This window comes from Nicotiana sylvestris, chromosome 10 (assembly GCF_000393655.2).
Source record: "Nicotiana sylvestris chromosome 10, ASM39365v2, whole genome shotgun sequence".
Taxonomy (NCBI): domain Eukaryota; kingdom Viridiplantae; phylum Streptophyta; class Magnoliopsida; order Solanales; family Solanaceae; genus Nicotiana; species Nicotiana sylvestris.
In genome coordinates, this window is record NC_091066.1 from 53,343,473 (window position 1) to 53,415,561 (window position 72,089).

The 72,089-nt window shown below is 36.7% G+C and overlaps 2 protein-coding genes and 1 long non-coding RNA gene across 4 annotated transcripts; 2 read left to right on the top strand and 1 right to left on the bottom strand.

Annotated features, from left to right (window-relative positions):
* Positions 1 to 13,711: 13,711 nt before the first annotated feature.
* On the top strand, positions 13,712 to 14,188 carry LOC138879337 (uncharacterized mitochondrial protein AtMg00810-like). The gene has a single exon (XM_070158946.1). It carries the CDS (start codon positions 13,712 to 13,714, stop codon positions 14,186 to 14,188), a length of 477 nt encoding a protein of 158 aa, XP_070015047.1.
* A 20,462-nt stretch (positions 14,189 to 34,650) lies between these two features.
* Positions 34,651 to 38,006, top strand: LOC104226498 (uncharacterized). Its single transcript, XM_009778508.2, has 3 exons — positions 34,651 to 35,099; positions 35,640 to 36,388; positions 36,928 to 38,006. Exons 1-3 carry the CDS (start codon positions 34,812 to 34,814, stop codon positions 37,445 to 37,447), a joined length of 1,557 nt encoding a protein of 518 aa, XP_009776810.1. The 5' UTR covers positions 34,651 to 34,811; the 3' UTR covers positions 37,448 to 38,006.
* A 22,167-nt stretch (positions 38,007 to 60,173) lies between these two features.
* LOC104244517 (uncharacterized) lies at positions 60,174 to 61,236 on the bottom strand. 2 transcript variants are annotated; one of them, XR_011403122.1, is made up of 3 exons: positions 60,750 to 61,236; positions 60,523 to 60,591; positions 60,174 to 60,380 (listed from the first exon to the last, which is right to left on the bottom strand). It is a non-coding gene; the product is annotated as an uncharacterized lncRNA (long non-coding RNA). The 2 variants fall into 2 exon arrangements; XR_715514.2 differs by having other exon boundaries at positions 60,523 to 61,236.
* Positions 61,237 to 72,089: the final 10,853 nt, after the last annotated feature.

Below are 72,089 nucleotides of genomic sequence, written 5' to 3' on the forward strand. Positions count from 1 at the left end.
GCACTTTCTACTAGGATTTTTTTAATTTGGAGCCTTGAACCTGATTTTTCTGACTATAAATAAAGAGATCGTATTTATTCCATTACCATCTTTGGCGGTAGTGAGAATTAACCAACTTGTAAAGTTTCTTCCCTTAGATCTTTTCGTTTACTTTATAGAAGCCTTTTCACTGAAGTCCCTATCGATCGGTCTATCCTATTAATTTCTTTGTTTGGCAGCCCTCGAGAGTTATCAATTAAAGTTGTGATCCCACCTTTGCCACATTTTGCTATTTGATATCTAGCAGTACTATAACTAGCTCATACGATACCACCAAATGATATCCAACCTAAACTATATACAATGGTTGATTTTTCAATATTATTGGCTGAGCTCGAGCAACTACACCCAAATGTGGACCATAAACTTTATTTCTTTTAATGTTTGTTCATTTATGATACGTTGATTTTGATTCTTCCTTTATTGGAAATTTATAGATATATTTCATAGTGACTTATATATATTAAAAGAGGTTAAGGTATAACTTAGCTTGAAGTTGGAAAACCTACATTAAAAGCAATGTTTCTTAAATGTCTTTCATGCAATATTATTCTCCTTTCAGTATTACACGGTTGCTTCCATTTTTGCCAATTATATCCTTTCTGGCATTACAAGCTGTTACTCCTATTATTTTAATCTCTGAGTGGATTCTTATACGAAGTTTGTGGTTGAACAAAGTTCTGAAAAAATGAAATATTGTCAGTGTTTATCACGTATACGCGTTTGATTGAGTTTATGTGATTCTCACAACTTTAAGATGTTCTGGGGCAAACAACGCTGGGGATGTTGAATCCTTAAGGGGTACATTCCACATCAATAAAACATGAGAAAGATATATATTAGGTATATTAGTTAACAAGTCATGGACCCTAGCAACACTTTTAAAGAATTGATCGGGCCTGGGCCCAAAACGGATAATATTGTTGATGAGCTAATGGGCCTTTAGAAAAGGCAGGGAATCTTTACACAAATAACTGATTAGCTTTATTATTTGCGTTTTCAGCTAATATACATAGATTATACAGAGATATATATTCTATCTGTTTCGATTTAGATGATGTAGTTTGACTTGACATAAAGTTTAAGAAAAAAAAACTTTTGAAACATGCGATCCTTAAAACTTAAGGGGCAAAAAGCATTGTGAGATCATGACATTTTTCTCGCTATAAAAATTTCTCATTAAAGGTAAAGTGGGTAAAATAAAAAGTTTAAAATTAAATTATTTTCAAATAAAGAAATGTGTCATTCTTTTTATAAGGAAAGTGTGTCATTTAAATTGAAACAGAGAGAATATCTATATCTATATATATATATATATATATATATATATATATATATATATATATATATATATATATATATATATATATATATATATATATATATATATATATCAATTATTTTAGATTGATCGATTAGATGAACGACTACTTCGATTAATTCTCCAAAAAGTAAATTTTGCAAATGCCCTAAATCTTTCACTGTTAGATAATGAATGTAGACATAATCTTATGTAATATACATAGCTAGCATAACTATAGGGATTCACAGCAGATTTATAGGATTTCCTTTTTGATTTTTTCCATAGTTAAGGCTCTATGTACTTGTATATATACTTGTTACTTCTTGAATACAACATAAGAGAGATTTCTCTATTGTCTCTGTACTTTACATGGTATCAGAGCAGGTCTACTGCTCGTCGGAGTTGAGTCGAATTTGCTGCCGGAAATTCCTTGGCCGGAAGCTAATCTGAGGTCTTTTTGACAATTCCAGTTGACTTGTGGCGGTTCTCTGATCATAGAACCACATTTTGGCAAAGAACAACCTCAGACCAGATCTTATTCTCACTTTGTTTGGTCATGTTTGAGTTTGGTTTATTGGTTATTCGATTTCTTTAATTCTGTGGTATTTTTCTCGGAGGCTACCTCTGTGAGAAGCTTGCATCTTTATTTTTGACTTACTGTGGTGATAAATTAGTGACTTGATATTGTCTGTTGGGTCTTTCCTTATCAAAACTTTATTGGTCTCTGATTTTGTTTGAGTTGGGAACAAATTCGTTTGGTTCTCTGATTTGGTTGAGTGGATTATTAAAGTTGAATCCTATTTAATAGATTGTTGATTCGTATCTGCCAGGATCTGTTTGAGTATCTTTTAGCTTCGGGGACCTCTGTTAGTTTAATTAGTTTATTATTGAAAGGAAAAAAATGTTGGTAAAGAATAATATTGCAACAACTCCTAGTCCAACAAGCTTGATTTCGGGTGAGTTTCTAAAATTCCTTCAATATCATAAATCAGTTAAGGAATCTTCTTCAGTATTGCCTTTGCTGGGTCAGATAAAACATATCTTATTACCTCTTCCAATAAATAGGTGATGGATTCCGGTGCTACAAATCACATGACAGGTAATCCAAATATGTTTTCTAGCTTTCGCTCACATAAAGCACCCTCTCCGATTACTGTAGTTGATGGATCAACTTGTAGTAGTGTTGGATCTGATATTATTAAACCAACTTCCTCTATTACCCTATCATCTATATTATGTCTACCAAACTTGGCTTTTAACTTGATTTCTGTTAGTAAAATTACCAAAGACCTTAATTGTTGTGTTGCATTCTTTTCCGATCATTGTTTGTTTTTAGATCTTAAGACGATGCAGGTTATTGGTAAAGGATATATATCTGGTGATCTCTACATTCTTTATGAATGGGAGCCATGTTCTGTTGCATGCTCTAGTATCGTGTCTCCTTTTGAAGCACATTGTCGACTTGGACATCCCTTTTTGCCTTTGTTAAACAAGCTCTGTCCTCAGTTTCAGAATATTTCATCATTGGATTGTGAGTCATGTCATTTTGCAAAACACCATCGCATCTTGTTAAGTCCAAGGGTTAATAAGTGAGCTGAGTTAGCTTTAGAGTTAGTCTATTATGATGTTTAGGGACCATGTCCGGTTGTTTCTAAAACTGGGCATAAGTATTTTGTTACTTTTACAGATGATTTTTCTCGAATGACTTGGATTTACTTTATGAGGAGCCGCTCTGAAGTGTTTACTCATTTTTTTCCTTCTATGCTGAAGTCAAAACTCAATTCAATGCTTCAGTACGTACTCTAAGGAGTGATAACGCTAAAAAATACATGTCAGAGTTATTTCAGTCCTACATGAGACAACATGGTATATTATATCAGTCTCCATGTGTTGATGCACCCTCTCAAAATAGAGTTGCTGAGAGGAAGAATAGGCATCTACTTGAGACAGCTCGAGCACTTTTGTTCCAAATGAAGGTTCCTAAACAGTTCTGGGCTGATGCGGTTTCTACGTCTTATTTTCTGATTAATCGCATGCAATCTAGTGTACTCGATGGTAATGTGCTTTATAGTGTTCTTTTTTCGAACAACTCATTATTTTCGATGGAACCTAATGTGTTTGGAAGCACATGTTATGATCGAGATGTTCGACCATCTCTTACCAAGTTGGCTCCCAAGGGTGTGAAGTGTGTTTTCTTAAGCTATTCTCACCTTCAGAAGGGGTATCGATGTTATACTACTGAGCTTGGAAAATATTTAGTATCAACTGATGTGGTATTTTCAGAGACTACACCATTCTTCTATGCACCTCCCATTTCTACAAGCCAGGGGGAGGAAGATGAGTGGCTAGTATATCAGGTTAACCGTACTTTGACAGAACAATCAGATGATACTCTTCGATCTCCCAATTCTTCTATTTAGCACCAATCGACTATTATGCCTTCAGTACCTGCTCCAGCAAGACCTCCAGCTGTTCAAGTTTATTCGCGGAGGCGAGAGACAAATGATACATATCCCGTACCAGTTCCTGCATCATCTGATTCTCCTTTGCCTGATCCTCCAGATAACCTTGATCTTCCTATTGCTCTTCGCAAAGGCACACATACATGCAAATCGACATATTCTGTTGCTAACTTTGTTTCCTATGACCACTTATCCTCTACGTCTAGATTTATGATTGCTTCTCTAGTCTCCATCTCCGTACCCAAAACAATGAAGGAGGCTTTGAATCATCCAGGATGGTCTGATGCAATGTTGAGGAACTACATGCTTTAGAGGACAACCACACATGGGATTTGGTAGATTTACCATAGGGAAAGAAACCAGTGGGATGCAAATGGGTCTTTACAGTTAAAGTTAATCCAGATGGTTCTGTGGCAAGACTTAAGGCCAGACATGTGGCGAAAGGGTATGCTCAGACTTATGAGGTGGATTATTCTGACACCTTCTCCCCGGTTGCCAAACTCACTTCTGTCCGCTTATTTATTTCTCTACCTGCGTCAAAGAATTGGCTTTTAAATCAATTGGATATCAAGAATGTGTTCCTTTATGGTGATCTTCAGGAGGAAGTGTATGTGGAACAACCATCCGGTTTTATTGCTTAGGGGGAGTATGGGAAAGTCTGTCATTTGAAGAAGTCCTTGCATGGCTTAAAGTAGAGTCCACGAGCTTGGTTTGGCAAGTTCAGTAAGTTAGTTCAGGAGTTTGGGTTGAAAATGAGTAAGTGCGTTCACTCAATCTTCTATCGGAAATTAGTAGCTGGCACTATTCTCCTTGTTGTATATGTTGATGATATTGTTATCACAGGAAGTGACTATGCTGGGATTTCTTCCCTCAGGTCTTTTCTGCATACTAGGTTTCATACAAATGACTTAGGCCAGTTGAAATACTTTTTGGGAGTAGAAGTAAATAGAAGCAAGAAGGGAATTCTTTTGTCTCAGAGAAAGTACATTCTTGTCTTACTTGCAGAAACTGGAAAGTTGGCAGTTAAACCTTGCAGTACTCCAATGGTTCCTAATGTGCATCTTATGAAAGATGATGGTAATCCTTTTGACGATCTAAAGAGATACAGGAGGTTAGTTGGGAAATTAAATTACCTTACTGTGACTCGTCCAGATATTGCTTTTGCGGTAAGTGTTGTTAGCCAGTTCATGTCTGCACCAATGGCCAAATATTGGGCAGCTTTTGAATAGATTTTGTGTTATGTTGACATACAAGTTGTCTAGCACATGTATATACATGTAGTACATCATAGCTAGTACATGTATATGAGTTGTATAGTAGGTGTAATACAAGTTGTGTAGCACATGTATACACATGTACTACATCATAGCTAGCACATGTATATGAGTTGTATAGTAGGTGTAATTAGGTGTATGACAACTAATAGATTAGGTGAATTAGTATTATAAATAGGCCTTGTAATCTTCTCTTTTAGATATGAAATATAGAACTTCTTTGGTTTCTAACATGGTATCAGAGCATTGAAGTTTTTTCATCAGTTTGTTGTTGGGAATTTTTTTTCCCCGTTCGAATTATTTTTGTTCAGAACAGTTTTTTGCTACTTTGATTCTATTTCACTATTTTCGGCCATTTTTTTCCCCGGGCGCTTCTTTACAGATTTTTCTACTCACTATTCCGACCAAAGTGGTACTGTCAGAATTTTTTTTTTCCTGACAACTTTCATTTTCCAAGATCACTGTTCAGGCACTGTTCACTGTATTGTTCACTATTCACTGCATTGTTCACTGTTCAAATATTACTATTTACTGTTCACTGTACTGTTCAAATATCACTGTTCACTATTCACTGCACTGTTCTTGACTAATTGATTCTGCTATTATTTGGGTGCAAGATGACTGAAACGAAACCTATCGTTGATGTCATTCCGGTTATGTCCAAAATTACGGAGAATAAGTTCATGGGTTCCAATTACATGGATTGGAGTAAGACGATCCGTCTCTATTTGCGGAGCATCAACAAAGAGAACCACTTGGTTGATGATCCACCCAAGGATGAGACTAAATCAGTATGGTTAAAGGAGGATGCAAAATTGTTTCTCTAAATCAAGAATTCGATGCACAGTGAGGTAAATGATCTACTTTCTCATTGTAATTATGTGAAGGATCTAATGGATTATTTAGTCTTTTTGTACTCTGGCAAAGGAAACTTGTCTCGCATGTATGATGTGTGCCAGGCATTTTACCATCCATCCATGCAAGATCGCTCTCTCACCACTTAATTCTCAGAGTTTAAGAAGGTGTATGATGAGCTTAATGTTATATTGCCGTTTTGTCAAGATGTGAAGGTACAACAGGCTCAGTATGAACAACTGGCGGTCATGAGTTTCCTTTCTGGTCTTTCTCCCGAATTTGAAGGGGCCAAATCACAAATTTTATCTGGGACTGCTATCTCTTCCTTGAAAGAGGCCTTTATAAGAGTGTTGCGTACTGAAAAGTCTCATCCAGGTCCGATAACCACGATCGATAGTGGTGCTCTGCTTAGCCGCGTCCAAAAGAATAGGAGTCATAGTAATCGCAATCGGAGTAGCGATAGTCGAGACCTAAAGCAAGGGGAAGTTGAAATGTTTTTATTGTCATGAGCTCGGTCATACCATACGTTATTGTGTGAAGCTTCAGAATAAGAACAAAAGATCTCAGTATGCCAACATCGCCACTTTCGAGACTATTTCACCATCTCAGTCATCATCTCCTCCTATCAATACTATCCCCGAGTCAGGTAAAACCACTAAGTGTCTCCTCTCTTCGTCATCCAAATGGGTCATTGATTCTGGTGCCACAGATCATATGACAGGTAACTCTAAACTCTTTTCCACTTTTCAGTCACATACCTAATATTCCACAGTTACTTTAGCCGATGGGTCTACCTCATATGTTTTAAGGTTTGGCACTGTTAACCAAACATCTTCTCTTTCCCTTAGTTCTGTCTTAAATTTGCCTGATTTTTCTTTCAATCTAATATCTGTCAGTAAACTTACTCGTACTCTAAATTGTTGTGTCTCATTTTTTTCCCAATTATTGTCTTTTTCAAGATCTTACGACGAAGCAGATTATTGGTAAAGGTTCTGAGTCTGGGGGTCTCTATGTTCTTGTATCAGAGGTGCCGAAATCCATTTCTTGTTCAACTGTGTTGTCTCCCTTTGATGTACACTGTCGATTGGGTCATCCATCCTTATCTAGTTTGAAGAAGTTATATCCTAAGTTTCAGAGTATTTCCTCTTTAGATTGTGAGTCATGTCAGTTTGCTAAACACCATCGCCTTCCTAAAGTTTCTAGAGTCAATAAACGGATCGACTTACCTTTTGAGTTAGTTCACACCGATTTTTGGGGTCCATGTCCTATTATCTCTAAAACTGGTTTTAGATATTTTGTTACCTTTGTGGATGATCATTCTCGTGTTACTTGGTTATATTTAATGAAAAATCGTTCGGAGTTGTTTTCAATTTTTTGTGCTTTTTGTGCTGAAATAAAAACTCATTTTAATGTTTCCGTTCGTAATTTAAGGAGTGACAATGCAAAAGAATATTTTTCGGATTTGTTTAAAGATTATATGGCTACAAATGGTATTCTACATCAATCTTCTTGTGTTGACACCCCTTCTCAAAATGGGGTTGCGGAACGAAAAAATAGACATCTTCTTGAAGTAGGCCGAGCACTCCTCTTTCAAATGAAAGTGCCAAAATGTTTTTGGGCTGATGCCGTCTCTACAACTTGTTTTTTAATAAATCTTATGCCATCTTCTGTACTTCATGGTAATATTCCTAACAACATTCTTTTTTCCTCTAAGACATTATTTCCTATTGAACCCAAAATATTTGGTTGTACTTGTTTTGTTCGTGATGTTCGTCCACAGGTAACTAAATTAGATCCAAAGGCCCTTAAGTGTGTGTTTTTAGGGTACTCACGTCTTCAGAAAGGTTATCGGTGTTATTCTCCAGATCTCAAAAGGTACTTAGTGTCTGCCGATGTCACATTCCATGAAAATTATCCGTTATTTTCTTCATATGTTTATAACAGTCCTGAGGAAGAAGATGATACTTTGGTCTACACTGTCACACATCCAGTTAGTTCTCCAACACCTCTTCCTCAGTCACCCATTTCCCTCGATCGACCATCCGAGCAGCCACCTGTTCTTCGTGTGTATACCAGGCGACAACAAACCTCAGAACCCGATCCTTTACCTACTTCTACTTCGTCGGTAGATCCAACCTCCTGTGTTTCAGATCCTAGTTTGGATCTTCCTATTGTCATTCGCAAAGGTACACGACAATGTACTTATCCTATTTCTTCTTGTGTGTCTTATGACCATTTGTCTACTTCTTCTAGCTCGTTTATTGCATCATTAGGTTCTGCTAGGATACCTAAAACTGTTCATAAAGCATTGTCCTACCCTAGTTGGCATGATGCAATGATAGAAGAGATGATGGCTTTAGATGAGAATGGTACTTGGGAGTTGGCCGATCTGCCCACTAACAAAAAGGTTATTGGGTGCAAGTGGGTATTTGCTGTTAAGTTTAACTCCGATGGGACAGTAGCTCGCCTTAAGGCATGCCTTGTTGCAAAAGGGTATGCACAGACCTATGGAGTCAACTATTTGGATACTTTTTCCCCGGTCGCCAAGTTAGCTTCTGTTCGATTATTCATTTCCATGGCAGCTACTTATGATTGGCCTCTGCATCAGCTTGATATAAAGAAAGTTTTTCTATATGGAGATCTTCAGGAAGAAGTATATATGGAGCAACCACCTGGGTTTGTTGCTCAGGGGGAGTGTGGAAAGTTATGTCGTCTTCGAAAATCACTTTATGGGCTGAAACAGAGTCCCCGTGCTTGGTTTGGCAGATTTAGTGAGGCTGTTCTAGAATATGGGATGAAGAAAAGCAATTGCGATCATACAGTGTTTTATAAAAAGTCTGATGATGGTATTCTTTTATTGGTAGTATATGTTAATGACATCGTTATTACTAGAAGTGATATTACAGGAATTTCAACTCTAAAGTCTTTCCTTCACACTCAATTTCAGACGAAAGATTTAGGGCAACTAAAGTATTTTTTGGCAGTTGAAGTTACATGGAGCAAGAAAGGCATCTTCTTGTCCCAAAGGAAATACACTCTTGACTTGTTAGCTGAAACTGGAAAGTTGGGATCTAAACCATGCAGCATGCTAATGGTTCCTAACACACAACTCGTGAAAGAAAACGGTGAGTTATTTGAAGATCCAGAGAAATATAGGAGATTGGTTGGGCAACTAAACTATCTTATAGTAACTCGTCCCGATATCGCATACTCTGTCAGCATTGTGAGTCAGTTTATGTCTTCCCCAACAGTCAGGCATTGGGTGGCTCTGGAGCAGATTCTTTGTTATCTAAAGGGATCTCCAGGACGAGGTCTAGTATATAAGAATAATGAACACACTAACATTGAGTGTTTCACAGATGCAGATTGGGCAGGGTCAAAAGCCGATAGGAGATCCACGACAGGATATTGCGTTTTTGTTGGTGGAAACTTGATTTCGTGGAAGAGTAAGAAACAAAATGTCGTATCTCGATCTAGTGCGGAAGCAGAATACAGAGCTATGGCACAATCTGTGTGTGAGGTTGTATGGGTACATCAACTATTAAGTGAAGTTGGCTTCCAAACTACATTGCCAGCAAAGTTGTGGTGTGATAATCAAGCTGCTCTTCATATCTCCTCTAATCCTGTATTTCACGAAAGGACTAAGCACATTGAAATAGATTGTCACTTTGTTCGTGAAAAGATTCAACAAAAGCTCATCTCTACAGGTCATGTTAGAACTGGAGATCAATTGGGAGACATTTTCACAAAAGCTTTGAATGGAGCTCGAGTTGAATATATCTGTAACAAGTTGGGCATGATCAATATATATGCTCCAACTTGAGGGGGAGTGTTGACATACAAGTTGTCTAGCACATGTATACACATGTACTACATCATAGCTAGCACATGTATATGAGTTATATAGTAGGTGTAATACAAGTTGTGTAGCACATGTATACACATATACTACATCATAGCTAGCACATGTATATGAGTTGTATAGTAGGTGTAATTAGGTGTATGACAACTAATAGGTTAGGTGAATTAGTATTATAAATAGGCCTTGTAATCTTCTCTTCTAGATATGAAATATAGAACTTCTTTAGTTTCTAACATGTTACTTTAAAGGAGCTCCTGGACTTGGCATATTATATACCAATCACAATCATACTCGTATTAAGTGTTTTGCAGATGCTGACGGGGCTAGATCAAAAATTGATAGAAGATCTACTACAACTTATTGTGTCTTTGTTGAAGGGAACTTGGTATCATGGAGGAGTACGAAGCAAAGTGTTGTATCTCGATCTAGTGCAGAATCCGAGTATAGAGCTATGTCACAGTCTACATGTGAGATTATGTGGATACATCATCTGTTGACTGAAATTGGGTTAGTGCATCCAATACCAACAAAACTCAAGTGTGACAATCAAGTTGCCCTCCATATTGCATCAAATCCAGTGTATCATGAAAGAACTAAGCATATTAAGGTTGACTGCCATTTTATTCGTGAGAAGATTCAAAAGAACTTGATCTCCAATAGCTACGTGAAGACATGAGAGCAACCGAATGATTTGTTCACAAAGGCGTTGAATGGAATTCAAGTTGATTACCTTTGTAACAAGCGGGGCATATCCTACATATATTGTGGGCACCATATCCTATATATATATATCAACTATTTTAGATTGATCGATTAGATGAACGACTACTTCGATTAATTCTCCAAAAAGTAAATTTTGCAAATACCCTAAATCTTTCACTGTTAGATAATGAATGTAGACATAATCTTATGTAATATACATAGCTAGCATAACTATAGGGATTCACAACAGATTTATAGGATTTTCTTTTTTATTCTTTCCATAGTTAAGGCTCTATGTACTTGTATATATACTTGTTACTTCTTGAATACAACATAAGAGAGATTTCTCTATTGTCTTTGTACTTTACATGGTATCAGAGCAGGTCTACTGCTCGCCGGAGTTGAGTCGAATTTGCTGCCGGAAATTCATTGGCCGGAAGCTAATCTGAGGTCTTTTTGACATTTCCAGTTGACTTGTGGCGGTTCTCTGATCATAGAACCACATTTTGGAAAAGAACAACCTCAGACCAGATCTTATTCTCACTTTGTTTGGTCATGTTTGAGTTTGGTTTATTGGTTATTCGATTTCTTCAATTCTGTGGTATTTTTCTCGGAGGCTACCTCTGTGAGAAGCTTGCATCTTTATTTTTGACTTACTGTGGTGATCAATTAGTGACTTGATATTGTCTGTTGGGTCTTTCCTTATAAAAACTTTATTGGTCTATGATTTTGTTTGAGTTGGGAACAAATTCGTTTGGTTCTCTGATTTGGTTGAGTGGATTATTAAAGTTGAATCCTATTTAATAGATTGTTGATTTCATATCTACTAGGATTTTTTTGAGTATCTTTTAGCTTCGGGGACCTCTGTAAGTTTAATTAGTTTATTATTGAAAGGAAAAAAATGTTGGTAAAGAATAATATTGCAACAACTCCTAGTCCAACAATCTTGGTTTCGGGTGAGTTTCTAAAAATCCTTCAATATCATAAATTAGTTAAGGAATCTTCTTCAGTATTGCCTTTGCTGGGTCAGATAAAACATATCTTATTACCTCTTCCAATAAATAGGTGATGGATTCCGGTGCTACAAATCACATGACAGGTAATCCAAATATTTTTTCTAGCTTTCGCTCACATAAAGTACCCTCTCCGATTACTGTAGCTGATGGATCAACTTGTAGTAGTATTGGATCTGAGATTGTTAAACCAACTTCCTCTATTACCCTATCATCTATATTATGTCTACCAAACTTGGCTTTCAACTTGATTTCTGTTAGTAAAATTACCAAAGACCTTAATTGTTGTGTTGCATTCTTTTCCGATCATTGTTTGTTTTTAGATCTTAAGACGATGCACATTATTGGTAAAGGATATATATCTGGTGATCTCTACATTCTTTATGAATGGGAGCCATGTTCTGTTGCATGCTCTAGTATCGTGTCTCCTTTTGAAGCATATTGTCGACTTGGACATCCCTCTTTGCCTTTGTTAAAAAAGTTCTATCCTCAGTTTCAGAATATTTCATCATTGGATTGTGAGTCATGTCATTTTGCAAAACACCATCACATCTCGTTAAGTCCAAGGGTTAATAAGTGAGCTGAGTCAGCTTTTGAGTTAGTCCATTCTGATGTTTAGGGACCATGTCCGGTTGTTTCTAAAACTGGGCATAAGTATTTTGTCACTTTTATAGATGGTTTTTCTCGAATGACTTGGATTTACTTAATGAGGAACCGCTCTGAAGTGTTTACTCATTTTTTTGCCTTCTATGCTGAAGTCAAAACTCAATTCAATGCTTCAGTACGTACTCTAAGGAGTGATAACGCTAAAAAATACATGTCAGAGTTATTTCAGTCCTACATGAGACAACATGGTATATTATATCAGTCTTCATGTGTTGATGCACCCTCTCAAAATAGAGTTGCTGAGAGGAAGAATAGGCATCTACTTGAGACAGCTCGAGCACTTTTGTTCCAAATGAAGGTTCCTAAACAGTTCTGGGCTGATGCAGTTTCTATGTCTTATTTTCTGACTAATCGCATGCCATCTAGTGTACTCGATGGTAATGTGCTTTATAGTGTTCTTTTTTCGAACAACTCATTATTTCCGATGGAACCTAATGTGTTTGGAAGCACATGTTATGATCGAGATGTTCGACCATCTCTTACCAAGTTGGCTCCCAAGGGTGTGAAGTGTGTTTTCTTAAGCTATTCTCACCTTCAGAAGGGGTATCGATGTTATTCTACTAAGCTTGGCAAATATTTAGTATCAACTGATGTGGTATTTTCAGAGACTACACCTTTCTTCTATGCACCTCCCATTTCTACAAGCTAGGGGGAGGAAGATGAGTGGCTAGTATATCAGGTTAACCGTACTTTGACAGAACAATCAGATGATACTCTTCGATCTCCCAATTCTTCTATTTAGCACCAATCGACTATTATACCTTCAGTACCTGCTCCAGCAAGACCTCCAGTTGTTCAAGTTTATTCGCGGAGGCGAGAGACAAATGATACATGTCCCGTACCAGTTCCTGCATCATCTGATTCTCCTTTGCCTGATCCTCCAGATAACCTTGATCTTCCTATTGCTCTTCTCAAAGGCACACATACATGCAAATCGACATATTCTGTTGCTAACTTTGTTTCCTATGACCACTTATCCTCTACGTCTAGATCTATGATTGCTTCTCTAGTCTCCATCTCCGTACCCAAAACAATGAAGGAGGCTTTGAATCATCCAGGATGGTCTTATGCAATGCTTGAGGAACTACATGCTTTAGAGGACAACCACACATGGGATTTGGTAGATTTACCAAAGGGAAAGAAACCAGTGGGATGCAAGTGGGTCTTTACAGTTAAAGTTAATCCAGATGGTTCTGTGGCAAGACTTAAGGCCAGACATGTGGCGAAAGGGTATGCTCAGACTTATGAGGTGGATTATTCTAACACCTTCTCCCCGGTTGCCAAACTCACTTCTGTACGCTTATTTATTTCTCTACCTGTCCGAGAATTGGCTTTTAAATCAATTGGATATCAAGAATGTGTTCCTTTATGGTGATCTTCAGGAGGAAGTGTATGTGGAGCAACCATCCGGTTTTGTTGCTCAGGGGGAGTATGGGAAAGTCTGTCATTTGAAGAAGTCCTTGCATGGCTTAAAGTAGAGTCCACGAGCTTGGTTTGGCAAGTTCAGTAAGTTAGTTCAGGAGTTTGGGTTGAAAATGAGTAAGTGCGATCACTCAATCTTCTATCGGAAATTAGTAGCTGGCACTATTCTCCTTGTTGTATATGTTGATGATATTGTTATCACAGGAAGTGACTATGCTGGGATTTCTTCCCTCAGGTCTTTTCTGCATACTAGGTTTCATACAAATGACTTGGGCCAGTTGAAATACTTTTTGGGAGTAGAAGTAAATAGAAGCAAGAAGGGAATTCTTTTGTCTCAGAGAAAGTACATTCTTGTCTTACTTGCAGAAACTGGAAAGTTGGCAGTTAAACCTTGCAGTACTCCAATGGTTCCTAATGTGCATCTTATGAAAGATGATGGTAATCCTTTTGACGATCTAAAGAGATACAGGAGGTTAGTTGGGAAATTAAATTACCTTACTGTGACTCGTCCAGATATTGCTTTTGCGGTAAGTGTTGTTAGCCAGTTCATGTCTGCACCAATGGCCAAACATTGGGCAGCTTTTGAATAGATTTTGTGTTATGTTGACATACAAGTTGTCTAGCACATGTATATACATGTAGTACATCATAGCTAGCACATGTATATGAGTTGTATAGTAGGTGTAATACAAGTTGTGTAGCACATGTATACACATGTACTACATCATAGCTAGCACATGTATATGAGTTGTATAGTAGGTGTAATTAGGTGTATGACAACTAATAGATTAGGTGAATTAGTATTATAAATAGGCCTTGTAATCTTCTCTTCTAGATATGAATTATAGAACTTCTTTGGTTTCTAACATGGTATCAGAGCATTGAAGTTTTTTCATCAGTATGTTGTTGGGAATTTTTTTTCCCCGTTCGAATTATTTTTGTTCAGAACAGTCTTTTGCTGCATTGATTCTATTTCACTATTTTCGGCCATTTTTTGCCCCGGCCGCTTCTTTACAGATTTTTCTACTCACTATTCCGACCAAAGTGGTACTGTCTGAATTTTTTTTTTCCTGACAACTTTTATTTTCCAAGATCACTGTTCAGGTACTGTTCACTGTACTGTTCAATGTTCAAATATTACTATTTACTGTTCACTGTACTGTTCAAATATCACTGTTCACTATTCACTGCACTGTTCAAATTTCACTGCACTGTTCTTGACTATTTGATTATGCTATTATTCGGGTGCAAGATGACTGAAACGAAACCTACCGTTGATGTCATTCCGGTTATGTCCAAAATTACGGAGAATAAGTTCATGGGTTCCAATTACATGGATTGGAGTAAGACGATCCGTCTCTATTTGCGGAGCATCGACAAAGAGAACCACTTGGTTGATGATCCACCCAAGGATGAGACTAAATCAGTCTGGTTAAAGGAGGATGCAAAATTGTTTCTCCAAATCAAGAATTCGATGCACAGTGAGGTAAATGATCTAGTTTCTCATTGTGATTATGTGAAGGATCTAATGGATTATTTAGATTTTTTGTACTCTGGCAAAGGAAACTTGTCTCGCATGTATGATGTGTGCCAGACATTTTACCATCCATCCATGCAAGATCGCTCTCTCACCACTTACTTTTCAGAGTTTAAGAAGGTGTATGATGAGCTTAATGTTATATTGCCGTTTAGTCAAGATGTGAAGGTACAACAGGCTCAGCGTGAACAACTGGTGGTCATGAGTTTCCTTTCTGGTCTTTCTCCCGAATTTGAAGGGGCCAAATCGCAGATTTTATCTGGGACTGCTATCTCTTCCTTGAAAGAGGCCTTTACAAGAGTGTTGCGTACTAAAAAGTCTCATCCAGGTCCGATAACCACGATCGATAGTGGTGCTCTGCTTAGCCGCGTCCAAAAGGATAGGAGTCATAGTAATCGCAATCGGAGTAGCGATAGTCGAGACCTAAAGCAAGGGGAAGTTGAATGTTTTTATTGTCATGAGCTCGGTCATACCATACGTTATTGTGTGAAGCTTCAGAATAAGAACAAAAGATCTCAGTATGCCAACATCGCCACTTTCGAGACTATTTCACCATTTCAGTCATCATCTTCTCCTATCAATACTATCCCCGAGTCAGGTAAAACCACTAAGTGTCTCCTCTCTTCGTCATCCAAATGGGTCATTGATTCTGGTTCCACAGATCATATGACAGGTAACTCTAAACTCTTTTCCACTTTTCAGTCACATACCTAATGTTCCACAGTTACTTTAGCCGATGGGTCTACCTCATATGTTTTAAGGTTTGTCACTGTTAACCAAACATCTTCTCTTTCCCTTAGTTCTGTCTTAAATTTGCCTGATTTTTCTTTCAATCTAATATCTGTCAGTAAACTTACTCGTACTCTAAATTGTTGTGTCTCATTTTTTCCCAATTATTGTCTTTTTCAGGATCTTACGACGAAGCAGATTATTGGTAAAGGTTCTGAGTCTGGGGGTCTCTATGTTCTTGAATCAGAGGTGCCGAAATCCATTTCTTGTTCAACTGTGTTGTCTCCCTTTGATGTACACTGTCGATTGGGTCATCCATCCTTGTCTAGTTTGAAGAAGTTATATCCTCAATTTCAGAGTATTTCCTCTTTAGATTGTGAGTCATGTCAGTTTGCTAAACACCATCGCCTTCCTAAAGTTTCTAGAGTCAATAAACGGATCGACTTACCTTTTGAGTTAGTTCACACCGATTTTTGGGGTCCATGTCCTATTATCTCTAAAACTGGTTTTAGATATTTTGTTACCTTTGTGGATGATCATTCTCGTGTTACTTGGTTATATTTAATGAAAAATCGTTCGGAGTTGTTTTCAATTTTTTGTGCTTTTTGTGCTGAAATAAAAACTCATTTTAATGTTTCCGTTCGTAATTTAAGGAGTGACAATGCAAAAGAATATTTTTCGGATTTGTTTAAAGATTATATGGCTACAAATGGTATTCTACATCAATCTTCTTGTGTTGACACCCCTTCTCAAAATGGGGTTGCGGAACGAAAAAATAGACATCTTCTTGAAGTAGGCCGAGCACTCCTCTTTCAAATGAAAGTGCCAAAATGTTTTTGGGCTGATACCGTCTCTACAGCTTGTTTTTTAATAAATCGTATGCCATCTTCTGTACTTCATGGTAATATTCCTTACAACATTCTTTTTTCCTCTCTGCCATTATTTCCTATTGAACCCAAAATATTTGGTTGTACTTGTTTTGTTCGTGATGTCCATCCACATGTACCTAAATTAGATCCAAAGGCCCTTAAGTGTGTGTTCTTAGGGTAATCACGTCTTAAGAAAGGTTACCGGTGTTATTCTCCAGATCTCAAAAGGTACTTAGTGTCTGCCGATGTCACATTCCATGAAAATTATCCGTTCTTTTCTTCATATGTTTATAACAGTCCTGAGGAAGAAGATGATACTTTGGTCTACACTGTCACACATCCAGTTAGTTCTCTAACACCTCTTCCTCAGTCACCCGTTTCCCTTGATCGACCATCCGAGAAGCCACCTGTTCTTCGTGTGTATACCAGGCGACAACAAACCTCTGAACCCGATCCTTTACCTACTTCTACTTCATCGGTATATCAAACCTCCTATGTTTCAGATCCTAGTTTGGATCTTCCTATTGCCATTCGCAAAGGTACACGACAATGTACTTATCATATTTCTTCTTGTGTGTCTTATGACCATTTGTTTACTTCTTCTAGCTCGTTTATTGCATCATTAGATTCTGCTAGGATACCTAAAACTATTCGTGAAGCATTGTCCTACCCAGGTTGGCATGATGCAATGATAGAAGAGATGATGGCTTTAGATGAGAATGGCACTTGGGAGTTGGCCGATCTGCCCACTAACAAAAAGGCTATTGGGTGCAAGTGGGTATTTGCTGTTAAGTTTAACTCCGATGGGACAGTAACTCGCCTTAAGGCACGCCTTATTGCAAAAGGGTATGCACAGACCTATGGAGTCAACTATTTGGATACTTTTTCCCCGGTCGCCAAGTTAGCTTCTGTTCGATTATTCATTTCCATGGAAGCTACTTATGATTGGCCTCTGCATCATCTTGATATAAAGAATGCTTTTCTACATGGAGATCTTCAGGAAGAAGTATATATGGAGCAACCACCTGGGTTTATTGCTCAGGGGGAGTGTGAAAAGGTATGTCGTCTTCGAAAATCTCTTTATGGGCTGAAATAGAGTCCCCGTGCTTGGTTTGGCAGATTTAGTGAGGCTGTTCTAGAATATGGGATGAAGAAAAGCCATTGCGATCATACGGTGTTTTATAAAAAGTCTGATGATGGTATTCTTTTATTGGTAGTATATGTTGATGACATCGTTATTACAGGAAGTGATATTACAGGAATTTCAACTCTAAAGTCTTTCCTTCACACTCAATTTCAGATGAAAGATTTAGGACAACTAAAGTATTTTTTGGGAGTTGAAGTTACACGGAGCAAGAAAGGCATCTTCTTGTCCCAAAGAAAATATACTCTTGACTTGTTAGCTGAAACTGGAAAGTTGGGATCTAAACTATGTAGCATGCCAATGGTTCCTAACACACAACTCGTGAAAGAAGACGGTGAGTTATTCGAAGATCCAGAGAAATATAGGAGATTGGTTGGGAAACTGAACTATCTTACAGTAACTCGTCCCGATATCGCATACTCTGTCAGCATTGTGAGTCAGTTTATGTCTTCCCCAACAGTCAGGCATTGGGCGGCTCTGGAGCAGATTCTTTGTTATCTAAAGGGATCTCCAGGACGGGGTCTAGTATATAAGAATAATGAACACACTAACATTGAGTGTTTCACAGATGCAGATTGGGCAGGGTCAAAAGCCGATAGGAGATCCACGACAGGATATTGCGTTTTTGTTGGTGGAAACTTGATTTCGTGGAAGAGTAAGAAACAAAATGTCGTATCTCGATCTAGTGCGGAAGCAGAATACAGAGCTATGGCACAATCTGTGTGTGAGGTTGTATGGGTACATCAACTATTAAGTGAAGTTGGCTTCCAAACTACATTGCCAGCAAAGTTGTGGTGTGATAATCAAGCTGCTCTTCATATCTCCTCTAATCCTGTATTTCACGAAAGGACTAAGCACATTGAAATAGATTGTCACTTTGTTCGTGAAAAGATTCAACAAAAGCTCATCTCTACAGGTCATGTTAGAACTGGAGATCAATTGGGAGACATTTTCACAAAAGCTTTGAATGGAGCTCGAGTTGAATATATCTGTAACAAGTTGGGCATGATCAATATATATGCTCCAACTTGAGGGGGAGTGTTGACATACAAGTTGTCTAGCACATGTATACACATGTACTACATCATAGCTAGCACATGTATATGAGTTGTATAGTAGGTGTAATACAAGTTGTGTAGCACATGTATACACATGTACTACATCATAGCTAGCACATGTATATGAGTTGTATAGTAGGTGTAATTAGGTGTATGACAACTAATAGATTAGGTGAATTAGTATTATAAATAGGCCTTGTAATCTTCTCTTCTAGATATGAAATATAGAACTTCTTTAGTTTCTAACATGTTACTTTAAAGGAGCTCCTGGACTTGGCATATTATATACCAATCACAATCATACTCGTATTAAGTGTTTTGCAGATGCTGACTGGGCTGGATAAAAAATTGATAGAAGATCTACTACAGCTTATTGTGTCTTTGTTGAAGGGAACTTGGTATCATGGAGGAGTACAAAGCAAAGTGTTGTATCTCGATCTAGTGCAGAATCCGAGTATAGAGCTATGTCACAGTCTACATGTGAGATTATGTAGATACATCATTTGTTGACTGAAATTGGGTTAGTGCATCCAATACCAACAAAACTCAAGTGTGACAATCAAGCTGCCCTCCATATTGCGTCAAATCCGGTGTATCATGAAAGAACTAAGCATATTAAGGTTGACTGCCATTTTATTCGTGAGAAGATTCAGGAGAACTTGATCTCCACTAGCTACGTGAAGACAGGAGAGCAACCGGATGTTTTGTTCACAAAGGCGTTAAATGGAATTCAAGTTGATTACCTTTGTAACAAGCGGGGCATATCCTATATATATTGTGGGCACCATATCCTATATATATATATAATAGATAGATCGATTAGATGAACGACTACTTCGATTAATTCTCCAAAATGTAAATTTTGCAAATACCCTAAATCTTTCACTGTTAGATAATGAATGTAGACATAATCTTATGTAATATATGTAGCTAGCATAACTATAGGGATTCACAGCAGATTTATAGGATTTCCTTTTTGATTCTTTCCATAGTTAAGGCTCTATGTACTTGTATATATACTTGTTACTTCTTGAATACAACATAAGAGAGATTTCTATATTGTCTTTGTACTTTACATGGTATCAGAGCAGGTCTACTGCTCGCCGGAGTTGAGTCGAATTTGCTGCCGAAAATTCCTTGGCCGGAAGCTAATCTGAGGTCTTTTTGACATTTCCAGTTGACTTGTGGTGGTTCTCTGATCATAGAACCACATTTTGGCAAAGAACAACCTCAGACCAAATCTTATTCTCACTTTGTTTAGTCATGTTTGAGCTTGGTTTATTGGTTATTCGATTTCTTTAATTTTGTGGTATTTTTCTCGGAGGCTACCTCTGTGAGAAGCTTGCATCTTTATTTTTGACTTACTGTGGTGATCAATTAGTGACTTGATATTGTCTGTTGGGTCTTTCCTTATCAAAACTTTATTGGTCTCTGATTTTGTTTGAGTTGGGAACAAATTCGTTTGGTTCTCTGATTTGGTTGAGTGGATTATTAAAGTTGAATCCTATTTAATAGATTGTTGATTTCATATCTATCTGGATCTGTTTGAGTATCTTTTAGCTTCGGGGACCTCTGTTAGTTTAATTATTTTATTATTGAAAGGAAAAAAATGTTGGTAAAGAATAATATTGCAACAACTCCTAGTCCAACAATCTTGGTTTCTGGTGAGTTTCTAAAATTCCTTCAATATCATAAATCAGTTAAGGAATCTTCTTCAGTATTGCCTTTGCTGGGTCAGATAAAACATATCTTATTACCTCTTCCAATAAATAGGTGATGGATTCCGGTGCTACAAATCACATGACAGGTAATCCAAATATTTTTTCTAGCTTTCGCTCACATAAAGCACCCTCTCCGATTACTGTAGCTGATGGATCAACTTGTAGTAGTATTGGATCTGAGATTGTTAAACCAACTTCCTCTATTACCCTATCATCTATATTATGTCTACCAAACTTGGCTTTCAACTTGATTTCTGTTAGTAAAATTATCAAAGACCTTAATTGTTGTGTTGTATTCTTTTCCGATCATTGTTTGTTTTTAGACTTTAAGACGATGCAGGTTATTGGTAAAGGATATATATCTGGTGATCTCTACATTCTTTATGAATGGGAGCCATGTTCTATTGCATGCTCTAGTATCGTGTCTCCTTTTGAAACACATTGTCGACTTGGACATCCCTCTTTGCCTTTGTTAAACAAGCTCTGTCCTCAGTTTCAGAATATTTTATCATTGGATTGTGAGTCATGTCATTTTGCAAAACACCATCACATCTCGTTAAGTCCAAGGGTTAATAAGTGAGTTGAGTCAGCTTTTGAGTTAGTCCATTCTGATGTTTAGGGACCATGTCCGGTTGTTTCTAAAACTGGGCATAAGTATTTTGTCACTTTTATAGATGGTTTTTCTCGAATGACTTGGATTTACTTTATGAGGAGCCGCTCTGAAGTGTTTACTCATTTTTTTGCCTTCTATGCTGAAGTCAAAACTCAATTAAATGCTTCAGTACGTACTCTAAGGAGTGATAACGCTAAAAAATACATGTCAGAGTTATTTCAGTCCTACATGAGACAACATGGTATATTATATCAGTCTTCATGTGTTGATGCACCCTCTCAAAATATAGTTGCTGAGAGGAAGAATAGGCATCTACTTGAGACAGCTCGAGCACTTTTGTTCCAAATGAAGGTTCCTAAACAGTTCTGGGCTGATACGGTTTCTATGTCTTATTTTCTGACTAATCGCATGCCATCTAGTGTACACGATGATAATGTGCTTTATAGTGTTCTTTTTTCAAACAACTCATTATTTCCGATGGAACCTAATGTGTTTGGAAGCACATGTTATGTTCGAGATGTTCGACCATCTCTTACCAAGTTGGCTCCCAAGGCTGTGAAGTGTGTTTTCTTAAGCTATTCTCACCTTCAGAAGGGGTATCGATGTTATTCTACTGAGATTGGCAAATATTTAGTATCAATTGATGTGGTATTTTCAGAGACTACACCATTCTTCTATGCACCTCCCATTTCTACAAGCCAGGGGAGGAAGATGAGTGGCTAGTATATCAGGTTAACCGTACTTTGACAGAACAATCAGATGATACTCTTCGATCTCCCAATTCTTCTATTTAGCACCAATCGACTATTATGCCTTCAATACCTGCTCCAGCAAGACCTCCAGTTGTTCAAGTTTATTCGCGGAGGCGAGAGACAAATGAAACATGTCCCGTACCAGTTCCTGCATCATCTGATTCTCCTTTGCCTGATCCTCCAGATAACCTTGATCTTCCTATTGCTCTTCGCAAAGGCACACATACATGCAAATCGACATATTCTGTTGCTAACTTTGTTTCCTATGACCACTTATCCTCTACGTCTAGATCTATGATTGCTTCTCTAGTCTCCATCTCCGTACCCAAAACAATGAAGGAGGCTTTGAATCATCTAGGATGGTCTTATGCAATGCTTGAGGAACTACATGCTTTAGAGGACAACCACACATGGGATTTGGTAGATTTACCAAAGGGAAAGAAACCAGTGGGATGCAAGTGGGTCTTTACAGTTAAAGTTAATCCAGATGGTTCTGTGGCAAGACTTAAGGCCAGACATGTGGCGAAAGGGTATGCTCAGACTTATGAGGTGGATTATTCTAACACCTTCTCCCCGGTTGCCAAACTCACTTCTGTCCGCTTATTTATTTCTCTACCTGTCCGAGAATTGGCTTTTAAATCAATTGGATATCAAGAATGTGTTCCTTTATGGTGATCTTCAGGAGGAAGTGTATGTGGAGCAACCATCCGGTTTTGTTGCTCAGGGGGAGTATGGGAAAGTCTGTCATTTGAAGAAGTCCTTGTATGGCTTAAAGTAGAGTCCACGAGCTTGGTTTGGCAAGTTCAGTAAGTTAGTTCAGGAGTTTGTGTTGAAAATGAGTAAGTGCGATCACTCAATCTTCTATCGGAAATTAGTAGCTGGCACTATTCTCCTTGTTGTATATGTTGATGATATTGTTATCACAGGAAGTGACTATGCTTGGATTTCTTCCCTCAGGTCTTTTCTGCATACTAGATTTCATACAAATGACTTGGGCCAGTTGAAATACTTTTTGGGAGTAGAAGTAAATAGAAGCAAGAAGGGAATTCTTTTGTCTCAGAGAAAGTACATTCTTGTCTTACTTGCAGAAACTGGAAAGTTGGCAGTTAAACCTTGCAGTACTCCAATGGTTCCTATTGCATCTTATGAAAGATGATGATAATCCTTTTGACGATCTAAAAAGATACAGGAGGTTAGTTGGGAAATTAAATTACCTTACTCTGACTCGTCCAGATATTGCTTTTGCGGTAAGTGTTGTTAGCCAGTTCATGTCTGCACCAACGGCCAAACATTGGGCAGATTTTGAATAGATTTTGTGTTATGTTGACATACAAGTTATCTAGCACATGTATACACATGTAGTACATCATAGCTAGCACATGTATATAAGTTGTATAGTAGGTGTAATAGAAGTTGTGTAGCACATGTATACACATTTACTACATCATAACTAGCACATGTATATGAGTTGTATAGTAGGTGTAATTATGTGTATGGCAACTAATAGATTAGGTGAATTAGTATTATAAATAGGCCTTGTAATCTTCTCTTCTAGATATGAAATACAGAACTTCTTTGGTTTCTAACATGGTATCAGAGCATTGAAGTTTTTTCATCAGTTTGTTGTTGGGAATTGTTTTTCCCCGTTTGAATTATTTTTGTTCAGAACAGCCTTTGGCTGCTTTGATTCTATTTCACTATTTTCGGCCATTTTTTGCCCCGACCGCTTCTTTACAGATTTTTCTACTCACTATTCCGACCAAAGTGGTACTGTCAGAATTTTTTTTTTCCTGAGAACTTTCATTTTCCAAGATCACTGTTCAGGCATTGTTCACTGTACTGTTCACTGTTCACTGCACTGTTCACTGTTTAAATATTACTATTTACTGTTCATTGTACTGTTCAAATATCACTGTTCACTATTCACTACACTGTTCAAATTTCACTGCACTGTTCTTGACTATTTGATTCTGCTATTATTTGGGTGCAAGATGACTAAAACGAAACCTACCGTTGATGTCATTCCGGTTATGTCCAAAATTACGGAGAATAAGTTCATGGGTTCCAATTACATGGATTGGAGTAAGACGATCCGTCTCTATTTGCGGAGCATCGACAAAGAGAACCACTTGGTTGATGATCCACCCAAGGATGAGACTAAATCAGTCTGGTTAAAGGAGGATGCAAAATTGTTTCTCCAAATCAAGAATTCGATGCACAGTGAGGTAAATGATCTAGTTTCTCATTGTGATTATGTGAAGGATCTAATGGATTATTTAGATTTTTTGTACTCTGGCAAAGGAAACTTGTCTCGCATGTATGATGTGTGCCAGACATTTTACCATCCATCCATGCAAGATCGCTCTCTCACCACTTACTTTTCAGAGTTTAAGAAGGTGTATGATGAGCTTAATGTTATATTGCCGTTTAGTCAAGATGTGAAGGTACAACAGGCTCAGCGTGAACAACTGGCGGTCATGAGTTTCCTTTCTGGTCTTTCTCCCGAATTTGAAGGGGCCAAAACGCAGATTTTATCTGGGACTGCTATCTCTTCCTTGAAAGAGGCCTTTACAAGAGTGTTGCGTACTGAAAAGTCTCATCCAGGTCCGACAGCCACGATCGATAGTGGTGCTCTGCTTAGCCGCGTCCAAAAGGATAGGAGTCATAGTAATCGCAATCGGAGTAGCGATAGTCGAGACCTAAAGCAAGGGGAAGTTGAATGTTTTTATTGTCATGAGTTCGGTCATACCATACGTTATTGTGTGAAGCTTCAGAATAAGAACAAAAGATCTCAGTATGCCAACATCGCCACTTCCGAGACTATTTCACCATCTCAGTCATCATCTCCTCCTATCAATACTATCCCCGAGTCAGGTAAAACCACTAAGTGTCTCCTCTCTTCGTCATCCAAATGGGTCATTGATTCTGGTGCCACAGATCAAATGACAGGTAACTCTAAACTCTTTTCCACTTTTCAGTCACATACCCAATGTTCCACAGTTACTTTAGCCAATGGGTCTACCTCATATGTTTTAGGGTCTGGCACTATTAACCCAACATCTTCTCTTTCCCTTAGTTCCGTCTTAAATTTGCCTGATTTTTCTTTCAATCTAATAACTGTCAGTAAACTTACTCGTACTCTAAATTGTTGTGTCTTATTTTTTCCCAATTATTGGTAAAGGTTCTGGGTCTGGGGGTCTCTATGTTCTTGAATCAGAGGTGCCGAAATCCATTTCTTGTTCAACTGTGTTGTCTCCCTTTGATGTACACTGTCGATTGGGTCATCCATCCTTGTCTAGTTTGAAGAAGTTATATCTTCTGTTTCAGAGTATTTTCTCTTTAGATTGTGAGTCATGTCAGTTTGCTAAACACCATCGCCTTCCTAAAGTTTCTAGAGTCAATAAACGGATCGACTTACCTTTTGAGTTAGTTCACACCGATTTTTGGGGTCCATGTCCTATTATCTCTAAAACTGGTTTTAGATATTTTGTTACCTTTGTGGATGATCATTCTCGTGTTACTTAGTTATATTTAATGAAAAATTGTTCGGAGTTGTTTTCAATTTTTTGTGCTTTTTGTGCTGAAATAAAAACTCATTTTAATGTTTCCGTTCGTAATTTAAGGAGTGACAATGCAAAAGAATATTTTTCGAATTTGTTTAAAGATTATATGGCTGCAAATGGTATTCTACATCAATCTTCTTGTGTTGACACCCCTTCTCTAAATGGGGTTGCGAAACGAAAAAATAGACATCTTCTTGAAGTAGGCCGAGCACTCCTCTTTCGAATGAAAGTGCCAAAATGTTTTTGGGCTGATACCGTCTCTACAGCTTGTTTTTTAATAAATCGTATGCCATCTTCTGTACTTCATGGTAATATTCCTTACAACATTCTTTTTTCCTCTCTGCCATTATTTCCTATTGAACCCAAAATATTTGGTTGTACTTGTTTTGTTCGTGATGTCCATCCACATGTACCTAAATTAGATCCAAAGGCCCTTAAGTGTGTGTTCTTAGGGTAATCACGTCTTCAGAAAGGTTATCGGTGTTATTCTCCAGATCTCAAAAGGTACTTAGTGTCTGCCGATGTCACATTCCATGAAAATTATCCGTTCTTTTCTTCATATGTTTATAACAGTCCTGAGGAAGAAGATGATACTTTGGTCTACACTGTCACACATCCAGTTAGTTCTCTAACACCTCTTCCTCAGTCACCCGTTTCCCTTGATCGACCATCCGAGAAGCCACCTGTTCTTCGTGTGTATACCAGGCGACAACAAACCTCTGAACCCGATCATTTACCTACTTCTACTTCGTCGGTATATCAAACCTCCTGTGTTTCAGATCCTAGTTTGGATCTTCCTATTGCCATTCGCAAAGGTACACGACAATGTACTTATCATATTTCTTCTTGTGTGTCTTATGACCATTTGTTTACTTCTTCTAGCTCGTTTATTGCATCATTAGATTCTGCTAGGATACCTAAAACTATTCGTGAAGCATTGTCCCACCCAGGTTGGCATGATGCAATGATAGAAGAGATGATGGCTTTAGATGAGAATGGCACTTGTGAGTTGGCCGATCTGCCCACTAACAAAAAGGCTATTGGGTGCAAGTGGGTATTTGCTGTTAAGTTTAACTCCGATGGGACAGTAGCTCGCCTTAAGGCACGCCTTGTTGCAAAAGGGTATGCACAGACCTATGGAGTCGACTATTTGGATACTTTTTCCCCGGTCGCCAAGTTAGCTTTTGTTCGATTATTCATTTTCATGGCAGCTACTTATGATTGGCCTCTGCATCAGCTTGATATAAAGAATGCTTTTCTACATGGAGATCTTCAGGAAGAAGTATATATGGAGCAACCACCTGGGTTTGTTGCTCAGGGGGAGTGTGGAAAGGTATGTCGTCTTCGAAAATCTCTTTATGGGCTGAAACAGAGTCCCCGTGCTTGGTTTGGCAGATTTAGTGAGGCTGTTCTAGAATATGGGATGAAGAAAAGCAATTGCGATCATACGGTGTTTTATAAAAAGTCTGATGATGGTATTCTTTTATTGGTAGTATATGTTGATGACATCGTTATTACTGGAAGTGATATTACAGGAATTTCAACTCTAAAGTCTTTCCTTCACACTCAATTTCAGACGAAAGATTTAGGGCAACTAAAGTATTTTTTGGGAGTTGAAGTTACACGGAGCAAGAAAGGCATCTTCTTGTCCCAAAGGAAATATACTCTTGACTTGTTAGCTGAAACTGGAAAGTTGGGATCTAAACCATGCAGCATGCCAATGGTTCCTAACACATAACTCGTGAAAGAAGACGGTGAGTTATTCGAATATCCAGAGAAATATAGGAGATTGGTTGGGAAACTGAACTATCTTACAGTAACTCGTCCCGATATCGCATACTCTGTCAGCATTGTGAGTCAGTTTATGTCTTCCCCAACAGTCAGGCATTGGGCGGCTCTGGAGCAGATTCTTTGTTATCTAAAGGGATCTCCAGGACGGGGTCTAGTATATAAGAATAATGAACACACTAACATTGAGTGTTTCACAGATGCAGATTGGGCAGGGTCAAAAGCCGATAGGAGATCCACGACAGGATATTGCGTTTTTGTTGGTGGAAACTTGATTTCGTGGAAGAGTAAGAAACAAAATGTCGTATCTCGATCTAGTGCGGAAGCAGAATACAGAGCTATGGCACAATCTGTGTGTGAGGTTGTATGGGTACATCAACTATTAAGTGAAGTTGGCTTCCAAACTACATTGCCAGCAAAGTTGTGGTGTGATAATCAAGCTGCTCTTCATATCTCCTCTAATCCTGTATTTCACGAAAGGACTAAGCACATTGAAATAGATTGTCACTTTGTTCGTGAAAAGATTCAACAAAAGCTCATCTCTACAGGTCATGTTAGAACTGGAGATCAATTGGGAGACATTTTCACAAAAGCTTTGAATGGAGCTCGAGTTGAATATATCTGTAACAAGTTGGGCATGATCAATATATATGCTCCAACTTGAGGGGGAGTGTTGACATACAAGTTGTCTAGCACATGTATACACATGTACTACATCATAGCTAGCACATGTATATGAGTTGTATAGTAGGTGTAATACAAGTTGTGTAGCACATGTATACACATGTACTACATCATAGCTAGCACATGTATATGAGTTGTATAATATGTGTAATTAGGTGTATGACAACTAATAGATTAGGTGAATTAGTATTATAAATAGGCCTTGTAATCTTCTCTTCTAGATATGAAATATAGAACTTCTTTAGTTTCTAACATGTTACTTTAAAGGAGCTCCTGGACTTGGCATATTATATACCAATCACAATCATACTCGTATTAAGTATTTTGCAGATGCTGACTGGGCTGGATCAAAAATTGATAGAAGATCTACTACAGCTTATTGTGTCTTTGTTGAAGGGAACTTGGTATCATGGAGGAGTACGAAGCAAAGTGTTGTATCTCGATCTAGTGCAGAATCCGAGTATAGAGCTATGTCACAGTCTACATGTGAGATTATGTGGATACATCATTTGTTGACTGAAATTGGGTTAGTGCATCCAATACCAACAAAACTCAAGTGTGACAATCAAGCTGCCCTCCATATTGCGTCAAATCCGGTGTATCATGAAAGAACTAAGCATATTAAGGTTGACTGCCATTTTATTCGTGAGAAGATTCAGGAGAACTTGATCTCCACTAGCTACGTGAAGACAGGAGAGCAACCGGATGTTTTGTTCACAAAGGCGTTGAATGGAATTCAAGTTGATTACCTTTGTAACAAGCTGGGCATGATCAATATCTATGCTCCAGCTTGAGGAGGAGTGTTAGATAATGAATGTAGACATAATCTGAATGTAGACATAATCTTATGTAATATACATAGCTAGCATAATGATAGGGATTCACAGCAGATTTATAGGATTTTCTTTTTGATTCTTTCCATAGTTAAGGCTCTATGTACTTGTTACTACTTGAATACAACATAAGAGAGATTTCTCTACTGTCTTTGTACTTTACATTCACCCATCTTTGTTGATCACTTTTCAGATTGTGGGCACCATATCCAACATGTAGGATAGGACAAGCTCAGTCCCTATTTTATAGGCCCATTATCAGTGTTGAGAATACCGCAATCAATTCGGATAACGGTCTTCATGTGTAGAAATGACACCAGATAACACCTTTTAAGTATGTTATTTAAATATATTTACAGTTTACAATGTATTTAAACATTAGTCAATTTCACTCAAACTTCAGAACATGACGTCCTAGAGTTTAAACCTCAAAATTCAAACTTCAGGCCATCGTGTCCTAAAGTTCAAAAATTGTGTCCAGAAGTTCGAATTTTATGTCTTGAATTTTAAATTAGTAGTTTAGAATTAGTCCGGATTTCAAATTAACAACTCAAAATTTCAGGACACTTCAAATTTAGGATACTTAGTCCTGAAGTTTGGATGAATTGATTAATCTTTAAATACACTATAAATTATGAATATATTTTAAATAGCGGGCTTAAAAGTGACTATTGCTGCACTTCGTCCGCTTCAGGTCAGAACTGGACCAGAATTGGACTAGACTTACTCGGATTTCTGCTCAGGCCCATATTATTTGATTCCAAGTTGGAGTTTAAGGAAGGGAGAGGAAAAATGATAAAATTACTGTTTATATTTTTTTTTTGGTCAATCAAAGAGGCATATATCATAAATTAAGTGATATTATAAAGAGCAAAGTTTAGTGGTGGTTCAGTGTTACAAAAATAAGATTGATCACTGCCACCATTATGTTCTACATTGCTATTACAAGAGTTCGTCAAGCTGTCTAAACAAAAAGAAATGGGTTCCAACTGCACTGTTTGTATTTTGATACTGTTAAAAAATATTTTAGGAAAATAATCTAGTGCTAAATTTTTTAAACATACTGGGTATGATTTTGATCGATTGTCAGAGTTTCAAAGCATGTTGGGCAGAACTTTAAAGTACACAGTAGTTGTGGTGATCGTAGGGATTTTGCCACAAAATTCTAACCATTACCAGAATTTCAGCCACATTCTAAATTTTTTTAATGATCTGTCAGGATTTTTTCTAGTACTTATAATGCTGTTATTATTTCTATAATTTTTGTTGATGGTATTGATATATTATCTTTTTCGTCTTCTTGAGCGGAGGATCTATCAGAAACAACCTCTCTACCCCCTTGGGGTTGAGGTAAGTTCTGCGTACACTCTACCCTCCCCAAACCTTATTGTGAAATTTTACTGGGTTATTGTTGTTGTTGTTGTTGTTACTGTTGTTGTTGATCTGTCTGGATTTTGTGACAAAATTCTGACTATCACCATAATTGTTGTGACTTGTGTGCATTAAAATTCTGGCGTTTTAGAAAAATCCTATCCAGTGTTCTTTAACATTCTAGCATGAGGCTTTTTTCCTAAAATTTCTGTTACCGGCATCAAAAATCAATCGTCGCATAGAAGTATCATATTTGTGTCATTCTCTTGAGTTTTAGGTTGTCTCCCATCAAACATATTTTAATTATTGTACAAATTATTCTGAATGTTATTAAAGCATCCATCTCACGTTTATTTCAATTAGTCTTAGAGTACGCTTTGCGCGTATACCCATATCAATAAATACTAAATTTATTAAAGATACGTAAATATAATTAGGCAATAAAAATTATAAATATTAGTATGTGTTTCCAGTTAGCCAGCTCAAAAATAAAGAACTCACATGCAAAAATTTTCATATGTCTTATTTTTAATGTGAGAACTTATGTGGGAATATCTTATGAAAACTTTTGTTAGTTTTTGTGACCTAATACATGAAAAAAATATATAAATTTACTTTTATCACGACTCTTCAAAGACTTGTCCCATAAAATAAATAATAAATTGAATTTTTTGGTCTTTTAGAGATTTGCGAATGAAAAAATTGGTCATATACCTCCTAAAAAATTAATAGTGACAATATAAAGTCTAAAAATGACAAATATTGTGTTAATATTTATAATAAATAAGTTAATATGAAAAAAAAAATATTGTGATACATTGTCATTTATAGAACTTAATGCGAAAAAGAAAAAAGATGATAACTCATTTACATTTTGTCTTCCTATTTTATCTTTAATGTTTTAAATTTATATTTTTATCAAATATGACTCTTGATACTATAGTATAGCCAATTTACTCTATTTTCTGATTCTTTTCATCAATGCTCTTCTTACAAAAATAAAATTTATGTACCTGAATAGTTTCGTGAAGTTGACAAATAGTTTTACTTATATGACGAATTTGAAAAAGAATTCAGAAACTTTTTGCTAATTAATTAATTCAAATACTTAATTATTTGTTCGTAATATTTTTTTTGAATGTAATCTTAATTGATTTTTACCTTTTAAATATAATAATTTCCTACATAGTTCAAGTGAGAAAATCTAATAAATAAAGTTTTATTCATTTAAAGGTTCTTAATATTAGAAATAAGTAAATGAACCCAATTATTCTTGTATTTTACTTAGAAAAATAATTAAATGACCCCAGTTATCCTTCACAAATTGTATTTCTTAATTTTAATTTAATATGAAATAAAGAAATTAATAGAAAAATATATTATTGTACAATATTTTTTTACTATGATAATATCTTGCTTTAACTTTGCATAAACATTCAGAAATTAAGAACAACATATTATCTGTTCACATTTAATAAATAAGATTTCATGTTACTTCATTTAATTAAAATATAATAGCAAAAATATTATGTTAAGAAAAATCGTTCCTTTCCATTGTAAAGTATTGCCCACCTTTCTTTTACTTGTCATTAAATAAACTCTTTAAATTGAATCTATTTTTAATTTATTTTAGTCTGTAGATTTTAAATTGATACGACAATAAGCAGATGGGTCAACTTTCTAATATTTGGTAAGAGAAAATTTAAGTCAAATCGTGTTTTAATATTTAGCTTAATATTATTGCTTAAAACTTTGGTGTTAGAAGTAATGATTATAAAAGGAAAGAATTTATATAACCAAAATCTTTCTAAATTAAAACTATTAAATATAGAAGTTTGTATATAGTTTGAATAAGGAAAGATTTAATATATAAACTTTAATTTTCGAAATTTTAAATATTAGAAAAATAATTAAATGACTATTCCTAAATATTAGAAAAGTTATTAAATAAATATTTCTAAATATTAGGATAGTAATTAAAAGACTATTTTGTCTAGTCTGAACGCTAGTTTTAAAGGGTAAAAAAGACGAACGACATTTCGATAAGCGCCTTCGTGCTTTTAATATAACTAGTTTTAGTGTACGCACCTTGCGCGTGTACCTTATCTAATGAGTACAAAGTTTTTTAAAAAAAACTATATAAATATTTTATTTAAATTATGTTTGAATTATAAAATTAAAGTGTAACTGCTGAAAATGAAGAATATCGAACTCAATAAGGGAAAATATTTCTACAAAGAAGTTCTCAATCACGGTGAATATATTTTTAAAAAAAATTATCTATCAATATACAAAGACTAAACTATACTAATTTATCACTATTAAGTGATAAAAAGCTGAAAATATATATTAATTAACTATAATTTCGTAATAATATTAAAACTAAAGACATGTATCATAAATATAATATGCGTTGTTATATTATAAAGCATATTATTTTATGCTTAATTATCAAATTTATAGTAACTACGTAAAATGAAGTTCGTGTATACATATTACATAGACTAACATAGAATATTTGGATAATACTGTTTTAAAACAAAGGGAATCCTTTCCTTATTTGAGGTAAATTGTCACGTGAATTTAAACTCCTAAATATTAGGATCTAATTCAATAAGGAAATATATAATAATCAAAATTTAGTTGATTTTAAAGTCCTAAATATTAGAAAAATAATTAAATGATTATTTTGTTTAATGTGAAAGCTAATTTTAAAGGGTAAAAAAGGCAAACGATATTTCGCTAAGAGCTTTCGTGCTTAATATAGTATAGATATAGATTTATATCGTGGGTATAATTAATAATTGATAATACAGAGATAATTCCAAGTTATAGGAAATTTGGCAGATAAAATGCAATTTTTCATTAATATCTTCAAAACAAACCTTTCAATGGTATTGACTAGATAAGTCTTCCTAGGATACCTTTCTTTTAGAATTATATTTCCAAATTACACAAGTGCATAATTAATTTTTGCTGTTGAAGAAATTCTAGAAATATTAAGGTTGCTTCTATCTTGATAATACCTTGTTCCTTTTAATTTTTTTCCGCATCAGGAAAGATTTTATAAATATTTACAAAATAAAAAGTTTCAATTAGGCAACTTCTTGTTGAAGTATAACTAAAGGTGTTAAGGGGCCGGGCTGGGCTAGAGTAAAAGGAGACCGGCCGGTCTCGATACCTGTCTGATTGCCGGTTTCAAAATACCGATCTTATCGGTTCCAGGCCTCGCCGGTGAAAAATTGAACCGGAATAGTTCCGGCCTAATGGGTCAGGCCGGGCCGAGCCAGTTTTATTTAATTTTTTTATTTTATATAATAATCGTAATTTATATTGAGGTAAAGTAAAAATGTAAAACACTAAAAACTAAGTATAAAAGAATGTTTGAATAAATTTTAAAGGCTTTAAAAGCCTTATATTTGAAATTTTGAATAAAAAGTTAAAAACTTCAAAGACTTGAAAAGTCTTGTATTTGAAAAATTCATTACGAATTTAAGATAATTCAATGAATTGTAAAATTCGTTACGAATTTAAGATAATACAATGAATTTATATAACTTGTCCAATAAACTAACACATTAAGCTTAAATAAGTCTAATAAATTCAAAATAACACAAATTGTCTCAAATCAACATCAATACGAATTTCCGGAGAACGCTCAAGACAACCCTTGATATGCCTCCTTAAACAGCTTGTGCTCTCCCACTTTCGACGAACAATTAAGACTCTACCACAGTTCTTGCACTCTACTTTGCGAACTTCTTCATTTTCTTCTACCACCTCAAAGTTTTTCCAAACATATGAGCGCACTCCGTGATTTAACTAATTAACTTGAATTGAGAAATTGAGTTTGACAATTCAGAGATGAGTTAAGAAATGAAGAAGATGAGGAGTTTATTTATAGTTTTTCAAATGGCTAAATTAGTAAATAATAAAAGTGTTATTTTTGAAAAAAAAAATGTCCAAAAAGGGCTATTCTTGCAAATTAGGCGTTGGGCAACGGTCAAAATGGCAGCTGACTGTTGCCAACGGTCAAGACTATTAAAAAAATAATAATTTGAACTAGCTGTTGAACGGGTAACCACTTCACTACTGAAAAGACCTTACCGGTGGACTGATCCGGTGCGATCTAAAACGGGTCAGGCCTGGTCCGGAACATGGCCAGCCCGGCCCGTTTGACACCCTTAGTATGACTGAATGGTAGGGTCAATTTATCAACGGAAAATAGAAGACTCAGGATCCGCTATTGCTTGCTGAAATGGTGGCAATCTTTGTTTGTCCTAGTCAATGGGGACTTGTCTTTTTCGCAACCATCATTTTTTAACTACTTTTTAATCTAGTCTCCAATTTCTGACTCTGCTATATGGTCACTCAATAAGAAAATGATTTCTTTTCGTAAATAGTTGTACAAAATTTTCTTGTTCAAACATGTTTAACTGATGGCGTTTGGACTAGAAAACCAAATGATTTTCTTTCGTTTTTTGTTTAATTTTGTTTTGTTTTGTTTTTCTTGAATGTCAAAAGTTTAGAAGGAAAATTAAAAAAAAGGAGATGAAGGTAGAAACACTTACTCTTGTGCTAGTAAATTTAGCAGGCATAATGGAAAAAGCAGACGAGTCTTTGTTACCAGGGGTCTATAAAGAAGTTGGAGATGCACTCCACACGGACCCAACTGGTTTGGGTTCGCTCACGCTTTTCCGGTCAATGGTCCAGTCCTTGTGCTATCCTCTAGCAGCCTATCTAGCAGAACGCCACAACCGGGCCCATGTTATCGCCTATGGTGCTTTTCTCTGGGCTGCAGCCACATTTCTCGTCGCTTTCTCAACTACCTTCTTTCAGGTAATGTACTACAATATTTCCGCTCTAATTTATATGAAATTCTATTTTGGGACGTTTCAAAATGTTAGACCTCATTCACACATAACTTTAATCTAATGTTTGCTTTCTTTTCAACGATTACTTGAATATTCTTTTTCATCATCTCTATAAATTATATAAGTCAAATTAACATTTGTAACTTAAGTGTCCAGTCAAATACCATTGCATAAAATGGAACATGTTAAGTACAAATCTCTTACTTTTAGTAAATGGTTTCATTCATTTTGGAACAGAAGAAGTGATTAAATTGACATGTTTGCAGATAATAGTATCATGTGGTTAAGGTCGTAGTGTGATTTGATTACCTGACATTCGTCGTTTGATCAGGGTAATAACCTCTATTTAGTCACTTTGCTTATGTAGCACCCCTTACTCCAAACATGTGGTGCATTAATCCATATACGTATATGCATATCATTCTAGGAAAACTAAGCAATTTATGACACACTATATATCAATGGACAATGGCAACCTGACATTACATCCCCTTTTGTTGGTAAGGTGGCAGTATCAAGAGCTTTAAATGGGATTGGACTAGCCATAGTTGCACCTGCTATTCAATCACTAGTAGCTGACTCAAGTGATGAAAGCAATCGCGGAGTGGCATTTGGATGGCTTCAATTTACCAGCAACATTGGTTCACTTGTTGGTGGATATGTTTCCTTATTGATAGCGCCCATTACATTTATGAGAATTCCTGGTTGGAGACTTTCTTTTCATCTTGTTGGTATAATCAGTGTCCTTGTTGGTATTCTAGTTCGCATATTTGCAAATGATCCTCAATTTTCAGATGGTAGTTTGAAAGCTAGTAAAGTTCATGGAAAATCCTTTATATCAGAAGTGCAAGGTATACTTCAAGAAGCAAAATCAGTTGTAAAGATTCCGTCTTTTCAGATTATTGTAGCTCAGGGTGTTATGGGTTCATTTCCCTGGTCAGCTTTGTCCTTCGCGCCAATGTGGTTAGAACTTACTGGATTTTCTCATGGGAAGACCGCATTTCTTATTAGCTTGTTTGTTGTTGGTGATTCTATTGGGGGATTGTTTGGAGGCAAGATGGGAGATATCTTATCGCAGCGTCTACCTAATAGTGGCAGGATAATTTTGGCGCAAATAAGCTCAGGATCAGCTATCCCACTTGCAGCAATTCTTCTGCTGTCTTTGCCTGATGATCCTTCTTCAATGTTTTTGCATGGTTTGGTCTTCTTTGTGTCGGGATTTTGCATATCATGGACTGCACCAGCTACAAACAAGTAATGATCTTTATCCAGGATTTCATAGCTTCCTTTACTCTTCATTAAGTGTTTAGTAGCTTTAGAAGTTAGTTCAATTTTTTAAAATTTAAAATATTAGACCTAAAGGAAACATATTTTCATTAGGATTGATTAATATTTAGGCCAATGAACTGATCAACTAGTGCTTTATATTACTATCTAGTAGTACTAAAAAGAAGTATTACATGTTGTTTCCTACTATCTTGCCGTTGTTACTGCTTATCGCTATTGCTTCCTTCCACCTATTTTTTTCTGGTCCATAGATTGATGTTACTTTCTTTCTGGCCTTTGTGGTTGATACTCTTGTTTCTATTATTGCTTTTCATCTTTTTGAGTCAAGGGTCTACCGGAAACAGTCTCTCTACCTCATAAAGGTAGGGGGTAAAGTCTGCGTACACACTATCCTCCCCGACCTACTCCACTGTTTTTTTTTGTTGTTGTTTGTACTAAAAAGAAGTATGTTTATTTGTTGCACTTATCATGAAAAACTGCAGAGGGTTCTAATAAGACACCAACAGTCCAATTTTTGCAGAGATAGTACCTGAGCAGTCACGAACAAGCGTCTATGCTCTGGACCGATCTTTTGAATCTGTATTATCATCATTTGCTCCTCCTGTTGTTGGACTACTGTCTCAGAATGTTTATGGTTATAGACCAGTTGCTCAAGGTGCTGAAAGTATTGCTACAGACAGAGAAAATGCAACATCTTTGGCAAAGGCATTGTTTACTGCAATAGGAACTCCAATGGCACTATGTTGTGTTATTTACTCTTTTCTTTATTGCACCTATCCAAGGGATAAGGAGAGGGCTCAAATGGAAGCTTTGATTGAATCCGAGATGCAACTCTTAGCCTTGGATGCTTCATCTGTAAGTGGAGAATATTCACTAGTTAATTCATCCGAAATTCAAGAGAGTTATGTTGATGAAAAAACAACAATTGATGAAGTGGTCTATAATGAGAATGGACTTGATTTTGAGGATGGCGATGACAAGACGTTGATCTACCGTCGCCCAACAATTTCCAAATTCGCTGAATAGCAGTTATTCAACTGAGCAGCAAACCCCACACAACTGATAGATAAGTTGACGTTAATAGCAGGTCTAATTCTACGATGAAGGAGCTCTGTGCCAAACAAATACTAGCGTAGAGTAGAATGACAATTCAATTAGCATGTACGACCAGAATGCAGAACTTATACGGAATTACTCCAGTTGATGAATAGTTCAGGGAGTGACATAATTTTTTTGTATAACAGGCCCGAAATATCTTAGTAGCTTTCTGAAGGTCCAAATTGTATAACTCAACAGAAAAATCAGAGGAAATGGAGAAGTCATTTAGAGATCTTCTTTGCCGTAAAGCTGAAGCATTCCCGTCGGCCGTCACACATCAAGAAGCATATCAACATAAACAGGATAGGAACTTGAAATATTATGATACAGTATTTCTCTTTCATTCTTTCCAGTTTTGTAGTCCTTGCCCAGCTTGTACATTTACCTTACTTGTTTCCCCATAATTATTTCTTTCTTATGGCTTTTTGTATACTCCCTCCGTTCCAAATATTGTTAGAGAATATAACTTGTTCCACATTGGTCATTTAACTGTTTCTAAATAGCTTACTTACTGGTCCTGAACTACTGCATTAAAATTTTGAATTGCATATTAATATTATTCTTTCTTTTGGTATCAAAGCTAATTATTAATTTGAGCTGGATTTTCATTTCTTCACACATGATATGTACCACGCACATTATTGGTTAAGGTTTCCATCGGATCTTAAGGACTTTGTGCTCTCTCTTTCAATTCAGTGCATCGAATCATTAATTTGTGACACTCATTGGTTCAAAGTTTTGGATTGTATGCTCGAATTCTTTCACAAATATAATTTGTGAGCATATTTATACCAGGACAACACTGATCCGATAGCCATTTTCAAATAGCTACTAGCCCTTGAGGCCCTGTCCTTCATATACATTTTCAGCTTCATGTATTTTACTAGCAAATTGGAAGTACACCAAATGAATTTGTTTGTACGGTAAATAATGGGATCACACAGAGAGAGAGAGAGGGAGAAAACAAACAAACAAAGAGAAAAAAGAAAAATGAAGTTGGAGTGATGAATTCCCACGAGTCAAACAAGTAAATTTAATAGCTCATAATATTTGTTGGTTGTTTAAAAATGGTTGAAGGCAGTTGTGAGCTATTAAAAGCATTCTTGTGACTCAGCGTTTCGATGTCACTGAGGTGTTTAGATCTTTTGAGTTATTATTGTTCTTTGGTGACTGTTTCTCTGAAATTTGGAGTTATGCTCTTCCATTAAATTTTCATTGCCATTCAAGACCTTCTTTTAACTTGTACCACCCTCTCTTTCTCTCAATCTCTGAACACAAGAATGGTTGGATGTGGGAACAAAATTCCATATGATAGCTCAAGAGATAGGAAATCAACATATAAAGTGTGTGGATCTTTTTATATTGTGAGGCCTTTTGAAAAAAATCGGGCGGGATTGGTTCAAAGTGGACAATATTACATTACGTTAAGAGTATCTCCATACGATGTGGGTCACACACAGTAAATCTCGGAATTTGACCCGTGAATCGTGGTAATGGGACACATGAAACCTGTTGAAATTTTGTTGCTTTCAGTTACTGCGGTAATTTTTTTTAGCATAATAAGTTACTTAGTTTTAGGATAAATCTACTTTTTGAATTTAAATTTTTGTTAGATTTTAGGTTTGTTGAAATATTTTGAGTTTTTAAAATTCTTCTTATGCAGATCTTTCACCAGATTATGTTCTCAAGTTAGCTATTTAAAGCCCTCTATGTTTAATAAAAAAGGAGAGACATTTTCAATCAATACTTTTAATATTTTTGCTGCCCCATCTTTTAAAAATACTAACTGAACTTAATTCGAGGAGGAGATCCGTGAATCGTGGTAGTGGGCCACATGGAACTTAGTTCAAGGAGGAGATTGTTGGGTGTGCGAACAAAGACCCATGTTGGTAGTTGAAAAGATTGAGAGTCTACATATAAGGTATATGAATCTCTTATTGATGTAAGGCCTTTTAGGAAAAACTGTGCACATTTGGCTCAAAACGGATAATATATCATACTATGTTAAGACTTAAGAGTACTGTTTAGTCCAGAATAAAGATGACCGATGGCGTGATTTTTTTTTTTTTTTAAATTGACATAATACATATAACTTAAACTCGTATAAAAATTAGCGCATATTGCATGAGAGTACAGTGTAGGGTTTGACCAACGACAAGACGAAAAGCGTCTGTTAGCATTTAAACATATGCGCTTTAAATAGCTGGTTGGAGGTGTCTAGTAATTGCAAAGCCCAACTTCAATTCAGCAACTGATCGAATTCAATTCACTTCATTTGAAGAGAGCACGTCATGGTCAATAGATGGGCTATTCTAGTTCCACTATTTAATGTTTTTGCCATTTTAAATTTCATATTGCATGTTTGCCTCAATCTACAACTTCCCTTTGACCCCTATATAAACACCTATAATAAGTATTCACCATTTTGATTCTCACAAAGAGAGTTGGGCCAAAAAAGAAAACCAAAGAAGCAACAGATTTTGATCATTGTCAAATTCATCAGTCATGGTCTCCCTTCAAACTACTATATCACAAGATTTGTCTAAGAAGAGAAAGTGGCGAGAAATCAAAGCAGAAGAAATCTCTGAAAAGCCACAGCAAGTGATATCTCTATTTGGCACCGAGTTTCAGCATGAAAGTCCTCTGCCTTTGGAGTGGCAACGGTGCCTTGATATTAAGATAAGCAATAGTCGTTTAACTTATATACATTGACAGTGCTAAAAACTTACACTATACCGATGTACTTTTATCTGATATATAACAGGTTATTTATCATATTTTGGTAGTTATCAATTTGATGTTTGTTATAGGAGTATTAGTTATCTGTAATTGTCTTTTACGTGACTTGATACATAAAACTGTTTTACAATGTTTATAACTCTAAACAACATAGGATTGGTCCTGTTTTTTTTTTTTCAAGAATTTTGTGTTGAAATGTCAAATATTCCAGCTTCCCACATCGGCGGGTTAACAATAGTTGGGAGGATTTTCCCCCTATAAAAGAAGGCTTAATGTTTAGGATTTAAACACACCTCTCATTTGCCTTCTCATCTGTTTAAGGCATTTGTATCTTCTCTCTTTAGTATTATTTCACTTGTATTTTTGGAGTGAAATAAAATATTGGTTGTGTCCGAGGAGTAGGCAAAATTAGCCGAACCTCGTAAATTCTGGTGTTCCCTTTATTATTGTTTTATTGTCTTATTTATTATTTGGTGGCTGTCATAATTTTTGGTATAGTAGTTGTGACTTATTCACACTATATACATTTGGCTTCCGCAACAATTGGTATCAGAGCCAAGGTACTGTCTAAGTATGCTCTGTGGTTGCAGCATAGTCTGATCTTCCACATCAGAAAAGATTTATCTTGGTAACTGAGTCAAGGTTCTGTCTGAGTATGCTCTGTGGTTGCAGCTTAGTCTGATCTTCCACACCAGAAAGGAAATAATCTTGATTTGTGTCGTCAGCTATTAAATAATATTTGTGTCAAAGATGGGAGACAATAAACAAGAAGAATCTACATCAAGTGTCAACAATACGTCATCATTGGCATCTTCGCTTATGACAAGAATTGTGTCAAATGCGAAATTTGCGGTCGAAATATTTGACGGGTCCGGACATTTTGGGATGTGGCAAGGCGAGGTTCTAGATGTCCTTTTTCAACAAGGGCTAGATCTGGCCATTGAAGAAAAGAAACCAGATGTTATTGGAGAAGAAGATTGGAAGATTCTCAACCGTGTTGCTTGCGGTACCATTCGATCCTACCTTGCTAGAGAGCAGAAATATCCATACACAAAGGAAACTTCTGCAAGTAAATTATGGAAAGCACTGGAGGATAAATTTTTGAAGAAAAACAGTCAAAATAAATTGTACATGAAGAAGAGACTGTTTCACTTCACCTATGTTCCTGGTACCACGATGAATGAACATATCACCAGTTTCAATAAGTTGGTCACAGATTTGCAAAATATGGATACAACTTATGATGATGGTGACTTGGCCTTGATGTTGTTGGCGTCACTTCCTGATGAGTACGAGCACCTTGAAACTACTCTACTCCATGGAAATGACGAAGTTTCTCTTAGAGAAGTTTGTTCGGCTTTGTACAGCTATGAACAAAGAAAGCGAGAAAAACAGAAGGGCGGAGAAGGAGAAGCACTATTTGTGAGGGGTCGTCCTCAAAATCAAACGAGGACAAAGAAGGGAAGATCCAAGTCAAGATCCAGACCCAGCAAAGATGAATGTGCCTTTTGTCGAGAAAAAGGGCACTGGAAGAAAGACTGTCCGAAGTTGAAGAATAAGGCCAAACATAACAATGGAAAGGCCATTATGGATTCAAATGTAGCTGATTGTGATGATTCAGACTTCTCATTAGTTACAACAGAGTCATCAACATCATCAGACATATGGTTGATGGACTCGGCTTGTAGCTATCATATGTGTCCCAACAGGGACTGGTTCGTGGAATTTCAAGAAGGAGAATATGGAGTCGTCCACACAGCGGATAACAGCCCTCTTACCTCATATGGCATTGGTTCAATACGATTAAGGAACCATGATGGAATGATCAGAACATTGACAGATGTTCGATATGTACCGGATTTGAAGAAGAATCTCATCTCTGTGGGAGCCCTAGAATCAAAAGGGTTCAAAATCATTGCAGAAAATGGAGTGATGAGAGTATGCTCCGGTGCACTAGTGGTAATGAAGGCTAATCGGAAGAATAATAATATGTACCGCTATCGTGGCAGTACAGTTATTGGGACAGCGACAGTGACATCCAGTGACGACAAAGAGGCAATATTCAGCAGAGATGTTACCTTTGATGAATTTGCTATGGTAAATAAGGTAACAGAAGATACCAAACAAAATGAAGGTGCTTCTAAGCAGGTGGAGTTTGAGGGAAAATTTATTTTTCCTACACAAGAAGCAGAGGAGGAAACAAATGAAGATTACCCTCTGGAAGGAGAGCCAGTAGAGGAGATTCCAACTCAGGAACCTCAACAACAACTTGAATCAATAGCAACCAGCAGGCCAAAAAGAACAATAACGAAACCTGTTCGTCTCATAGAGACGGTTGCTTGTGCAACCTCAATTGTAGCTGATGATGTTCCTACCACTTATAAAGACGCTGTCCAAAGTTCAGAAGAAGATAAGTGGAGGATTGCCATGAATGATGAAATACAGTCCCTTCATCAGAATCATACATGGAGATTGGCCAATCTCCCGAAGGGAAAGAAAGCAATTGGGTGCAAATGAGTATTTGCAAAGAAAGAAGGATTTCCTAACCAAGTAAATGTTCGCTACAAAGCAAGATTGGTGGCCAAAGGATATGCTCAAAAGGAGGGAATTGATTACAATGAAGTGTTTTCTCCAGTTGTAAAACATTCCTCCATTAGAATTATGTTGGCTTTGGTAGCACAATTGGATTTGGAACTAGTTCAGATGGATGTAAAAACTGCGTTTTTACATGGAAACTTGGAGGAGGAAATCTACATGACTCAGCCAGAAGGATTCAAAGTTGCTGGAAAAGAAAATATGGTGTGCAAACTTGAAAAATCGTTGTACGGATTGAAACAATCTTCTAGACAATGGTACAAGCGATTTGACGAGTTTATGTTGCGGCAAGGGTACAAGAGAAGCAAATACGATCATTGTGTGTATTTGCACAAGCTTAAAGATGGTTCCTTTGTATATCTTCTCCTATATGTTGATGATATGTTGATAGCTTCCAAGAATTTGGAAGAAATTGATAAGTTGAAGATTCAACTGAAGAAGGAGTTCGAGATGAAGGATTTGGGTGAGGCAAAGAAAATTCTTGGCATGGAGATAATTAGAGATAGACGTTCAAAGAAACTCTGTTTATCTCAAAAGGAATATTTGAAGAGAGTACTTCAACGTTTTGGCATAGATGACAAGACTAAGCCAGTTAGTACTCCACTTGCTTCCCATTTTAAGCTAAGTACTATTATGTCGCCAATGGATGAAGCTGAACGAGAGTATATGTCAAAGGTACCATACGCAAATGTTGTTGGTAGCTTGATGTATGCAATGGTTTGCACAAGGCCTGACATTTCACAAGCTGTTGGAGTTATTAGCAGATATATGCACAATCCAGGGAAGGAGCATTGGCAAGCTGTGAAGTGGATTCTACGGTATATTCATAATACTGTAGATGTCGGGTTAGTTTTTGAGCAGGAAGACAATCAGTCTGTAGTTGGATATTGTGACTCAGATTTTGCGGGTGATATGGACAAACGAAGATCAACTACTGGTTATGTGTTTACTTTTGCAAAGGCACCAGTTAGTTGGAAGTCTACTTTGCAGTCAACAGTTGCTTTGTCTACAACAGAGGCAGAGTACATGGCTATTACAGAGGCTGTGAAAGAGGCAATTTGGCTTCAAGGATTGCTAAAGGAGCTTGGTGTTGAACAAAAAGGTATCACAATTTTTTGTGATAGTCAAAGTGCTATTCAATTAGCGAAAAACCAAGTGTATCATGCAAGGACGAAGCACATTGATGTTCGGTATCATTTCGTACGAGAAATCATAGAAGAAGGTGGAGTCACAGTGAAGAAAATTCATACTACGGAGAATCCTGCTGATATGCTGACAAAGGTGGTGACTGCGGTCAAGTTTCAACATTGTTTGGATTTGATCAATATTGTTGAACACTGAAGATTGAAGATGAAGACACAACCAAAATTTGTTATAGAGAGAAAATTAAAGACGTGGAATTTTTGCCAAGGTGGAGATTTGTTGAAATGTCAAATATTCCAGCTTCCCACATCAGTGGGTTAGCAATAGTTGGGGGGATTTTCCCCCTATAAAAGAAGGCTTAATGTTTAGGATTTAAACACACCTCTCATTTGCCTTCTCATCTGTTTAAGGCATTTGTATCTTCTCTCTTTAGTATTATTTCACTTGTATTTTTGGAGTGAAATAAAATATTGGTTGTGTCCGAGGAGTAGGCAAAATTAGCCGAACCTCGTAAATTCTGGTGTTCCCTTTATTGTTGTTTTATTGTCTTATTTATTATTTGGTGGCTGTCATAATTTTTGGTATAGTAGTTGTGACTTATTCACACTATATACATTTGGCTTCCGCAACACTTTGAAATTAATTCGTTAAATGTGCTTGAGGAAGAGCATTGTGGTGACAGCAGGGTCAGGCGTAGTATTCTGGCGACGAGTTCAATTGAACCCATAACTTTCGATGCGGGGTATAACTTTATGTGTAAAAATTGACAAAAATCGCAAAAATAGCATATATGAACCCATGACTTTAAAATATAATGGGTTCAATGTTAAAAACCTTAAAAATTGAACCCAGAGCTAAAATTTTGGGTCCGCCTCTGGGTGACAGGACTAACCTTGTTTTCCTTTACTCTGGTTGAAATGCAGTGTAGAGATATATACTTCTATAACACGAGAACACAAAAGAGAACATCAAGAGATCCTAGATTGAATCCTGAACCACAGAGTCCAGATCATATGAATTTAGACCTTCAACTGAATTTACCATGTGGATCATCAGAGAACAACCAAGTAGTTGACAACTTCACTAAACGTAATGCTGTTAGCGATTCAAGTTACTCCGGTCGTGATACCAAGATCAAAAGGAATGGTATCACTCGTTCTCTGTCGTGGTTGACGTTTGATGGTGATCAACAAGAGATGTTCACTGCAGTTTGCAAGAAGTGTCATATGTTGGTGATGATGTGCAGATCTTCATCATCATGTCCAAACTGCAAATTTATCAACCCGGCGCCTCACCTGAGCACTCCTATATTCCTTGTTCAACAGAAGGTTAAGCCTCTCATGTCTAATAAAAGAAGTGTTCTAGTTACCAAAGATTGAGGGTAAAGTGTAGCGATATGATAAGTGTCATATGACCAACCTAAGTTTGCTTGCGGTTGAGACGTAGTTGTTGTTATATATTTTTCAAGTTACAAAAGATTGTCTGTAGCATCATTTGAGATGCAATCTTTTAAATAGTTTCCTAGTGCCTCCATTTAACTTCTGTTGCTCCTTTATAGAGAGGGAAAATAGGATAAGGGAAAGAGTTTATACTTCAGTCCATGTTTATATTGGTATAATGTAATAACTTGAAGAAAGCTGGAAGCTGACCATATTAGTCTAAGCATTTGGTATCAAGATTGGTAGTAAAGTAGTTTTCACAGAGAAGACTTGATCTTTATTAATAATTAACAGGGTATTTATACAAGAGAGTGGATCCATAAGAATCAAGAAAGGATCCATAAGAATCAATCAAACTAAATAACAATCTGTACAATCAAGAATAAGCTAAAAATAGTGAAACTAAATCTACAAATAAGGAAAGAGAATAATCTGCAATGCATTTAAGATATCTTTCCAGTTTTTCTCGCTTTCTTTGTTCATAGCTGTACAAAGCTGAACAAACTTCTCTGAGAGAAATTTCGTCATTTCCATGGAGTAGAGTAGTTTCAAGGTGCTCGTACTCATCAGGAAGTGACGCCAACAACATTAAGGCCAAGTCACCATCATCATAAGTTGTATCCATATTTTGCAAATCTGTGACCAACTTATTGAAACTGGTGATATGTTCATTCATCGTGGTACCAGGAACATAGGTGAAGTGAAACAGTCTCTTCTTCATGTACAATTTATTTTGACTGTTTTTCTTCAAAAATTTATCCTCCAGTGCTTTCCATAATTTACTTGCAGAAGTTTCCTTTGTGTATGGATATTTCTGCTCTCTAGCAAGGTAGGATCGAATGGTACCGCAAGCAACACGGTTGATAATTCTCCAATCTTCTTCTCCAATAACATCTGGTTTCTTTTCTTCAATGGCCAGATCTAGCCCTTGTTGAAAAAGGACATCTAGAACCTCGCCTTGCCACATCCCAAAATGTCCGGACCCGTCAAATATTTCGACCGCAAATTTCGCATTTGACACAATTCTTGTCATAAGCGAAGATGCCAATGATGACGTATTGTTGACACTTGATGTAGATTCTTCTTGTTTATTGTCTCCCATCTTTGACACAAATATTATTTAATAGCTGACGACACAAATCAAGATTATTTCCTTTCTGGTGTGGAAGATCAGACTAAGCTGCAACCACAGAGCATACTCAGACAGAACCTTGACTCAGTTACCAAGATAAATCTTTTCTGATGTGGAAGATCAGACTATGCTGCAACCACAGAGCATACTTAGACAGTACCTTGGCTCTGATACCAATTGTTGCGGAAGCCAAATGTATATAGTGTGAATAAGTCACAACTACTATACCAAAAATTATGACAGCCACCAAATAATAAATAAGACAATAAAACAACAATAAAGGGAACACCAGAATTTACGAGGTTCGGCTAATTTTGCCTACTCCTCGGACACAACCAATATTTTATTTCACTCCAAAAATACAAGTGAAATAATACTAAAGAGAGAAGATACAAATGCCTTAAACAGATGAGAAGGCAAATGAGAGGTGTGTTTCAATCCTAAACATTAGGCCTTCTTTTATAGGGGAAAAATCCCCCCCAAACTTAACTCCCAACCAATGTGGGACTTTGGCATTTTGCCAAACTTCAACAAATCTCCACCTTGGCAAAATTCCACATTTTCAATTCTCTCTCAATAACAAATTTTGGTTGTGTCTTCATCTTCAATCTTCAGTGTTCAACAATGTTGATCAAATCCAAACAATGTTGAAACTTGACCGCAGTCACCACCTTTGTCAGCATATCAGCAGGATTCTCTGTAGTATGAATTTTCTTCACCGTGACTCCACCTTCTTCTATGATTTCTCGTACGAAATGATACCGAACATCAATGTGCTTCGTCCTTGCATGATAAACTTGGTTCTTCGCTAATTGAATAGCACTTTGACTATCACAAAAAATTGTGATACCTTTTTGTTCAACACCAAGCTCCTTTAGCAATCCTTGAAGCCAAATTGCCTCTTTCACAGCATCTGTAATAGCCATGTACTCTGCCTCTGTTGTAGACAAAGCAACTGTTGACTGCAAAGTAGACTTCCAACTAACTGGTGCCTTTGCAAAAGTAAACACATAACCAGTAGTTGATCTTCGTTTGTCCATATCACCCGCAAAATCTGAGTCACAATATCCAACTACAGACTGATTGTCTTCCTGCTCAAAAACTAACCCGACATCTACAGTATTATGAATATACCGTAGAATCCACTTCACAGCTTGCCAATGCTCCTTCCCTGGATTGTGCATATATCTGCTAATAACTCCAACAGCTTGTGAAATGTCAGGCCTTGTGCAAACCATTGCATACATCAAGCTACCAACAACATTTGCGTATGGTACCTTTGACATATACTCTCGTTCAGCTTCATCCATTGGCGACATAGTAGTACTTAGCTTAAAATGGGAAGCAAGTGGAGTACTAACTGGCTTAGTCTTGTCATCTATGCCAAAACGTTGAAGTACTCTCTTCAAATATTCCTTTTGAGATAAACAGAGTTTCTTTGAACGTCTATCTCTAATTATCTCCATGCCAAGAATTTTCTTTGCCTCACCCAAATCCTTCATCTCGAACTCCTTCTTCAGTTGAATCTTCAACTTATCAATTTCTTCCAAATTCTTGGAAGCTATCAACATATCATCAACATATAGGAGAAGATATACAAAGGAACCATCTTTAAGCTTGTGCAAATACACACAATGATCGTATTTGCTTCTCTTGTACCCTTGCCGCAACATAAACTCGTCAAATCGCTTGTACCATTGTCTAGAAGATTGTTTCAATCCGTACAACGATTTTTCAAGTTTGCACACCATATTTTCTTTTCCAGCAACTTTGAATCCTTCTGGCTGAGTCATGTAGATTTCCTCCTCCAAGTTTCCATGTAAAAACGCAGTTTTTACATCCATCTGAACTAGTTCCAAATCCAATTGTGCTACCAAAGCCAACATAATTCTAATGGAGGAATGTTTTACAACTGGAGAAAACACTTCATTGTAATCAATTCCCTCCTTTTGAGCATATCCTTTGGCCACCAATCTTGCTTTGTAGCGAACATCTAATTGGTTAGGAAATCCTTCTTTCTTTGCAAATACCCATTTGCACCCAATTGCTTTCTTTCCCTTCGGGAGATTGGCCAATCTCCATGTATGATTCTGATGAAGGGACTGTATTTCATCATTCATGGAAATCCTCCACTTATCTTCTTCTGAACTTTGGACAGCGTCTTTATAAGTAGTAGGAACATCATCAGCTACAATTGAGGTTGCACAAGCAACCGTCTCTATGAGACGAACAGGTTTCGTTATTGTTCTTTTTGGCCTGCTGGTTGCTATTGATTCAAGTTGTTGTTGAGATTCCTGAGTTGGAATCTCCTCTACTGGCTCTCCTTCCAGAGGGTAATCTTCATTTGTTTCCTCCTCTGCTTCTTGTGTAGGAAAAATAAATTTTCCCTCAAACTCCACCTGCTTAGAAGCACCTTCATTTTGTTTGGTATCTTCTGTTACCTTATTTACCATAGCAAATTCATCAAAGGTAACATCTCTGCTGAATATTACTTTCTTTGTCATAGGACACCATAAGCGATATCCTTTGACTCCAGAAGTAATTCCCATAAAAATAGCCTTCTTTGCCCTTGGATCCAATTTTGACTCCGTCACATGATAATATGCAGTTGAGCCAAACACGTGCAAAGAGTTATAATCTACAGCAGGTTTTCCGTACCATTTTTCAAATGGTGTTTTGCCATCAATAGCAGCAGATGGTAGACGATTAATGAGGTGGCATGCATATGTAATTGCCTCAGCCCAAAATTCTTTGCCCAAGCCAGCATTGGACAACATACACCGTACCTTCTCCAGCAAGGTCCGGTTCATACGTTCTGCCACTCCATTCTGTTGTGGTGTATGTCTAACAGTGAAGTGTCGGATGATGCCATCATTTTCACAGACCTTATTGAAATGATCATTTTTGTATTCACCTCCATTGTCTGTGCGAATACACTTGATTCTCCTGCCTGTCTGATTCTCCACCATCATCTTCCATTTGAGAAAAATTCCCAACACTTCATCTTTGCTCTTCATTGTATACACCCATACTCTTCGGGAAAAATCATCAACAAAGGTTACAAAATAGTGCTTCCCACCCAATGAAGGTGTTTTGGAAGGACCCCAAACATCAGAGTGTACATAATCCAAAATGCCTTTAGTATTATGGATCGCTGTACCAAATTTAACCCTTGTCTGTTTCCCTTTAACACAATGCTCACAAAACTCCAAGTTGCAAGCCTTTACTCCTTTTAACAATCCTTGATCTGATAGAGTTTTCAAGGATTTTCCTCCAGCATGTCCCAAGCGCATGTGCCATAGCTTGGTTGCTTCTGCCTCTTTGTCGTCACTGGATGTTACTGTCGCTGTCCCAATAACTGTACTGCCACGATAGCGGTACATATTATTATTCTTCCGATTAGCCTTCATTACCACTAGTGCACCGGAGCATACTCTCATCACTCCATTTTCTGCAATGATTTTGAACCCTTTTGATTCTAGGGCTCCCACAGAGATGAGATTCTTCTTCAAATCCGGTACATATCGAACATCTATCAATGTTCTGATCATTCCATCATGGTTCCTTAATCGTATTGAACCAATGCCATATGAGGTAAGAGGGCTGTTATCCGCTGTGTGGATGACTCCATATTCTCCTTCTTGAAATTCCATGAACCAGTCCCTGTTGGGACACATATGATAGCTACAAGCCGAGTCCATCAACCATATGTCTGATGATGTTGATGACTCTGTTGTAACTAATGAGAAGTCTGAATCATCACAATCAGCTACATTTGAATCCATAATGGCCTTTCCATTGTTATGTTTGGCCTTATTCTTCAACTTCGGACAGTCTTTCTTCCAGTGCCCTTTTTCTCGACAAAAGGCACATTCATCTTTGCTGGGTCTGGATCTTGACTTGGATCTTCCCTTCTTTGTCCTCGTTTGATTTTGAGGACGACCCCTCACAAATAGTGCTTCTCCTTCTCCGCCCTTCTGTTTTTCTCGCTTTCTTTGTTCATAGCTGTACAAAGCTGAACAAACTTCTCTGAGAGAAATTTCGTCATTTCCATGGAGTAGAGTAGTTTCAAGGTGCTCGTACTCATCAGGAAGTGACGCCAACAACATTAAGGCCAAGTCACCATCATCATAAGTTGTATCCATATTTTGCAAATCTGTGACCAACTTATTGAAACTGGTGATATGTTCATTCATCGTGGTACCAGGAACATAGGTGAAGTGAAACAGTCTCTTCTTCATGTACAATTTATTTTGACTGTTTTTCTTCAAAAATTTATCCTCCAGTGCTTTCCATAATTTACTTGCAGAAGTTTCCTTTGTGTATGGATATTTCTGCTCTCTAGCAAGGTAGGATCGAATGGTACCGCAAGCAACACGGTTGATAATTCTCCAATCTTCTTCTCCAATAACATCTGGTTTCTTTTCTTCAATGGCCAGATCTAGCCCTTGTTGAAAAAGGACATCTAGAACCTCGCCTTGCCACATCCCAAAATGTCCGGACCCGTCAAATATTTCGACCGCAAATTTCGCATTTGACACAATTCTTGTCATAAGCGAAGATGCCAATGATGGCGTATTGTTGACACTTGATGTAGATTCTTCTTGTTTATTGTCCCCCATATTTGACACAAATATTATTTAATAGCTGACGACACAAATCAAGATTATTTCCTTTCTGATGTAGAAGATCAGACTAAGCTGCAACTACAGAGCATACTCAGACAGAACCTTGACTCAGTTACCAAGATAAATCTTTTCTGATGTGGAAGATCAGACTATGCTGCAACCACAGAGCATACTAAGACAGTACCTTGGCTCTGATACCAATTGTTGCGGAAGCCAAATGTATATAGTGTGAATAAGTCACAACTACTATACCAAAAATTATGACAGCCACCAAATAATAAATAAGACAATAAAACAACAATAAAGGGAACACCAGAATTTACGAGGTTCGGCTAATTTTGCCTACTCCTCGGACACAACCAATATTTTATTTCACTCCAAAAATACAAGTGAAATAATACTAAAGAGAGAAGATACAAATGCCTTAAACAGATGAGAAGGCAAATGAGAGGTGTGTTTCAATCCTAAACATTAGGCCTTCTTTTATAGGGGAAAAATCCCCTCCAAACTTAACTCCCAACCAATGTGGGACTTTGGCATTTTGCCAAACTTCAACAATAAGCTCTCAATTCATCATACCATGCACGTGGAGCCTGCTTCAAGCCATAAATAGCCTTGTGTAATCGACAAATATGATTGGAAAATTTCTCATTGACAAATCTAGGTGGCCGAGCCATGTAAACTTCCTCAGATAAGTGGCCATGTAAAAATGCATTATTGACATCTAATTGTCTAAGCGTCCAATCATAAGAAATGCAAGAGAAAGAACTACTCTCATTGTGGCATGTTTAGCAACAGGAGAATAGGTGTCAAAGTAATCCACACCATGTTGTTGAAGATAACCTTTAGCAACCAACTAAGCTTTATAGCGTCCAACGCTCCCATCTGAATTATACTTAACACGAAATACCCATTTAGAACCCACTGGTTTGGCATGAGGGACAAATGGCACAAGATACCAAGTTCCTTGACTTTGTAATGCTGAAATCTCTTCATTCATAGCCTCACGCCATATTGGATCTTTTAAAGCTTGATGAACAGTACGAGGCTCTATAGGCTTAGGTGACGAAGGACTATTTGGCTTGGTAGAGGTTTTAGTTGCTGGAGGTAAGTGGAATGATGTGGTTATTGGTGAGACTAGGGATGTGTTAGGTTTAGCAGAATCATGAATAGTAGTACTAAGACACAATTTCTGAATGGGTTTATGAATGTTATTCTTTCATCGGGTAGTCATGGGATGAGAGGGTTGAATGTTTAGATTTTGGTTAGATACATTGATGTTATCAGGTACAGAGGAGTCAGAAGAGGGTAAAGAGGTAGATCGAGCAGATGATAACGAAGGAGAAAGAGACATACCTGAGTGATGATCAGATGAACTCCCAATTTCATTTGATGAAGAAACATTGCCAGGTGCACTGTGGGTGCTAGAGAACCAAAGGGTGGTGAAGTAGAGGTTGTAGGAGAGGTGATGGATGAAGATTGATGATGTGTAAGAGGAATTACAAAGTGGCTAGGAACCCAAGAATTAACATTATCATGTTGAGGTCTATTTTCCTTTAGTTCAAGAGAGATATAAGGAAAAGAATGTTCCACAAAATCAACATGACGAGATAAATAAATGCGAGAGTTTACAAGATCACAACACTTGTAAGCACTCTAATTTTGTGAATATCCTAGAAAAAGACAAGGATTGGAGCGCGGTTATAATTTGTTATGATTATAAGGACGCAACCATGGACAGTGGCGGAGGCAGGATCTCCATGAAGGGGGTTCAAATTTTTTTTTTGTATCTAGTGGGAATTGAATTCATGACCTTATGCAGATTTTGAACCCCCTTGACCACTAAACTACACTTTTAGATTGTGTTAATAGGGTTCAAAACTTAATATATGGAGGTAAAAAAAAGATTTTGCCTAATATATACAGTGTATTTTTTCGGCGAAGGGGGTTTGGGTGAACCCCTTGTACCTCCTAAATCCACCCCTGACCATGGATACCATAAACAACTAAATCACGAAGTTTGTTGTAGTTTGATAGAGTACCATATAGCCTGAAATAAGGTGAATCACCATCTAAAATTTGGTTAGGCAACCTGTTGATTAAGTAGGCAGCAGTATTAAAGGCATATGGCCAGAACTTTAGAGGAAGATTAGCATTGTGTAATAAGGTGATACCTTTCTCTACAACATGGCGATAATGACACTCGGCAGTCATTGTGTTCGGGTGTATAGGGAGGAGTGAAAGAATGTGATATCCCATTATCTTCAAATAATGAACGAAGATGAAAAAATTCCCCACCATTGTTAGAGTAAAAACATATAATTGGCTTTTGAAATAATTTCTCCACAATTCGTTTAAATTTTGAAAACACAATTGAAACATCAGACTTTCTCTTCAGAGGAAATAGCTAAATATATTTTGTATATTGATCCACAAATATTAAATAATATTGATAACCATCAATAGAAACTTCTGGTGCAATACCCCAAATATCATAATAAATGTACTCTAAAGGAGCAGAACTTTGTATTGAAGAGTTATGAAAAGGAGTCTTATGCATTTTATTGCATTTACAAGAATTGCAAAAGAAATTCTTCTCTAAAGTTGAAATATTTAAAAGCTTCGAAATATGACGAAGAGTAGTAGTGGAGAGAGGCCTGAGACGTCGATGCTAGTTGGGAGCAGTGGTGGTGGAAGTGGTGCTGACTTGAGGAACATGTGTAGCTTGGATAGCAGACTTGGAAGGCCACAAATACATATCGCCCTCGGGTTTCCCCGCTACCAGAGTTGCCCCATGCAGTAGTTCTTCACAACAAAGAAATCACGTGAGAATTCAACTGAAACATTATTATCATTACACAATCAATAAATAGAAATAAGATTTTTTTTTCATACGAGGCACACATAGAACATTAGTTAGCTTAAGAGGTGTAGAGGGAGTGGGCATGAAAGTAGATCCTGTATGTGTAATTTTGTGATTTTTACCATCACCAAGCATGACATACTCAGTATCATCATATTCAGAATGAAGGGAAAGGTTTTGCAAGTCTTGTGTAACATGGTATGAGCCACCGGAGTCGACAAGCCAATTTGGATCCGTATTAGTGGATTGTGAAGCAAAGTTAGCTTTGGGTTGTTGATTTTTGAACCGGTTGGAGTTGCTCAAAGAACCATTGGATTTGGTACATGCGACATCAGTAAAAATTGCAAAGAACTTCCTGCATTACTTTACATGGTGGCCATGTTTGTCACATAGTTGACAAGTAACTTTGGGTCGATTGATTTGGCCACTAGAATGAACTCCTTGATTCCTGCCATTTCCATTCCAATGAAATTCCTTTAACGCAAGTTATTAATATTACGATTTGGATTCCGGTAGGTGAATCCGGCAGGTTTAGCAGCAAAGTTTGCCATGATTGGCGCTACAGTTTGGGATGACCGGCGTGTCAAGTGAGCTTCAAAGTCGATTAGTTTGTCATGAAGCTCTTGAAAGGTTATAGTGGTCTCACGAGCACGAAGTGCAGAGGCTATGCTATCATATTCAGGTGGAAGGCTATGTACGACATGAAGAAAAACTTCATCAGTAGATATGTGAACATCAATTGAAGCAAGCTTGATGCACTTCTAATAAGATGGTCTTGCAGTCTATAGGCAGATGTTGCCACGAGCGATGGTGGCTCATATATAAACTGGAGAAAATCGTAAGTAGTGAGCAATATCTCCCATTGATATTGCCAAGATTGGTAGTTGGTGGTGGTGAGTTTTAGTGGGGCTTGAGCGGCAGTATTAACGGAGATAAGTTGTTCAAGGAGATAATGGTATTAGAGGAGGCCACAATATTTGGAGAAATGATGTTTTGATGGTTAGCCAATGGGGTCGTTTGATTTTCAGGTGTTAGCATTGGGTCTGTTGGGGTTGGGAGGAAGCTAGAGGTGTCATTTGGAGGATCCATGACTCCTAAAATAAAACTAGGTGCTCAGAAATTTTAGCTGTGAAGCACAATGGCTATGATACCATAAAGTAGTTTTCAGAAGAGAGAAGACTTGATCTTTATTAATAATTAACATTGTATTTATACAAGAGAGTGGATCCATAAGAATCAAGAAAGGATCCATAAGAATAAATCAAACTAAATAACAATCTGTATAATCAAGCTAAAATGCTCTCTAGGGTATTACAACCATTGCGTGGTCTTTCATGGCCACTCCAGTCGGCGGCCAACCCTCTTCAATGGCTGGTCAGCCTTCCCAAGCGTCCCCCACCAATCCTAACCCTGCTACACAATCACATACTCCACTAAATTTCTCAAAAATCCTTAAACCTAGCACGCTTAATGCCCCCGTGCATGTGAACGAAGCTACACAAAAATCTATCGAGCCAATTCCTTTGAGAAGAGTTTCTTTTTTGAATAGGCAATAATATGTGAAATTTACTAAGGCAGAACTAGATCAATGAATGTTATTGAAGGACTTCGGTATGCTGTGGTGGAAAAATTTGCGAATGGATAGCCTGAGCTTCCAGAAATGCGTAGAATTGTTCCTTCACAATGTGGAATCAAGGGTGAATGCAATATTGGCTTCCTTAAAGATAGACATATTCTTATTCGACTCACATTATGGTAGGACTTCATTGATTTTACGTCAAAAGGTCCTTATTATGTTAAAGACAAAGGTGGATATGAATATCAGTTGAGACCTCTCATTTATGATGCAAAGTTTAAAGATGGGGAAGAAACTCCCATGGCTATGGCATGGATTTTGTTTCCAGGTTTGTTACCAACCTATTTTTTCAAGGAATATTTGTTCTCTCTTGCTTCAGTAGTAGGGAATCCCTTATACTTAGATATGGCTACAATTAACAAGACTAGACCTAATTATGCAAGGGTTAAAGTCTTGATTGATTTGTTAGCTGATCATCCTAAAAAAGTGAGGATGGATATTGAGAATGAATCGATTAGATAGATAAAGACTGATTGGGTGAATATTAAATATGATATGATGCCTAAATATTGTAAGGAATGTAAGTTACAAGGCCATGATGAAATTGAATGTTGGCGTATTCATCCATAACTGATGGAGAGCAACAACAATGCCAATGCAGTCGTTCATGAGGTACAAGGTGGTGAAATTTTTGATCAAAAGGGGCAGAAGAAGAAAAATAATGTGAATCAACCTCTCATGATCTTGTCAAGTGGTAAAGTTGTGGGAAATATAGGTGAATAATGGAAGAATGTTCCTGATAATCGTGTGAAGAAAAATGTGCAACAAGAGGAAAATAAAGAATCAAAAGGAAATGAGGCTTATGGGAAGGGAGAAATTGCTGGAAAGGAAAATATTAATGATGTTGTGACAACTAGTAAAAAATTTGCCTTATTGGAGGAAAGAGAAAAGGAAATTCAAAAACAAATCAAGTAGGAAGCAGTGAAAAAGGTTGTAAATAAGGCGCAATGCAAGGAAAACGAAGTGAATCCTACTTCTAATGGGACAACCTCTCTGCATAAGGATACAAATAAAATTTCGGCTAAAGACAGTCCCATTCTTAATACTAACCTAGCTGGGAATAAAGATTTGAACAAGAAGGAATCCATTATCGAGTGGGTTCATAGAAGATTTGGCATAAATAAAGAAGAATTGAGGCAGATGAATGTAACGCTTAATCATTCTTGCCAGGAAGTTCCATCGCCAACTTATGAAGATTCAAAGGATACAGGGGTCAATTTGGAGGTTAGTTCTAGCACAACTCTATTGAGTGATGAAGTAGAAATCATGGAGAAGGCTGGTGATGCAAAGTTGAGTCCCAAAATCAAAGGAGAAAGACAACACAAGGAGGAAGCTTTGGCAGACTGTTTAAGCCCTAACCTACAATAAACCCTAGAAGTACAAAAACTAGGGTTGAGATAAGGAAGGGGATATACAACTTACAGCTATTCCAATGATGGGAACAACTCATGAATCACAAAAAAGAGCTATTTACATAGGTGGTTCGAAGAGTAAAGATGTCAGCTAAGAAAATCAATAATGAAACTGTAAACCCTAGTGGCAGTGCTTAGTCTTTGGCTATTATTGGAAGTCATCATGTGGAGGTTCAAGCTAAGGATCAACATGAGAACGGTCATATTGAAGTGCTAGACCATACAGTGAGGTTTACTAACCAAATAGCTGCTGGGGTAATGACTCAAGGCAATGGAACAATAATTTCAGGGTTTGTTGCTACAGTAAACCCTAGTTTGGGAGATGTTTAGGCATGACAAAGGCTTATGATAGAGTGTCATGGTTGTTCTTCACAAAGGTGTTGAGGCAGACAGGGTTTGGCGAGATCTTCATTAACATGATATTCAAATTAGTATCCAACAATTGGTATTCATTACTATTGAATGGGTAAGCCAATGAATTCTTCAAATCTACAAAAGGTATCAAGCAAGGAGATCCTTTATCTCTTACTTTATTCATTCTGGCAGTAGAGGTTCTTAGGAAAGCATTGGATGCATTATTTGATAATTCAGATTTCATAGGCTTTGGTATTCCAAAGTGGAGCCATAGCATCAACTACTTATCCTATGCAGATGATACAATCATATTCTATTCTTCTCATTGTGGAGCAGCCCATCTTGTCATGAATGTTTTGAAAGATTAAGAGGTAGCCTATGGGCAAAAAATAAACAAAGAGAAATCTTCCTTTTATATGCATGAAGGATCACCAATAGATGAAGTGAATACTGTACATTTGATCACTGAATTCCAAAGACATTCCTTCTCATTTACTTACTTAGGATATTCAATTTTCTATAGCAGAAGGAGAAAGGAGTTCTACAAGAACATTCTATTTAAAGTACATGAGAGATTATCATCATGAAAGGGCAAGTTACTTTCAATTGGTGGTAGGGCAGTATTAATTGCACATATGATAGAGAGCATGCCGATTCACCTTCTTTCAGTAGTGAACTCTCCAGTATATGTGATCAAATAATTACACAAGATGTTTCCTAGGATTTTTTGGAGCAATTCAGGTAATGGAAGGGCAAGACACTCGACTTCTTGGGATACTTTGTGTCTGCCTAAAAATGAAAGAGGACTTGGGCTTAAATAAATATATGATATGTCCAAGGCTTTGTTTGCAAAACTGTGGTGGAACTATAGACTAAGGACTCTTTATAGAGTGTTTTCATAAGGAATAAATATTATAAGAAGATAAATAAAGTGGTAGTACCATGGAGACGGGGTTCTCGAGTGTGGAGAAAGATGCTCCAAATGAGGGATGAGGTGGAACATCAAATTTCATGGCAATTGAAGAGTGGGAATTCCTGGTTTTGGTTTGATAAGTGGACTAGTTTGGAATCTCTCTACCATGCAACCGGTCCAGGGTATTGGTATGATGAATCTTATAAGTATGTTGATGAGGTGATATAAAATGCTGCATGGAATGAAGGTCTTTTGAGTGAATTACTGCCTGAGGAGTTAGCCGATCATATCATGGATAGAATCTCACCACCTTTAGATTTCTCAATAAAGGATAAACGATGGTTGAAGCTAGAAATAAAAGGGAAATTATCAGTGAAGTCAGCTTGGCAATTCCTAAGGAAGAGAAGGGCAGAAAGCAAATTATATAAATTTTTCTGGGTGAAGGGTGTTCCTTTCAAGATTATTTTTTCATGTGGAGACTCTGGAAGGCAAAAACTACCATTACATGGTTGGTTCTTAAGGTTGGGATACTTTAGAACATCAAGATGTTGGTGTTGTAGGCATCCCCAAAAAGAAACAATGTCCCATGTTTTCTTGAAATCTCCAACAGCCAAATTTGTATGGAACTACTTTGGTGCTCCAATAGGGATTAGAGCTGAAGGGAAGAAACTCGTTCAAGTAATAAATGAGCGGTAGCATAAATCATGAAACTCTAGTATGAAGGCAGTTTACCAAGCAATGCCATCCATAATAGTATGTCATTTGTGGAAGAAAAGGCATTCTGGCAAATATGGGAAGAATGTATCTTTTAATAGGTTGATATTCCAGATTTCAACTATAATTCATATGTTCTTTAAGGTAAGAAGACCAGGGTTCAAAGGAGTTGCTGCTAATTGGCCAGACTTACATAAGAAATTGCTAAATCATCTCCATAGATTGAAATATACTAAGGTACTATGGCAGCTACCTCCAGATGCTTGGATAAAATGTAATACTGATGGTGCTTGTAGAGGAGACAATAAGGGAGCTTCCTATGATTTTTGCATTAAGAATGATATTGGAGACCTTATATATGCCCAGGCAGATGTTGTGGACGAGGTAACAAAAAACATTGCTGAAGCTTAGGCCATTTTGGAAGCAGTCAGGTACATACTTTCACTACTAGAAATACAGACTTTTCCCACGGAAGAATTGGTGAAAATATGTGTGAAATTTCAATATTCCCACGACATTCCCATGGGAGACGCTCAGTGGGAATTTGGCTGGTGGGAAAATAGTTTCCCAGGACATTCGTGGGAAATTCCCAAGGAGTTTCCCACTGAGAGTTTCACGAGAACTTAGTGGGTCACATAGTATATTTTCCCATGAATGTCGTGGGAAATGTAAGATAATATAATATTTTAATTTCCTTAGGTTTCCCACCGAATCTGTGGGATTTATTAAAAATAATTTAAATATTTGTTTATTTTACACATGGAAGCATGTATTATTTTTTTATTTTACACATCAACTCAAATAATTTGTGAAGAAAACCTGTAAATATATAGCACTAACCCATATAAAAACAGATCTGAAAAATAGACCAAACTAACAAGAATAAACCAACCCAATATTGTCTTTTAACAAATTCATTATTTCTAAGACGAAACAAATAAAAAGTTAGGTTTTATTAGACTATACATGCACAAGAAAACAACAATAATTTTTTACTACTTTTTCATTAATTCAAAATTTAATATTATACTAATTGTAAATAACATAATAAAACATGCAAGCTAACAACAAAAAATTACACCATAATCATAAAATCAAGAACTATACTATTGTAAAATAATATCTCATTACAAACTCCTTAAATTAAAACACATAAATAAAGTAAAATTTATCTAACACAAAGTCCACTTGAAATACATGAATATTGATTTTAACAAAAGAATAAAGTATGCTGCTTCCCCAAATGCAAGTGCTAATAACTTTACTCTTAAATAAGTTTCCATCTTTATGTACCTGAAAAAAAGACAAAATTTGTAATTTTAGTACTTATTTTTTTTATCAAATGAATTAGAAAACATATATTTTAAATGTTAATAATAAATTAAATATTAATAAAACAATAAAAAGAGAAATAAGTAGTGATTGAGATACTTACTCCAATTCTTCTTTGGCTACAACCACAAGAATTCAGACCAAGAGATATAAAATTCTGAGTAGTTAACCTCTCAAAAATCAAAGAAGAGTAGATAAGAAATTTCATACCAGTACAGGAAAATTAAAAATAAATAGGAACATACTAATACATACACGTCATATAGCACCTGGAGAAATCCAAATTTGTAATGTCCTAAATACATATTGAAAGTAAAGTAGATTATATACCTTGTCTTAAGATGTCTATCATCCTAGATATAATCTTCTATGGTATTAAATCAACAAATTATTTTTTGGAGAAGACACACACACACACACACACACACACACAGAGAGAGAGAGAGAGTGAGTGTGTGTGAGAGAGAGAGAGAGAGAGAAATGAAAATATAGAAGATTTTACTTGGGCAGGGATTTGATTGGGGTATGAAGTGCATATAATAAGATATGAGGAGGGAAAATAGGGGAAAACTAAATATAGATGGCAATAAAAAGAGGGATTTCGAAAAAAAAGAGAGGGAATCTTGTCGCTACTTTTTCGTGAAACTTTGAAAAAAATAAAAACTTAGCCATGTTTCCAGCAACTTTATAGCCCCACCATGTGCTGTGAATAATAATACTCTTTTCCAATACTTTCGTGGGAAATATTTGCGGTAAAATTCAAAATTTTTCGTCCATACGGGAATCTATAGGAATATTTTTTTTTTTAATTTTTCCACTATTTTCCCTCGAAAATAATTTTTTATTTTATATAGTTATTTTTTTAATAATTTTTCCCACCGAATCGGAGGGAACTAAATTACGCGCATTTTTGCGCAAAAATGTTCCCACGGATAGTCAATGGGAAACGTTATTGTTTATTCGTGAAAAAGAAATTGCACTTTTCCCATTGAATTTCGGTGGGAATTGCCACTAACAATTTATCCGTGAGAAATTTCTGTGGGAAAATGTTGTGTTTCTAGTAGTGTTCAAATGTAGTTTTCTCCTTGTATAATTGAGACTGACTCATTATTGATGAAGAAAGTGTTAGATGAGGTATGAGAACCACCTTGAAACATTGCTAATTAAGTGGATGAAATCAAAGCTCTTATGTCTAAAGGTGTTTTCCAGATAGTGCATGTGCTAAGGGAAGGAAACAAGTTAGCAGATCACTTAACTAACTTGACATTGGATCAAGAACATATAATTCAGGTGCAATTATTCTGGGAATTGGAATCAGAAGGTAGGAAAATATTAAACAGTGACAAGCTTCAAATACCTTATGTTAGGGTAAGGACTGCCAAGCCAAATTGTAATTGATAAGAATGGAGCAATCATGAAGGATGAGGGTATGATTTGTGAAGGTAGCAAGGAACTAAAAAGGAGGGGGGAGGGCTAGTAGGGCATGAGAGACATCACTGGATCATCATATTCAAATCCTTTTGGGAAGGGAATATGATGATCATTTTTTCTACTAACCTTGTGTTCTTTTTTGCAGGAGACAGTATTGTACTCATGCCTTGCCATTTATTACAACTTCTATGGGTGGTATTAGCACTATGTGCTCATTCCCTTGAAGGAGGAGGAAAGATGGCATGCACAAGCATGTAATTAAGGAGGCAAATGAACATTTACAACATGAAACAACCCTGGCTACGTGGCCTACTGTCCCAGGCATTGGTCTTTGTGGCACAACAACAAACACGAACTACATCAACAGGCTTAGCGATCTCCCCAGCACGCTTTAGACCTCGCCCAGCTTGACCAATAGCGAGATCAACAACCATGCGACGCCAAGAATTTCGCCAGCTCCATCTCGCTAGAGACCTGGCGACACATAGTGATTTCCATTGCTGTAGACCACGCCCAGCTGAACCAACAATGAGATCATTAACCAGGCGACACAAGGTAAGACGCCAACTCCTTCTCGCTGGGGACCTGGCGACACACAGTTTTTGGCACGCGTTTCACCGCACTAGGCAATGCTGGGCAACATGCTTTTTATGGCTACTTTGGCAATATTTCTTGGGCACTTTGGAAACACAATGGGTTAAAACCTTGATGCAACAAGGTAATAGGACAACTGAGGTAGGGATTCATGCAATGGAATCAAGTGATAATCAAGGGAGGCCATGCGAAAATGAGCTTAAAAATAGTGCACTCGTACTTCTTAGGACAGTGCAATTGCTTAGCATTTTGCGAACCTCTTATAATTCTTATAGACGCATGAACTGCTGGAACATCTTTATATGGAGCCGGAATGGAAGCACAGTGCAAATGATGATACAACATCAAAGAAGGGTATCTCAAACAACCATATTCTGGATAGTGGCTACTATTGAACAAAATCGATTTGGCTATACGTGCAAGCGAGGTGGCTATGTGCGCAAGAAGCGGAAATGGGCAGAGATCATCATTGTTAGAGGCTATTTGTGCAAGAAGCGAATTACTCACGTGGACACTAAATGCAATGGGCTTCAAGGGCAAGTTTTTAGTTATACATACTACATTAGACTTCATGTGCTATCATTGTTGAGTATCTCACTCAACTTTGATAATAGGTTACATGTAGATTGCAAATTTTAATTCTTTCATCTCTTAGGATTTATGAAACTTTATTTTTTAATGTCTTTTTATATATAAAAAATTAGCTCTACGCATTGCCTAGTGGATTGCTTAAAAAAAATCTGCAATGCATTTAAGATATCTTTCCAATAGGTAGGAAGTAATGGGTTAGGAAATTGCAACATCAAACTTTTGAATTGGGATGGCACATTAAGAATAGATTTCACATCATTCAATATTGGCTAATTCGACATAGTCACAATAGTTATTAAACTTGATAATAACTACAACCTCCCCCGTTAGGCTATTAAATTCCGAAGTTAATGCACCGAACTCAATTGGCATTAAATTAGTGTCTATCTATGAACACCCCAGCTACGCCGGCATATTCAATTAGAATCGTATAGCATTGCAGTATTGAGTTTCTATCCTGTCTTTAAACTGGAATAAGCTAGAAGATATTATAAGCTAGCTATCCATAGGCATATAACTAATTAACTATCCAAGACAACTTACAATATATAGAGGATAGAAATTGTAATTTAAAATGATACATCATACTTTGGAGTTGCAAAGGTATTTATTTAATGTTTTTTATACTTATTAAGGGGCATTTACTCGCTATAGTCATAAGATATATAACCTATTTATTATTGCACCCTTAAACGTCTCGCAATTAGTTAATTATGGCTAATTTAAGGTCACATATGTTAAAAAGTCTTCCTTTCTTTCTTAATGTTTATGCCAAGTTATTGGACTATACACGCAATATGTATTCCCCAAAATATACGAAATAAAACCTTTACCGCAATAAAAAATAGGGGCTGCCTAGCTATACAAATAAAAATTCCCTTGTGTCCATGTCCATAATAAAAGCTGTTGGTCCCCAAATACATGCAAGTATACGTGACCGTCAAGTAATAAAGTGACTCGAAAGTCGGATGTCGAATCCACAGAGACTTAGATTAATCCTTAATTAAGCTAACTAAAATTAATTAACTATCCAAGATAATAAAAAATATTTTTTTCTGCTAAACTACTTTCGCATAAATTGAACAAGTAATTAGCTAATGTATCAATGATGCAAACGTGTGTTTTTGAATTTTATTCAGAAGAGATGAAGATTCCAAGGTTGTGGTCGGTTTATCAATCCTATTAAGTTCAATAACCACACTTGTTAATCTAGATTATCAATGGTTGCTAATTGACCGAGTCGTTATATGAATAGCATGTTCCCACAATACAACTCACCTATCCACAATATATCAATTCTATATTCCTATGGTATTGATCTATCATGAACGAATATAACACGATATTCAACTACGCAAGACTGTTAGGTATATTCTTATCCTAACCGCGAAAATCGTTCATCGAGCTACGGGTTTAGAAACAAGCTCTCTTTGATTCTACTCTAATCTAAACACGGCTTTTCCAAGCATAACACAAATAGTAGGGTAAATTGGTAGCTACAACAATTTACAAGTTAAAATTAGAATTAAAGAAATAACTATACGATGATAATCCTAATTAACGAAGAGGTAATTAATAAACATTAATAATCATGTCAACAACAACCCTAGAAACTAGAGTGCTTAGCCACTCGTATTCGTAGTGACAATTGTCCAAGTATTTTTGCCTAAACAAATTACAAAGAAAAGATGAAGGTGTGAGCACGTGATTTTTGCCCTATATGAGAATCACTCCCAAAAAATTCAAAATAAAACAATTTTCCTTTGTATACAATTTTTGTATTTTTGTGGTATTTTTGTATAATTATTTTTATCTGTGCATGTTTATTTGTTAAATTAATAAAAAATACCAAAAATATGTCGCATTTGCATTTAGGATTTAATCCTACAATTGTTAGTAATTAAGTTTGTTTTACAAAAATTAAAAAATTACAAAAATAGGCATCTTTTGCATTTTTAGCATTTAATGTCCAAATATACAATTTTATGCTTAATTACTACTTAATTATGCGTTAATTGTTATTGGGAATTAATTTGCGCTTTTATAGCTTAACTTAGTTCTTAATAATAATTTAAGTATTTTTATAATTTAGTTCTAGAAAAATAAAAGAAGAAAAGAGCAAAAATACAAAGAAAAATCGGATTGGGCCATTTCTTCAAATTTCAACCCCAAGCCCAAACAATTGTCCAATCTTCCGCACGACCCGGTCCATTTCAAACCGGGTCGACCCGGTCCATAACCCAACACCCCTATTATCTTGCCTTTCAAAAATAAAACAAAAACAAAAAAAAATGAAAAACCCTAAAACTATACTAACTACCCCCCCCCCCCCCCCCCTCATTTTCCTTCTTCTTCCTCAAGCTCCCTTCCTTAGCATCAATGGCTGCCCTTCACCCTCACCATGGACAACTAGCCACCCTCACTCACCTCTCAATACCCAGCAACCACCCTTCAACTCCTCCTCTCACCGGACCATCCTTGAACCAACCCAAGACCACCATCACCCAACCTATTGCTTCATCTTCTTGCAACCAAGCGACCACTGGATCAGCCTCACGTCTACTCGACCACGTCGCAACGTCATCTTCTTCAGCAGCCCAGCTCGACCATCATTTTCTCAAACACCCTCGAGACCCTAGAACCTCACCCTTCTACTACGATCCAGCCAGGACGTCGAACAACAGCTCCAAACCAAAAGCGTCGTCCAGTTAGAGGCCATTTGCTGTGTCTTCATGTTGAACAACAACAACAAAGAAACCCAGTTGCTGCGTCTTCACGTTCATCCGCATCGTCGTCACGTCCAAACGACCAGACGCTCCTGCTTCTGCTTGCCGCGCACATGGATGTTGTTGCTGCTGCTTCAACCTTTGCCACTGCCAGCTGCTTCTGCTTCACGTGCTGCTTCTACTGTTGCTTCATCTTCTTCGTCAAAGTTCGAGGGTTGGTTGAGTCGAGGTCCGGTACGTCGAGTTTTGGTTGGGGGTCGTCAAAACAGTCCCTACATAGTCCGAGGTCGTCGTTGGTTAGTCGTTGTTCGTCATTTCGATCCGGTTAGTAGATTTTGAGTTTTTTTTTTTTCGTATTTCGTTTTGATATTTCTCGAATCTAAAATCGGTAGATGTTTGATTTTTGTTTTGTTCATGTTCATTGTTTTGTTAATTTTTCAGTTGTTCATGTGAAATTGTTAGTTTAATATTTGTTAGATTCAAATTGAAATTTAATTAATTATTTCTTCAATTTGTTTCATGTATTTTATGTATTTTTCAGAAATTGTTAATATTGTTAGATTCAAGTTTAAGCTCATAATTGGTTCTTGTTCGATCTTGTTATTTGTCTAAAAAAGAATTTAGTTGTAGTCGGGGAGTATGTTGGTTTAATCATGTGAATCCGTCATGTTTTGCTTTTTAAAAATAGATTTAATTCATGTTCATCTTTGTTTGAAGTTCGTTTTTTATTCAATGTTTTAATGTGAAGTTATGTTTTTTTTTTTTGGAATCATGTATCTTTGTTATAATTTTGTTGAATTTAATTTTAAAAGATCAATTGATTATTTGAAGTTTAGTGATTTGAATAAGTTTATTTGTTTTGTTTGAGCTTAATACAAGTTTAATTCGAATTTGAATAAAACTTGCTTGTTATTGTTGTTGAATCTTTTCATTTATGTTCATACTTTGTTTGATTGTTCTTGAATCCGAAATTTGTATAGTTTGATTTTCTTGTTTGTTGTTTATCATTTATGATTATTTCTTGAGTTTGTCTCATAATCTTGTTTAAGTTTAATATAGGAATTGTTGGTTGTAATGTTGTTAGAGTTGATTTTAAGTTCAAATGATTATTGAATTTAGAAATCTGAATATACTTGTTTGTTGTTGTTGTTGAATCTGAAAGTAGGTTTGTTTGTTGCTAAAAATATTGTTCAATCAAAATTTTAGTTGTTCTTTGTTGTTCGATTTGTGTTCATGTGATATTGTTGTTGAATTGGTTCAGAAATCATGTTCATGTGATTTGTTGTTTGAACATTGTTAGAAATTGGTCATATTTGCTATATTTTGGTTGAAATTGATTAAGTGAAGTGTCTATAACTGATGGGGGTAGTTTGGTAATTTGTAGTACGTTCAGGGGTAGTTTGGTAATTTCAGTAAGGGCAGAGGGGTATTTTTGGAATTTAATTTCTGAATAATTATTTATTTTGAATGTTCTTTCCATTAAAATTAAGATAATATTAAAGTAATTAAGCATGGGGGACAAAATGTAATGGGGTGGGGTTTGATATAATTGTTTAATTTAATGGGGGACAAAACATAATGTAGTGGAGGGGAATATGGTAATTGTTTATGATAAGCATGGGGGACAAGATGTAATGAGGTGGGGTTGATATATTTGTTTAATTTAGTGGGATTAAAATGGGGATGAGTGGGAAGATAATGGGTTTGGTAAGAGAAAATGGGTGTTTTATTAATTAATTAAAGGGTTTGGGGATGTGATATATATAGGAGGCTTGATCAGATTTTAGAAGAGACGGACAAAGATATAGAGAGAAAAAAAAGCTGAATATTTAAGAGAGAAAGAAAAATCCGAAAAATATTAAAACTTTCAAGAAAGAAAAAGAAAAGAAAAGAAAAATATAAATAAAAAGAGCTGGAAATTAGAAGAGAGAGTAGTACACACCTGATAAATATTCTGATATACGAGTTTAGAAAAGAAGGGTTAAACATTAATTAGCCTTTCAAAATCTGAAAATTCCCTTAGATTCTGCCCGTTGTTTGTGGATTTTATTTTGATTTTCAAATCTGTCACTGGGATTTCTGTTGACTGGATTGCTGGTTATTATTGTTGTTGCTGTGTTACGTACTATGTGGCTGGCTTTCTTCTTCTTATATTGACAAAATCAGGTACACAACTGTAATTGTGGCCTCTTGTAAGCTGAAAAATGAAGAATGGAAGTTTAAATTTTTTTTATTTAGTTTTCTTTTATTAATTGCATTTAGGTTATTTCATGTATTATTATTCTGTAAATCGCTGTTGTTTTGCATAATTAGGCATATTGTAGCGATGTATTAAATAATGCTTTGCTTTAACCTGATTATTAGGTAGTATATATTTAAGCATGTTCATTACTGTTTAAACTGTCAAATAATTAAAATAGAAGAAAAATAACGTAAAAATGGCTTATAAATCAGTTTGGCAAAATTGATTAAGTTCCTTATGCATAAGGGTTTTAGTATCGCCAACGTTAAGTTAATCAGAATCATGTAGTAAAATTCAGTTAAAACATGAATTAATTTCGCGAATCAAATATTAGGACAGTATTTGAATTAAAACAAGGTTAGTTAAGGCTAAATTATTTAATTTTTAGAAATATGGTTTAGTACTCAAGATTATTTCAAATTTTCAGTATTTGTAAATAATTAATTTCAATAACTCAAGTCATCTAACAATATGATTTTTAATCTGACTATGGGATAATTAGTTTTTTTTTTAAAAAAAAAAATTATTTGACAATTCCATGTTGTATTTGTAATTATAATTTTTATTACTTTCTGTTAATATTTGTTTTTCTCTTCTATTTAATATGTTATTTTTTAAGAATGTAGAGATTGATTTTATAGACAAACTTAGTAATAATAAAAATGTAGTCATTAAAGGATATTCTTAAAATAAGGAAGGATTTCGCTAAGAATAAATAGATGTAAACAATACAAAAAATTTGCAGGTTTCTCCAATCTCATTTATTTATTTAATTATTTTTTTTAAAAAAATAATGCTTAGAGTTTGGGATGGACTGTTTAGTGAATTTCACTTCCTTCCCCAAAGATAATAACGCGCTAGACTCTTTAGGCGCGATTTAATTAATTTTACCTTCTTAAACTCGGATGCGCATTTCATGCGACCCAAATCTAAATCCTAAAACATTGAATAAAAATGTGTTCCGGATTGCGGGTGCATTTCATGTGACGTAATCCAAAGACATGTTTTAAGCGATGTTCACATTCTTTTAAAAATAATAATAATAAAGTGGTAAAAAGTTAAAATTGGCACATCGGTTCATAATTGTATTAAAATCAGATAAATAAGCCGAATATGACAGTTGAGCGACCGTGCTAGAACCACGGAACTCGGGAATGCCTAACACCTTCTCCCGGGTTAACAGAATTCCTTATCCGGATTTCTGGTACGCAGACTATAATATGGAGTCATTCTTTTCCTCGATTCGGGATTAAAATTGGTGACTTGGGACACCCTAAATCTCCCAAGTGGCGACTCTGAAATAAATAAATAAATCCCGTTTCGATTGTCCTTTAATTGGAAAAAACTCCTACGCCCTTCGAGGAGGTCGGAAAAAGGAGGTGTGACTGCTCTGGCGACTCTGCTGGGGATCTAGAACCCAGAACCACTGGTTCAGAGTTAGAAATTCGAGCTTATATAAATTGTTATATTTGGTTTTATCTGATTTTGTTACATATTTTGGCTCAATGTGCTAATTGATTGCCTTTTACCGCTTTAATATTACGTGAACTGTATATAAACTGTACCGAAACCCATCTCCTCTCTGAATCTTCTGAATCATGAAGAAGGGTGCACTTCGTGTGACTTCTTTTCTGTATAGTGTCTAAATTCCCAATTTAGAACGAGGTTGGATAAGTTGCAAAGTCGGTGAAGCTTCTGTATTCCCGGTACGCTGCCTCCCCCTCGGCTCGAGCTGTCCGCTCGGGTAAGCCAAGTCTAGAACAAACACCCAGGTTCTGAACCTAGAATAACTTAGCCTCATGCCGGATCCCTAATAGGAACGCTTATTTGCATCATGTGCATTTTGACTTAGGGGACTCAACATAGGGGTTGAGTCCGTCTTGGGATAACAACCTGAAATAAAGACCGTCCTGAGGCATCTTATTTGTTTCATGTGCATTTATTTGCTCAATCTTGCATGTTGACCGGCTTCTGAATCTCGAAAAAATAAGAGTTTAAAATTCAAAAATATTTCTTTAGACGTCTTACTTTTCAAAAAAAAAAATCTCTTCGTCCTCAAAGGCCGTATTTGAAAGCCGGGTCATTTGGAATATAGATAGTTTTCAAGTCAAATAAAAGTTTTTCCTTCTTTAATTACTATAATAAATGTGCAGGATGATCACAAGTCAAAATGAACCGTTCTCAGTCTGTAGCGAGGTCCCTTTGCAACTCCACATGTGGTGTAATGATATGGAAAATGATAGTAAAAAGATTGTGGAAAGAGTTTTGGGCGGTTTTGTCGATCTGCTGAATATCAAGCCAAGGACAGATATCATTGAGGCTCTAATACCGTTCTGGGACCCGACCCGCAGTGTATTCTGTTTTGTCGACTTTGAACTTTCACCTACATTAGAGGAAGTCGCCGGATATGCGGGTTGAATGGGAAATTAAGAGGGCAGTATTTACTTTCACCAAGACCAGTATCTCCGCACGCGTTCTTGGATTTGCTAAGCATTAGTCGGAAGGCGCAGAATGATGATTTGTCGAAGGGATGTTGTACTCTCCAATTCTTGTATCAACGGTACGGAATTCCTCAGGGTTTGGAAGAACCAAACCTCGGATTAATTCACACTGGGAACAGAATCAAGTGGGAAGCAAGACGTACTTTGGCATTTATCACAACATTTCTGGGAGTTGTGGTCTGTCCCCGCAAAGATAAAAAAATAGAGATAGGCCTTGTAGGGATGGCCGATGTTGCAATCAAAAGAACCGACAGTACTGTGGTTCCTTTGATTTTGTCCGAAATCTACCGAGCTTTAACTATATGCCGAGAAGGAGGCAAGTTCTTTCAGGGATGCAATCTGTTACTCCAGCTGTGGATGCAAGAACACCTCCATCACCGAGTGGGATACATGAACCACGGGTTGACTGAGAGAAACTGCATTAGCGGCTTTGAGAAACGAATGACAGGCGTCATATTTCCCGAAGGCGTCGAAGCATGGCTTGCACAATTGAGGTCAACAACAGCCGACCAAGTTGAATGGGCATTTGGGTGGTTGAATGATACTGAGGTAATATACATGGCGGCCGAGGAATGTCATGTTCTTTTGATGGGACTTCGTAGCATCCAGCCATATGCTCCTCATCGGGTACTGCGCCAACTAGGAAGATTTCAGGTAATTCCCACTGATGAGGATCTAAGCAAGCACGCCATTGAGTTGAGTCCAGGAGTCGTGTTCCCCGAAGGAAAAATTAGAAAGCTGTGGCACGAATGTAGATTCCTTGAGCCCAAGACTATGGTTCAAGAGCTGGCTAAGGGTGAGTTAGACCCAAAGTACGATGTTTGGTTCGGGAAAAGGTTCCAGATTTGTCAGAGGCCTGCTAAAAGAGCTCACGTCCAACAATTTGCAGACGATTCGCAGGAACAGTGGGGTTGGTTAGCGAGAGAGAAGGCTACCGGGCTGAAATCGGGAAGCTAAAGCGACAAATTAAAAGGCTTATGTTTGAAAACAACGTTCAAGTAGCCTCGAAGCAGGGTGAAAAGAACAAATTAGCCAAAGAAAACCAGGCACTGAAAGCCCGAATTCGCCAAGTCGGTAAGAGTGATAGCGACCGACAGAAACGTCGCTCTGATAAAAGGTTGATAGCGGAATTGAGAAATCAAGTCAGCAAAAGCCGAGAAGACTTGGAGAGATCCAAGGCTTGTATAACAAGAATGCGGGTCAGGTGGGCCAAAGTTACAGCATCACGGAGAGAGCACCTATGGCAAGTAAAAAGGGACTACGAAATGAGTGTTGCGACATTGAGAGAGATAAACTCCATTCTCAATAATCGGGTCCTCAAACAAGCCCGGGATGCTAGAACGGATAGAGAACGCTGCTATGAGTCGATAGCCCAGATGGAAGAACAAATGGAGAGGTTCCAAGATCAGCTCATTGACAATACTCGAATATTGGGACTAAAGAATCAACGGATAGAACAACTGTGCATAGAGAGGGATAGAATCAGGGGTAGGATCAATGAGATAGGGCGCTATATCACCACGAAGTGCCTAACATGTGAAGAGATGCCCCGTGATATCCTTTTTGCCTCAGTCATGGGTTATGT

Bases quoted from the DNA above. Each gene is read 5' to 3' on its own strand.
- LOC138879337 (XM_070158946.1), top strand. From the start codon at position 13,712: ATGAGTAAGTGCGATCACTCAATCTTCTATCGGAAATTAGTAGCTGGC.
- LOC104226498 (XM_009778508.2), top strand. From the start codon at position 34,812: ATGAAGGTAGAAACACTTACTCTTGTGCTAGTAAATTTAGCAGGCATA. The intron at 35,100-35,639 runs GTAATGTACTAC...TTTGTTGGTAAG, and splicing joins TCTCAACTACCTTCTTTCAG to GTGGCAGTATCAAGAGCTTT. The intron at 36,389-36,927 runs GTAATGATCTTT...AGACACCAACAG, and splicing joins ACTGCACCAGCTACAAACAA to TCCAATTTTTGCAGAGATAG.